Source organism: Miscanthus floridulus, chromosome 1 (genome assembly GCF_019320115.1).
Source record: "Miscanthus floridulus cultivar M001 chromosome 1, ASM1932011v1, whole genome shotgun sequence".
Taxonomy (NCBI): domain Eukaryota; kingdom Viridiplantae; phylum Streptophyta; class Magnoliopsida; order Poales; family Poaceae; genus Miscanthus; species Miscanthus floridulus.
The window spans coordinates 172,624,516-172,683,289 of record NC_089580.1 but is presented as its reverse complement, the minus strand read 5'-3'; the positions used below and the strand labels follow the sequence as shown (position 1 = coordinate 172,683,289).

The following is a 58,774-nucleotide window of genomic DNA, read 5'->3' as shown; positions in this document are numbered from 1 at the left end:
GCTTTGAGCCTATTACGGTCCAGGGGTTTGAAGGCTAGGCCCCAAGGGGTTTCAACAGCCGCCCCAGGACAACAGAGTCAGGAACGACCGCGGGCGAGCCTATACGGGGCTGAGACCCAAGCAAGCGAAACGCTTGGGATGCCCAAAGTCGTGTCCGAGACCGGCAGGAAGGTCTCTGAATACGATCCCACCATAGGGAGGCACCGAGCCACCGAGGCCCAGTGAACAGCCTCGGCACCCACTAGAGAAATCCTCTGGTACTCTTGGAGTGCATCTCCGGACCGCTAGCCGACCCTTAGCGAACGGGGTTCGGGCCTCCACTCGGACTACCCGATAACAGCTCATCAGAAGTGCCACCGCTCGTGCCCACCGAGGGTAGCGAGGCACATTCCACCCCTCCTTCTGAGCGAAAAGGAAGCATGAGGGTTGTACAAAAAGTCAGGGGAACCCCCGACGGCCTTCTCGCTCTATGCAGAGGCTAAGGGGCTCTTCCTACAACCTTGCCGAGACCCAGCGACCCTTGCATCAAGGATTGGCATTCCGTGGATATGATGAAAGTGAAGAGTCTAGCAACAGAGGCAACTTCATTGAACTTTTAAAGTTTCTTGCAGGAAATAGTGAAGAAGTGAACAAGTATGTCTTGAACAATGCACCAGGTAATTACACTTTGACTAGCCCAAAGATACAAAAGCAAATTATTTACTGTTGTGCCATAGAAACTAGAAAGAAAATAATTGAGGAACTTGGTGATGAGCCCTATGCAATTTTAGCTGATGAGTCTAGTGATATATCACATAAAGAACAACTAGCTCTTTGCTTGCATTATGTTGATAAACTTGGAAGGCCATGTGAGCACTTTATTGGAGTTGTTCATGTAGATGATACTACCTCTTTGTCACTTAAGAAAGCAATTGAAGTTTTACTTGTTAGTAATGGATTGAGTATGCAGCAGATTAGAGGTCAAGGTTATGATGGGGCTAGCAATATGAAAGGAGATATTAAAGGGCTCAAAACTTTAATCATGCAAGAATCACCTTCCGCTTATTATATTCATTGCTTTGCACATCAACTCCAACTAGTTCTTGTTGCTGTTGCCAAAGGAAATACTGACTGCAAGACTTTTTTTGATCAAGTATCTATCTTATTGAACATTGTTGGGGTTTCTTGCAAGCGTCATGATATGCTTTGAAATGCTAGGCTTGAGTATGTCAAGAAAGCACTAGAGTGTGGTGACCTTGAATCAGGGAGTGGATTAAATCAAGAGATGGGTTTGCCTAGGCCTGGTGACACTCGGTGGGGCTCTCATTACAAAACTATATGTAGCATCATCACTATATATTCCTCAATTCATGATGTGCTCATTGAACTTGGTGCTGATAATGCATATAAGGAAGATTGGACAAAGATACATTTTGTGCTTGGAGCATTTGAAACCTTTGAGTTTGTTTTCTTTGTGCACTTAATGTATGTTATTCTTGGATATACAAATGAGTTATCCGAGTGCTTGCAGAGAAGGGATCAAGATATTCTTAATGCAATCTCACTTGTTAATGTGGCAAAGAGTAGAATGCAGGAGTTGAGGTCTAATGGTTGGGATAATTTTCATTAGAAGGTCACTTCTTTTTGTGTTAAACATGGTGTTGAAGTTCCTGCTATGGATGGTGCTTATGTGCCTTATGGAAAATCAGCACGGTATGCTCGTGCCTGAAACCAAACAAATGATGACCATTTCCGAAGAGAAGTATACATTGGTGTCATTGATCAAATTAGTCAAGAGCTTGATAATCGGTTTGATGAGATCAATATGGAGCTACTCTCTTGTATGTCAGCCTTCAGTCCTTCCAACTCCTTTGCTTCTTTTGATGCACGAAAGGTACGTAGATTGGCTGAATTTTATCCTAAGGACTTCTCCAACAATGATTTGTTAAAACTGGAATTGCAACTTGATAATTATATTAATGACATGCGACAAGATGCTATCTTCCAAGGGCTAGACAACATTGTTGATCTCTCAGTTAAGCTTGTTGAAACAAAGAGGCACAAAGTGTATGATATGGTGTACTTGCTTCTCAAATTGATATTGCTTTTACCAGTGGCAACTGCGAGTGTTGAAAGGGTATTTTCTGCATTGGTTATAGTGAAAACAAAGTCAAGGAATAAGATAGGTGATACTGTTTTGGATGATTGTCTAGTCACATTTATTGAGCGGGATATTTTCTTCCAAGTTAATGAAGATAATATAATGGAGACATTCATGTCATTGAGAAAGCAGCGGATAAACAAGTAATATTGTAAGTCTCCTATTGTTATATTTCGAAGTATTTGTATTTCATTTGAACAATTTATATTAAGATTTGACATCGTTTTACCGAATTATAATATGGTTTTACCGAATTATAAATAGTTTACCAAATTGTATAAGAATTTTTTCTGCGGCGCATACCCTATGCAAAAATCCTGGGTCCGCCACTGAGCTCACGACGTAGCCGTCACGAGGCCTCGGCTTTGGCTTGCCATACAGAGCGATCCACTCTGGCCTGGTGGGGTCAGTCACTGGGCGAAGGAGTCCACCATCGACAAGCGACTGAAGCATCTCCTCGGTGACGTCCGACAAATCCCAGGGGTCCGCCTCAACAACGATGATGTCGCCAGCCATGAGTGCGATGGAGGAATCGGGTGCGGCGGTGAGTTTTTCTCTCTCTCCCACGCTCTCGCTTTTTTCTCGCTTTCTCCCTAGGCTTGCTCTTCTCCCCTCTTCTTCCTGGCACCCGCTGCTCTAGCGACGGCTCGATGGAGGCAGTGCTAATGCAGGCAAGGTAAGATGAGGAGGGGTGAGACTCTTTGGGTATTTATGCAGGGAGGAGGCGAAATGAACGGGTGATGAAATCGGGGAAGTTTCCCCCCCAATCCAGCACAGTTAACCACGAGCCGATTTCACCGGCCCACGTGCCCACGACTTCCCCATTAAATGCGAGGACAGTTACGTCCCATCCACCACGTCATGCCCAGCCACTACGGCAGCAGGAGTCATTTCGCCTCCCTAGAAAACCACCTCAAAAGGTGCCCCACCCATTGCCGAGCCAACAGGGAAGATATACCCCCGGCCAATTCCTTTCATATGAAGGAACTAGGCTCTGAGCCTATTACGGTCTAGGGGTTCGAAGGCTGGGCCCCAAGGGGTTTCAATAGCCACCCCAGGACAACACAGTCAGGAACGACCGTGGGCGAGCCTATATGGGGCCGAGACCCAAGCAAGCGAAATGCTTGGGATGCCCAAAGTCGTGTCCGAGACCGGCAGGAAGGTCTCTGAATGAGATCCCACCATAGGGAGGCACCGAGCCACCGAGGCCCAGCGAACGGCCTCGGCACCCACTAGAGAAATCCTCTGGTACACTTGGAGTGCATCTCCGGACCGCTAGCCGACCCTTAGCGAACGGGGTTTGGGCCTCCACTCGGACTACCCGATAACAGCTCATCAGAAGTGCCACCGCTCGTGCCCACCGAGGGTAGCGAGGCACATTCCACCCCTCCTTCTGAGCGAAAAGGAAGCATGAGGGTCATACAAAAAGTCAGGGGAACCCCTGACGGCCTTCTCGCTCTATGCAGAGGCTAAGGGGCTCTTCCTACAACCTTGCCGAGACCCAGCGACCCTGGCTCGCACTCGAAGGGGCTCAGCAAAACAAACCCTCCTTCCAAGCAAAAAGGAAGCGTGAGGGTCATACAAAAAGATAGGGGAGCCCCTGACGGCCCTCTTGCCCTGAGTAGAGGCTAGTGGGCTCTTCCTGCAGATACGCCGAGACCCCACGACCCGGGCTCATGCCCAAAGGGGCCTCAGCAAACAAACCCTCACGCGCGAGGGGCGTATAAAAAGCCAGGGGAACTCCTGACGGCCCTCTCGCTCCGTGCAGAGGCTAGGGGCTCTTCCTACAACCTTGCCGAGACCAGCGGCTCTGGCTCGCACCAGAATGGGCTCGACAAATAAACCCTCTGTCCGAATGAAAAGGATATGTGATGGTCAGATGAAAAAGCCAGGGACCCCTGACTGCCCTCCTGCTCCTAGCGGAGGCTCAGGGGCTCCTCCTGCACCCAAGACAAAGACAAACGGTCTAAGTCCACACTGGAAGTTTTGTTACAAACACGATAAAGGGCACCGAGCCCGTTACGGTCCAGGGGTTCGAAGGCTGGGCCTCCAAAGGTTTTGACAGCCGCCCTAGGGCAATAGGGTCAGGGACAACCTTGGGGTGAGCCTACAAATGGTCGAGGCCTAAGCGAACAATTGCTCGGGGCGTCCTAAGTCATGTCCGAGACCGGTAGGGAAGTCTCCGAATAGGATCCCATCGTAGGGAGGCACCGAGCCACCGAGGCCCAGCAAACGGCCTCGGCACCCACTAGAGAAACCCTCTAGTACTCTTGGAGTGCGTCTCCGGACCGCTAGCCGACCCTTAGTGAACGGGGTTCGGGCCTCCACTCGGACTACCCGATAACAGCTCACCGGAAGTGCCCACGCTCGTGCCCATCGAGGGTAGCCTGGCACATTCCACCCCTCCTTCCGAGTGAAAAGGAAGTGTGAGGGTCGTACCCAAAGTCAGGGGGACCCCTGACGGACCACTCGCTCCATGCGGAGGCTAGAGGGCTTTTCCTGTAGCCTCGCCGAGACCTCCGCAACCCGAACTTGCGCTTATGGGCTCGGCAAATGCGATAAAAAACTCCTCGCTCAAACGCAAAAACGAAAAAAGCCCCTAGAGGAGTAACTCTACTCCTCTAGGGCCTCGGGGGCTACACCCGGCGGGTGCGCTCGCGCGCACCCACCGGAACCTCAAGAAGCAAAACCCAATTCCTATGAGAGCGGCTATAAACCACGCCTTGGCAAACCCCCGAGAGAGTGCACGCACTCCTCCGGGGGCTCGGGGGCTACTGTCGGGTATCATAAAACTGGGTACCCCGAGCAAACATCAAAGGGGTCACTTAAGTCCCATCAAAAAATAAAGCTAGAAGGTAAGCCGTGGGCCCCTCGCCCGCCACGTCCGAGCCTGCCAGGCTCTCTGCCTCGCCTCGAGCCTCGCGCAGAAGGTCTCGGCGTCCAGACGCAATCTCCACCTCGCGCGAGGCTCTTCACGGAAGGCCTTGGTAGGGGGTCCATTCTCCGTATCGCGCGAGGCCTCTCATGGAAGGCCTCGGCAAGGAGTCCGATCTTCGTCTTGCGTGACGCTCCGCTCTCCGTCTCACGCGAGGCCTCATTCTCCGTATCGCGTGAGGCCAGCTTATCCATAGTCCGTCACCCCCGCCTCGGCCAGTCTTCCCGACAGCACGTCATGTCCCATTAATACTTCAACCACTCCCGCAATCTCAGCCGGACGATGGCTCGACGCCACGGAATGGCCGACAAGACATGAGGTCGCATCAGCCCCATACCGGCTGAGACAGGGCACGGCGGGGATTACCGGTCACTGTATCCTAACGCTGTGCCCACGATCAGCGCCCACACTACATAGTGCCCCGCGATCCCCACCTCGAAAACAACGCAACATGGATGGTCTGGCCCGATCTATCACCGCCTCCAAGCTAGCACCCTAGATCAACCGCTCTCTCCGGGCCTCAGCACTATGCACCAGGGTCTTAGCTACCTTGGGGTTCGTGTCTACCGAGACCCCCCACTATGGTGCAGCCTCAACACTGACCGAGGCTCGACCTTACGCACCGCCAATCCACAGTGATCCACGTCCTGGCTGCCGCGCTTGCTCCGAGGCAGCCCAGGAGCTCCCATGACGCACAGGGACGGACATGACTAGCATGTCGCCCCAGTGCTCCAAGGACAGACCGCTCCGACGACCATGCTGCCATAGGAACAGGCCACAGGGCTCAGACACACCACCCCTATTGGCACGACGCCGTATAGTCAGCATATGTACTGTCCTTGTCCTCCCTTCAACTATAAAAGTAGAGGACTTGGGCCACTTAGGGGGGGACAGATAGAGAAGAACACCTGGTAACACACACACGCACACATCCCAGCTGCCTGAGAGCAACGTCTCAAGCGGCCCACACGACACCTCGCCAAGACCTGGGATCAGCTCCCTCTCTCACCTAGCTTGTAACCTCCTACTACAAGTACTTCGGTGCAAGGAATACAAGATCGATCTCTCAGACTAGATGTAGGGCATCGATTGCCTAAACCAGTATAAACCTTGTGTCTCTTTGCATCACCATCCAGGATTAGGGACATGCAGTTCAAATTCACTAGTCGGTTGAGGACCCCTCGGTCAGAAACACCGACACAAGGTGTAGTCAATGGAAGGTTTGTGGAGGTCTCTGGCAAAGACGTTCGAGGGGACCAAGGCCCATGCCGAGGCCATCTTTGCCAGCTCGTCAGCGGCCTTGTTGTACTTCCATGTGACATGGTTTAGTTCGAGACCGTCAAACTTGTCTTCTAGGCGATGTACCAACTTGCAGTAAGCCTCCATTTTGGGGTTGAGGCAATTTGACTCCTTCATCACTTGATCTACGATGAGCTATGAGTCGCCTCGAACATCGAGACGCCGTGCCCCAAGTTTGATGGCAACTTGTAAGCCATTGATGAGGGCCTCGTACTCGGCCACGTTGTTGGAGGTGGCGAAGTGGAGCCGCACCATGTAGCGCATGTGTACTCTGAGGGGCGAGATGAAGAGCAGACCCACGCCTACCTCGGTCTTCATCAGGGATCCATCGAAGTACATGGTCCAGCACTCCGTCTAAATTTGAGCAGGTAGTAGTTGGGTGTCTGTCCACTCAGCCACGAAATCGGCCAAGACCTGAGACTTGATCGCTTTTTAAGGCGCAAAAGTCAAGGTTTCCCCCATGAGCTCAATGGCCCACTTGGCTATCCTGCATAAGGCCTCCCGGTTATGAACTATCTCCCCCAGGGGGAAAGATGATACCACAGTCACTGGGTGAGACTCGAAGTAGTGATGCAGTTTGCGTCGGGCTAGGACTACGGCATAGACCAGCTTCTAGATGTGGGGGTAGCGCGCTTTGGTCTTGGAGAACACCTCGCTGATGAAATAAATAGGTCGTTGGGTGGGCAGAGCATGCCCCTCTTCCTACCTTTCCACTACTACGGCAGCGCTGACCACTTGGGTCGTTGCGGCGACGTAGAGTAAGAGGGCCTTGTCCCTGGTCGAGGGTACCAGGATGAGAGGATTCGTGAGTAGCACTTTGAGTCTGTCGAGGGCTTCTTTGGCCTCAGGGGTCCAAGAAAAACGCTTAGATTTTCTCAAGAGTCGGTATAGAGGCAGACCCTTTTCGCCGAGGCGCGAGATGAAGCGACTCAGGGCCACAAGACATCCCATGACCCTCTGTACACCCTTGAGGTCTCTGATTGGTCCCATGCTGGTTATGGCCGAGACCTTCTCTGAGTTGGCTTCGATGCCGTGTTCTAAGACTATGAATCCCAAGAGCATGCCTTGGGGGACCCCGAATACATATTTCTCGGGATTGAGCTTGATGCCCTTCTCCCTAAGGCATCTGAAGGCTATCCTCAAGTCGTCGACATGGTTCCCGGCCTTTCTAGTCTTTACCACGATGTCGTCCACATAGGCCTCGACGGTCCACCCAATGTGGTCACCAAAGACCTGGGTCATGCACCGCTGGTATGTGGCCCCTACGTTTCTAAGTCCAAAATGCATAGTCACATAGCAGTACATGCCGAATGGTGTGATGAAAGAAGTTGCAAGCTGGTTGGACTCCTTCATCTTGATTTGATGGTAACCAGAATATGCATCAAGGAAAGTCAGGGTCTCGCACCCTACAGTGGAATCAACGATTTGATCGATTCGGGGTAATGGGAAGGGGACTTTTGGACAGGCTTTGTTCAAATTGGTGTAGTCTACACACATTCTCCATTTCCCACTTTTCTTCTTAACTAACATGGGGTTAGCCAACCACTCTGGGTGGGACACTTCTTTGATGAACCTGGCCGCCAAGAGTTTCTGCACCTCCTCATTGATGGCCCTACGCTTTTCCTCATTGAAGCGGCACTGTCATTGCTTCACCGGTCTAGAGCCAGCCTAGATGTCCAAGGCGTGCTCGGCGACCTCCCTTGGTATGCCCAGCATGTCCGAGGGACTCCATGCGAATATGTCAGCATTTGCACGGAGGAAGTCGACGAGCATGGCTTCCTATTTGATATCGAGGGTGGCGCTGATCCTCAGCGCTGGGTCGTTAGGGTAGGCGGGGTTGACTAGGACGAGCTTGATGGCCTTCATGGGCTCGAATGTCCCTATGCGGCGCTTGGAGTTAGGCGCCTCGCCACTGAGTTGGTCAAGGTTGGTGATGAGGGTCTCGGCCTCGGCGAGGGCCTCAGCGTACTCGATGCACTCGACATCACAGTCGTATGCATATTCGTACGTGGACTCAATCATGATAATACTGATGGGGCCTGGCATCTTGAGCTTGAGGTAGGTATAATTGGGAACTGCCATGAACTTGGCGTAGCACAGCCGCCCCAAGATGGCATGGCAGGTTCCTCTGAATCCGACCACCTCGAAGGTAAGGACTTCCTTGCGGTAGTTGGAGGGGGTGCTGAAGCAGACGGGAAGGTCGATGCGCCTGAGGGGTCATATGCGTTTCCCTAGCACGATGTCGTGGAAGGGTGCGATGTCGCCTCGGAGCATCGATCGGTCGATCTCCAAGAGCTCTAGGGTGTTGGCGTATAGGATATTGAGGCCGCTGCCTCCGTCCATCAACACCTTGGAGAGTCGGGTGTTGTCAATGATGGGGTCGACAACAAGTGGGTACTGCCTGGGATTTAGAACATGGTCGGGGTGGTCATCTTGATCAAAGGTGATCACCTCTTGAGACCAGTTGAGGTACCGGGGAGTGGCCACCTTGACCGAGAAGACCTCTCGGCGTTCCCTCTTTCGCTGCCGCACCATAAGGCACGCTGAGGGTCCGCTAAAGATCATGAAGACGTTGTGTACCTTAGGGAACCCATCGTCCTCATCATCGTCCTGGCCGCCGGCGCCCTTCTGCTTGGCGTCGTCATCGGGGGGCCTGAGCCTGGCGTAGTAACGCCGCAGCATGGAGCAATCCTCGAGGGCATGCTTGACCGGGCCTTGGTGGTAAGGGCAGGGTTTCTTAAGCATGTCGTCGAAAGGCGTAGGGCCTTTGAGGCCTCAGGGATTCTTGCATTCTACGGCCACGACCAGATCGGCCCCCAGGACCTCCTGCTTCCCCAGGCGCCCCTTCTTCTTTCTTTTGGGGAGGCGGGAGGCCGAGGCCTCGGGGGCCTCATCCCTCTGCTTACCCTTGGCGTCGCTGTCGGGGAAGATGGCTCCAACAGCCTCCTCACCCGAGGCGAAGTTGGTGGCGATGTTGAGGAGCACGGCAGCTGAGCGCGGCACGTTCTGACCTAACTCTCAAACCAAGTCTTGGTAGGTGGTGCCGGAGAGGAAAGTCTGGACGATCTCCGAGTCGCTGATGCTAGGCAACTCGGTGCACTGTTTGGAGAAGCGCCGGATGAAGTCTCGGAGAGACTCATCCAGTTTCTAGCGACAGTTTTAAGATCCTAGGAGTTCCCAGGGCGCACGTATGTGCCTTAGAAGTTCTCGACGAAGATCCTAACCAAGTCACGCCAGTTGTAGATTTGTGAAGGAGGAAGGTGCTCGAGCCAGGCTTGCGCTGAGTCTGATAAGAGTAAGGGGAGGTTATGGATGATGAGCAGGTCATCGTCCGTGCCACCTAGCTGGTAGGCTAGGTGGTAATCAGCAAGCTAGAGTTCGGGGTTGGTCTCACCGCTATACTTCGTGAGATTGGCTGGTTGCCGAAACTGGGCCGAGAAAAGAGCAGTGCGGATGGCCCTGCTGAAGACCCGAGGGCCTGGCGGTTCAGGAGAAGGACCGTGGTCCTCCTCGCTGTCATAGTGGCCACCTCGGTGTGGGTGGTAACCCCGAGCAGGCCCCTCGTTGTCGTGGCATTGTCGCCTGCTGACCACCTCATGGTCTCCCTGCACCTCGTGTCGATTGCCAAGGTGGTCAAGAAGCACGGGGACCCTATGGGCTATCGGTGCTCGAGCGGGCTCAGGACGAACTAAGGCTTCCCTATCCTACCAAGGCAGTGCTGCGGGTAAGTTCGAGGCGCCCCCGTGTCGTCGGGAGGCGGAACTTTTGGCCTGCTGTATCGCGACGGTCTCTAGGAGATATCAGAGCTCGCCACGGACCCACTGCCCCTCTGTGGTAGAAGGCTCAGGCATTGTGTGGACCAGCATTGCCACAGCCATGATGTTCTGGCTAGCGCGATTGAAGACTGGGGGTTGCTCACTCCCTTCGTCGTTGTGGATGCGGTGATGCACATCGCGGGCCCTCCGTCGGGCTCCTCCGCCTTTGCCATGACCTCGCTGCTCCTATTCGAGAGAGTCTCGAAGCTTCTGTAGAAGAAGTCGGTCTTGTTCGACCTTGGCCTGGAGCTCATGGAGTTGTTCTAGGTCTGGGCGTTGAGGTCACGCAAGAGCGGGGTTCTCATTTCATGCGGCCGGTAGGACAATGCGTGGAGGTGTGGCGGCGCCTGTACCTGGGTGAAGTGGGGAACGGCTGCCCACCCCCTCGTTCTCCTCGCCCACCCTCGGCATCTCGAGCCCAACATGAAAACACTCATGAGTGGGGTCGTAGGTGCCCTCGTCGTCGGAGTCGGAGTAGCCGAAGCAGTAGTCGCTTGCGCCCAGGAAACGGCGCATAGCTCTAGGGTCATGGAGTCCAAAGAAATCCATTCTGGGCCACACCTCGTCCTCCTCCAAGGAGTCGGCGTGGGCGTCCAGGTCGAGAGCGAAGCGCTGGCGGCGTCCCAAGGCATCCTCATGAGCGGCAGTGTAAGCATAAGCATAAGAGGCAACGACATTTCTCAACCCAAAGAGGTATGGGGATGGTGCTGCCGCTGGGCTTTGCTCCGCTGGAGTTGGGTTCTCAAGGGGTGGTGGAGCGGAGCTTGATGACTGGGCGTTGCCGCGTACCACCGGCGTTTTCCCCTTGTCCAAGCTCAAGCTAAACAGGTCCCCGACTAGGGACCTTGCGCCAAAAGCTGATCATAGGATATCAGCGGGGAGCAGCATGTTGCCCTGGATTCGCATAGCGTCAAGGTGATCTTGCTCATGTCGTGCCTGGCGAGCGCGACGAGAGCGGTGGCCCGGGCGCCGCCTGCGCCTGGGCTGCTGGTGCGTGACTTCATCGTCGGTTGGTGGGGCTCGAGGAGTGAGAAGTACCATGTCATACTCATGCCCTAGAGACATGAACTCTAGGCTCCCAAACCAAACCACCACGCCGAGACGCAATGGTCATACGGGGTCTGCCATCCGGAACTTGCTAGGATGATGAAACTGATACGCAGAGGTCCCCTACCTGGCGCGCCAACTGTTGGTGTTTTGGACCAGGGGAGTCCTCAACCAACTAGTGAATTTGGACTGCGTGCCCCTAATTCTAGATGGTGATGCAAAGAGACACAAGGTTTATACTGGTTTAGGCAATCGATGCCCTACGTCTAGTCTAAGAGATCGATCTTGTATTCCTTGCACCGAAGTGCTTGTGGTAGGGGGTTACAAGTAAGGGGAGAGAGGGAGCTAGTCTCAGGTCTCGGTGAGGTGTTGTGTGGGCTGCTTGAGACGTTGCTCTCAGGCGGCTGGGATATGTGTGTGTGTGTTATAGGGTGTTCTTCTCCGTGAGCTCTCCCCCTCTCTAAATGGCCTAAGTCCTCTCCTTTTATAGTTGAAGGGAGGACAAGGACAATACATCGTGCTAACTATATGGTGTCGTGCCAATAGGGGCGGCATGGCCGAGCCCTATGGCCTGCTCCTGTGGCAGTGTGGTCGTCGGAGTGGTCTATCCTTGGAGCACTAGGGCGGCGTGGTGGTCACATCTGATCCTATGCGTCATGGGAGCTCCAGGACTACCTCGGAGTGGGTGTGGCGGCGAACGTGCGAGCCGCTATGGACTGACTCTGCACGAGGCCGAGGCTCAGTTGGTGCCGAGGCTGCACCACCGTGGAGGGGTCTCGGTGGACACGAATCCCAAGATAGCCGAGACCCTAGTGCATAGTGCTGAGGCCCAGAGAGAGCGATTAATCTAGGGTGCTGGTTTGAAGATGGTGATGACCCGGGCCAGGCCGCCCATGTCATGTTGTTTTCGAGGCAGGGATCGCGGGGCACAGTGTGGTGCGGGCGCTGGTCGTGTGCACAGCGTTAGGATACAGTGACCGGTAATCCCCGCCGTGCCCTGTCCTAACTGGTATGGTGCTGATGCGACCCCATGTCCCGTCGGCCATTCTGTGGTGTCGAGCCATCGTCCGGCTGAGATTGCGGGAGTGGTTGACATATTAATGGGACATGACATGCTGTCGGGAGGGTCGGTCGAGGCGGGGGGCGATGGGCTAAGGACAAACCGGCCTCGAGCGATACGGAGAATGAGGCCTCGTGCGAGACGGAGATCGGACTCCTTGCCGAGGCCTTCCGTGAGAGGCCTCGCGCGAGGCGGAGATTGCACTCCTTACCGAGGCCTTCCGTGAGAGGCCTCGCACGAGGCGGAGATTGCGTCAGGATGCCAAGACCTCCTGTGCGAGGCTTGAGGCGGGGCGGTGAGCCTGGTAGGCTCGGACGTGGCTGGTGAGAAGCCTACGGCTTAGCTTTTAGCTTTGCTTTTTGATGGGATTTAAGTGACCCTTTTGATGTTTGCTTGGGGTACCCGGTTCTACGGTACCCGACAGTAACCCTACCTCCCGGACTATATAAGGTGGGCAGGGGACCCCTCTAAAAACATCTCTCATTGACATACAGCAATACAATCAAACGCAGGACGTAGGTATTACGCCTTCTTGGCGACCGAACCTGGATAAAACCTCGTGTATGTCTTGCGTCACCGTCTTGTTTATGGCTTGCGCATCTGTCTGCCGACAATCTACTACTTTGGGCATACCCCTAGGTAGACTGCCGACCATATTTCGTCGATACATTTGTATCTCTGAATATATTTGCTATAAAAGTGTATGTCTTGATTAATTTAATAATGTTAATTTGCTATCATAAACATTACTTTATTTTTGTATATATTTAATTAAATTTAGGATTCATTGACTTTTTGGGATGCTAGATAAACACTCGTTTTTGGACGGAAGGAGTACTTTCTATTCAATTTCCAAATAATATTAGTTTTGAATCACTTGTTCTCCTGTAATCACTAAATCAGGGAGTGGTGCTCTCCTAAACATGTACTCCTTTCGGGTTTCTAAGGAAGTCGTTTTCGACAAGGTTTAAGTTAAACATTGAAATATAAAATCATGAATAACGGTTAAGTTGTCGAGTTTAGAAATGTGAAAACTATATGAATAGATTTGTCTTAAAAAAATACTTCATAAAAAATGAATATTATTTTTAGTTAATATTTTTACAAAAAAGAAGTCAAAGTTATGCTTTAGTATCCGTATCGCTGTCCAAAACGACCTCTTTTAGAAACCTGGAGAGAGTAGTCAATACTCGAAACTAATCCATATGTATCGACATCGTGTTTTAACTAATATACTTCCCTTCACAAGATATTTAGAAACTACCAATGTTAATCTATATGTGTATGCAATATCTCGAGTCACACCATGAGCTTGTTCTTGTGGTGACGATTAGAGAATTAGTTAGATATTGGTTGGTACCTCTTGTGGTGATGGCATGATTTGTTAGATGTTTAGAGTGTCATCTAAATGAGATATGAGCTAAGTGTGCTAACTTCTCAAGAATATTGACTTGAAATATTGTGTGGTTTGTTTGGTAGAACAAAATATAGAGAAATTTTGTATGCTTAACTTTTACCTTCCTTTTACTCTCGCTTGTCTACCATAATTTCTTCTTGTTGATGGAGAGATGCTCTTTAGAGATTGATGAGAAATACTAGGAGAGTGTAAGGGAGGAGAGATTGATATGTGGATCTAAAGGGGTAAAAGAGAAGCGTACAAGTTTTTTCGTTGGGTGGTGTATATAAGGATAATTTAAATTGATGCTCTTAATAAGGAACTTTTATACTAGTGTCTCATATTCATGCCTATATATATTTTATTCCTGTTGATTGCACGGTTTGCGAAGGTTCCGCACCTAGTCGTTGCGGGAGTTCCGCACCAGGACGTGGAGGTTCCGCAGACTTACAACTTAGCAACTTTTAAGTGCATGAACTATCATGAGCATCACGTTTATCATGATAGCATCTTGCACCCCGCACATGCAAGACATAGGAGAGTTTCGGCACTCCACCACCGTGCACCGACCCCCACGGGGTTCGGCAGTACTGGGCCTACCACACACTACTCCGTGCACGGATGTAGTATGGCTAGGCTTAGTTGGGCCCATGGCAGTCCAGTAAGGTTACAGTACAAATTGGGCCTTTTGGCCCACTAAGCAACCGTGGGCCGTTATTATTTTTGTATTTTCCATTTTTACTAGGTCCATGGATCACCTATTTTTTTAAAAAATCGCAGCATGCTCACTTCTCCAAAGGAAAGGATATGCTCCATCCTATGTTCCAAATGCCATGAACAGTACATAAATAGAGGAATCTTGTTTCTTGTACTTCTCCTTTAGAAATTTTACAACCCAAATGGGTCCTAAATGGGCTAGAGACTTTGGCCCAGTTCGGCTAATTGGAAAAACGACTGATACTGATGCTGATGTTGATTTGTTATGAGAGAAAAACACTGTTATTTCGCTAAAACGGTACGACTGATAAGTTAAAGCGAACAGGACCTTTAGAAGTTAGGCTTAGAGCGTTTGAATTTATTGCCAGCTTGCCTTGCCTCATCATGTTGGGCTAGCCTTGCCTCCGAATTGGCTAGCTCAGGTGAGCAAGAAAAAATTGAAAAACACAAAACAAGACATGCTACCTGGGCGGTCAAACCCTTCTTTTCTTCTGACTTCTCGTTGAGCGAGGAAAGGTTAGCAGTCATCCAAGATCCAAACATGCATGCCCGTGATCTCTAAACATGCATCATTGTTGGGATCAACGGTCTGTTCGGTTGGCTGGTTCGTATCGTTTCTGGTTCGTGAAGAAGTACTGCTGGTTGGTTTATATGAGAGAAAAATACTGTTCCGGCTAAAAATTTACGATCGTTTATAATAAGCCACAGCCAAACAAACAGGCTGCAATCGGTGGTGCCATTGTAGCATGGTCTATGAAGAGGTCGTCTCTAGGCACATGGCTCGAGGAGGACAAAGAAATATGTGGTTGCCTCCTATTTGCTACATGGTCTATGAAGAGGTCGTCTCTAGACACATGGCTCGAGGAGGACAAAGAAAAATTAATTGTATAGTTTGGTTGAAAATCGCGAGACGAACATTTTGAACCTAATTAGTTCATGATTGAATATTAATTGCCAAATAAAAACGAAAGTGCTACAGTAGCCAGAATCCCAAACTTCGCCCAACTAAACAAGCCATGAACTGTTTTCTTCGTTAACAAGTTAGCGGTGACCAATGAGTGCACTCAGGCGCAGCTGGTGTAAATTTCGCACAGAGGTATCTTGTGCAACTCATCTTGTGCTCGAAGGGAAAGGCGGCGTCACCGACAAGCAGAGGTCCAACCATTGCCGCTCATATGCAAAGCGCTCGGTGCCTCCATGCCCCATCTGCCTTGCTCGGTGCCGGTAGCTCGTCCCTACGCCGCGAGGCCGGGAGGCCCGAGGGGAAGCATGCTACATGAGCCCGCGTTTAGTTCGCGAATTTTGAAAATTTGGCCACCATAGCATTTTCATTTTTATTTGATAATTAATGTTTAATTATGGACTAATTAGGCTTAAAACGTTCGTCTCGCAATTTCCAACCAAACTGTGCATGGACTACATTTAATGCTCCATGCACGTATCGTAAGATTCAATGGAATAGCTACTGTAGCACTTTTTGAAAATTTTTTTTAGGAACTAAACAAGCACGGAAGCACACGAAGCCAACAGTATTTTTGTCTGACAACAAATCAACACCAGTCACACTGATGAGCTAAAAAATCAATCAGCCAACAGACCGGGCATTTCCAACTCCAAGCAGCCCCCAGACGAAATGACTTTTTTTGGCGTCGCCCGCCCTCCGGCCCTCGTGGCGATCGTATCCGTCCGAATATGCCTTGCTTTGGCGCCCCACCTCCTTTACTCCCCCACACCCACCGATTCGTTCGACCTCGTCTCTCTTCCCCTTCCTGACTGTTTCGCCTTTTTCCCTTCCTCTCTCCCCTGTCCCCCCAGCCTAGCGAGAAAGCGAAGGGGCAAAAAGAAGCCGCACCGGCTTCCTTTTCCACCACCCGGAGAGATGGAGCTGTTCTACGAGCTGCTCCTCACTGCGGCGGTCACCCTCCTCGCCGCCTTCCTGCTCGCCACGCTCTTCGCCGCCAATGACCCCCCGCGCCGGACCGATCGCGCTGCAGCCGCGATCGCCGAGGAGGTGGCGGAGGAGGAGAGGATCATCGAGGTCGACGAGGTGATGATGCGTAGCGAAGGGAGGGCGGCGGTGGCGCCGCCGGAGGCGGAGGGGTGGGTCGAGGCGGAGAAGGCGCCGGCGGTGGTCGTCGCGGAGGCGAAGGAGCCGGAGAGCTTGCCCGAGGAGGAGGAGGGGGTTCCCGTGAAGGCTGTTCGGGAGGTGCGCCTTGCTGCTGGTGTGGAGGAGGGGGAGGACGGCGGTGGCGGCGTGAAGCGGTCTGATTTGACCTCCGCAGCTGTTGTGGCGGCGGCGGGTGCTGAGGCGAGCCCGCAGGCGTCGGGCGCCGAGGTTGTGCCTAGGGAGGTTTTTGATGTGGCGGGGTTGGAGGAACGGACCGTGCAGGATGTTGAAGCGAAGCAGCATGATCTGGGTGCTGAGGTTGCTCTTGCTCCCGTTGAAGTTCTCGAAGCAGGACCGGACAAGCAGGGAGTAGAAGTTATTGGAGTTGCGCAAGTGCTTCCCTTGGAAACAGAAGCTATTGAAGTGAAACATTACCATTTGGTTGCCGAAGTTGCTCCTGCTGAAGATGTTCTTGACGTGGGATTGGTGGACAAGAGTGTGCAAGCTATTGAAGTGAGTCCCGATGAATTGGATTCTGAGACTGCTCTTGAAGAGATTCTTGATGTCGTATTGGAGAAGAAGGAAGAACAAGTAGTTGAAGTGAAGGAGCACGAATTGCCTGCAGGGGCTGCTCCACAACCAGTTCTCGATGTGCCATTGGCAGAGAAGGAAGAGCTTAAACATCATCAGCCCGTTGAAGAAGCTGCCGAGGTACATGAGGAAGTGCAGAGCAAGGAGGAAGCTAAATGTGAGGCCCATCCAGTTGATCAACAAGAAGAACTGGTTCCTGAAGAGGAGTCGGTGGCAAGGACAATTGATGATGTGAATGTTAGCCATGAATGTAGCTTTAGTGATAAAGTGGTTACTGAATTGCCTGTGGAGGCAGTGACATTGCAAGTGCTGCCGAAGGATGACCCTGAGGCAGACATGGAGTTTGAGTGGGAAGGGATCGAGAGGAGTGAGGTGGAGAAGAGGTTTGGTGCGGCTGCAGCATTTGCTGCTAGTGGGGCTGGGGCGGCTGCCCTGTCAAAGCTCAATAGTGATGTGCAGCTGCAGCTTCAAGGTCTCCTCAAGGTTGCCATTGACGGTCCCTGTTATGACTCTGCGCAGCCACTTACACTGAGACCTTCATCTCGTGCGAAATGGTATTCATTTCTTCTTTCTGTTACCCTGGCTACATTTATCATTGCTACATTGTGTTAGGTTATAGCTTAACGATAAGCAAACCCTGGCCTGGATGCCATCAACACTGGAGTACTGATCCCCTGCTATATTTGTATCAAGGCAGAGCAAGAGTAGCATACTAGTATTTTTCAATAGGAAGAAATCACAACACATAAAAAATCCTATTCAAAACTAACTTGTTTGCGCTTCATTATTTCAAAGCTGTCAAAAGTTGTATGCAGGAGATCTGGTACAGTTTAAGTAGTTAAATTATAGGGAGATTTAATTATAATAGTGCACAAATTCTTCAATACTGTTAGTATATTTTTTTCCTAGCTCAGAGATCACTTGTAGGCTTGTTTGTTAATGACTCTGCTTGGAAGGCCAAAAGCCACCTTTGCACAAGCTTCAGCATCGTTTCAGCTATTTAGGTAGACCAATGTGAACCGCACATCAGGCTCTGGCTTTCTGCTTCTAAACCACCAGATGCTAAGCTGAGGAAACAAGTTCAAATCATTAAATAACAATTGATCCGTTTCCCTTGCTGATAGCCAAATCAGCGATTGATCTGTTTCCCTTGGTGATAAATCATGTTTTATGAAGTAAGACTGAAATGAATAAGTGCAATATCTTTTTTGGTCTGAAGGACTTGCATTTTGGAGTGTCATTGACTATTGATTTCATCAGATGTGAGGTTTATGCCAATACAAAAGCTGTGATATGTATAATTTGACATAATAGGGTTATGCGGCGTCTATGTTTGCGAGCTTGGGGTATCTGGCTGGAATAGGATTTATGACAATTCTGCACTACAAGTTTTGGGTTTCCTCTTTTCTTCTTGGTTCTTGAAATTGGGTTCATCAGCTTCAGAGAAGCATATAACTCCTTTACAGAAGAGCAAAGGAAGCATATAAAGTTGGAGCTATACATACCTTGCCTCCTTTGTGGCAAAGAGAATATTGCACTTCCCTGCATGAGACAACGAGAATCTACGCTTCCTTCTCAAATTTGGTCATGGTAGTACCTTTTAAATTTTGAATGTCTTATGTCTTAAAAATATTTGTCCATGATGCTGCATGGTTCATAGGATAATGTTTTGAATTTTGGAATAAACTACAAATGAAGGTAAGTGTAATGAATAAAATGTAAAAACAAAATATAGAAGTCAAAATCATGTAGGTGGATCTGATGCAATGATTGAGTGAAATTACAATCCTGAATCAACTGAATTGTGTTTCTTTGTTTAGTTTAGGCAGAATTGACAGCAACTAGTCACTGCCAGCCTCTGTCTGAGCAAGTTTTGCCCTTTAAGTAGTCAGGGAAAAAATTGTCCCTATACGAGTTTGCATATAATAGGTAACCAAGGTAAAGCCTCCCATCCAGTTGCCCCAGCAGTCATCTCTTCAGTGTGTCATCAACATGTTAAAGCTTGTTTGTCCATATAAACATGCTTCTCTATATTGAGCTTGCAATGTATCGATGTGACGCATTCCATTTCAAGATAGGGTTGTTGTTTGATGCGGCACCTTGTTCTGATTTTGCAATAGTTTTTGTCCTGCCGAATTCTGAGGCCACTCCAGATAATATCCTGTGCCAATTTGTTGTGCATGAGAGCACTATATTTAGATATGTTTTATCCAGCTAATCATCAGTTTATGAGCAATCTGTACAGTACCACCTCTTTTTTTTTTTTGCCAAAGATAGCATAGCATTTAGAGGGGAAAAAAATAAGAGCATCTTGGTCAAAGAAACCACTAACTGTTGGTTTGCCTTCAGAGTTCAGAATGGATTATTGTTGTGACGTGTCAGCAAATTCTGCTATGAGCCACCGAACAGGAGCAACAAGCATAGAAAGATGCCTTAATATGTTTTGCACATGGACACCAATACAGCTTCTCTTATTTCCCATTCTTATTTTTTGTTGGACCAATTAAGTGGCTACAACCAACCTGTTGTATACATCTAACTACCGAAGTTATCCCTTGGAGTGAAAAGAATAATATATGTGCTATAAAATATGGACTGATGGTCAGAAGTATTGAATAAAAAATTCAATATACCTAACCGGTCTACATGACGTAACATGACAGATATCTTGCGCCTATTTCTGGTAGACTGATGTGTATCTCTTTACGTCTTGAGAACTGTCAATGTTCCACTAATTATATTTTTGTATGCCCACAAGTAAAGCTAGAGTTAACCTTGTAATAATTGTATAATGGCTATGTGTATGTGTTTTTACTCCCAACAATCCAGGGAATATAGAAGTCTGAAATAGAGTTAAGGAAAGACATGAGATATCCTATAAGAGAAAAAAATTGGCGATCCTTCTATTTTTTGGACATATGTTGTCAGTTGTCACCATTCTGAGTGTCTTAAAGCATAAAAGAAATGGTGAAATAGTACATTGTAGAAATTATCTGCTTGGTTTGATCTGTGTCTAGATATTCTGTAAAGATACGCACAAAGAGTGGTAATACATAATGATTACTATCAATGATCATTTATTGTTTTCTCAGGGCTGCTTGGCAGAAGTTAGGGAATATGAACCCTGAGATCGCTATGGAGAAATACATGGATCTTTTATCAGAAACAATTCCAGGGTGGATGAGGAATGAAACCTTGGTAATTTATTATTATATACTACCCTTGAAATGTAGACTTGGGTTTCCGTACAAGTATTTTCTGCTTCTTTGACTGGAGAAGAGTGAAGGGCAGGCCTGGTGCAAGCGGTAGAGTCTTACCGCCTGTGACCGGAAGGTCTCGGGTTCGAGTCGCGGTCTCCTCGCATTGCATAGGCGAGGGTAAGGCTTGCCACTAACACCCTTCCCCAGACCCCGCACAGAGTGGGAGCTCTCTGCACTGGGTACGCCCTTTTTTTGACTGGAGAAGAGTGCTTAAAGGTTAACAGTGTTTGCATGTTATACTCTAGGACACAGAGAACGCTGGCAGTTTATCTGTGGAGACTATCTTAACAACGATGACTGCTACAAGTGATCAACGAAACAATCAAGGGTAATTTACTACTCCCTTCGATCAAAATACGTGTCTCATTTAGGACATCAACACTTTGTACAGTGTGAAGCTTTAACCAACAATTTCTATGAAAATATGCCATTTCAGAGAAAGCTAATTCAATATTTTGGAAGAACTTATGATAAATCTAGCTACATATATCTTACATTGTCCATCCAGGTATACATTATGGTCAAAATTAAAACAGTTTGGCCAGCAGAAATCCTAAAAAACACCGATAATTTTTAATCAGGGTAGCCTACCCTAACTTGCTTGGGACTGAAAGGCTATGTTGTTGTTGGTGGTGGTGGTATTGCATAAATATGTAATGTAAGATACAGTAAGAACACTGTCGCCATGAAAATGTCATACTTGCCATACTGACTGGTGTGGATTGGTGCTGGTATGAATTTGTTTGAAATGATTTTTTCAGCACTCTGTATTGTTTCTTTTGTTGGTAAAATGTTCCAGTCACGAATGGTAGCTCTGATGTTACAATAACAACAACAACAACAACAACATAGCCTTTCAGTCCCAAGCAAGTTGAGGTAGGCTAGAGTTGAAACCCACTAAGAGCCCCAAGTCACGGTTCAGACACTTCAATAGCTGCTTTCCAAGTACTCCTATTCAAACATAGATCCCTAGGTATATCCTAAGCTTTCAAATCTCTTTTTATTGCCTCCCCCAATATCAATTTTGGTCTTCCTCTACCTCTCCTTATATTATTAGCTTGGCTTAGGACTCCACAATGCACTGGCGCCTCTGGAGGTCTCCTTTGGACATGGCCAAACCACCTCAACCGATGTTGGACAAACTTTTCTTCAATTGGTGTTACCTCTAGGCGATTACGTATATCATCGTTCCGAACTCGGTCCATTCTTGTGTGACCGCAAATCCATCGCAACATACGCATTTCTGCAACACTCAGTTGTTGAACATGTCGAATCTTTGTAGGCCAACATTCTGCTCCATACAACATAGTCGGTCTAATCGCCGTTCCATAGAACTTGCCTTTAGCTTTTGTGGTACCCTCTTGTCACAGAGAATGCCAGAAGCTTGTCGCCACTTGATCCACCCTACTTTGATTCTATGGCTAACGTCCGTATCAATATCTCCATCTCTCTGTAGCATCGATCTTAGATACCGAAAGGTATCCTTCTTATGCACTACTTGACCTTTCAAACTCACATCTCTCTCCTCCTGTACAACTCCGCCAAAGTCGCATCTCATGTATTCGGTTTTAGTTCTGCTCAATCTAAAACCTTTAGACTCAAGGGTCTGCCGCCATAACTCTAGTTTTCTATCTACTCCCGTCTGCCTTTCGTCCACTAACACTACATCATCAGCGAACGACATACACCAAGGGATATCCCCTTGTATGTTTCTGGTAACCTCATCCATTACCAAAGCAAAGAGATACGGGCTTAAGGCTGATCCTTGATGAAGTCCAATTTTAATCGGGAAGTAATATGTGTTACCATCGTTTGTTCGAACACTAGTCACATCATTGTTGTACATTGTTGTAGCTCTGATGTTACATAGTACGATAATATTTTTAGAACAAGTGCATATACAAAGGTTTGTGCGTTACTTTCTGCTGTGGATGAATTTCTTACAGGAATGAAGATAGTTCTAGCATAGGTGAAGGTCGTCCAATAACTTCCCGTAACCCAAAGAAAGGTATGTAACTTCACATATATTTGACACTGGCAGGATTTTTCTTGAATCTTGATCCTAGAGAAAGGAAAACATATTTATCGTGCCGCTATTACTATTGGATGGATTGGATCAACAATTGCAACCTATTTTTTTCTATTTGCTATCAGTATTTAGCTGGAAAGTTGCTGATTATAATTCTCATGCCAGACATATAGTATTTTCTTTCCTTAGTGTAATATTGATTGCAGTGTTTTAGTTTAATTCATCACGGTAAATGAAATTATCCTTATTCCTAAGTCAATGGTTTTAGAAATTGTAGTATTTTTTTTTCTTGGGTTTCTGTTTGTGTTTGACTGCTCCTTTAATATGTTTTATGATTTATTCATCGTTACGTTCTAGCACCTGCAATTTTGAATATGTTTTCATATTCCCCTCTCGTGACTGTTGAAAAGCTGGTATAATTAATATTTGGCCTCTAGCATCGCCCTCACCCATGTTGTCCCACATACCATGGCACCCATGTTGTCCCACATACCATGAAGAGGTGCTAGATATGTTTCTCACATGAATACTTTTGCCAAAGCTTTCTCAACTGGGAGAATTATAAATGACAATGATGGAACCCAAACTCAGAAAAAATGTAATCGGTCGATGCTCCAGAGCCTACAAAAACATTTTGGAATTCCTGTTGGGGATAAGGCAACTCATCAGTGAGACTATGTGATAACTATATATATTGATTCTTCGTCGACGTGCATACAGGGTATTTAAAAACATATAAAACGCGATAAAAACATATAAACTTACAGGTGTTACACGATAAAGGATTTTTTTATGACACGATAAAGAATTGTGATGCAGGTGGGTATTTGAAAGCCCCCTTAGCTTGCAGATCGGTTGTTGCAATTTTCACCTTCATTCGATTCTGACATCCCCGTAAATTTTCAGGCCAGAGCTCTGATATCCCTACTGAATGAAGGCGACACTGATAAAATATTCTTGCATCAATGATTCCAGCCCATTGCTGAGACCATTATCGATGCCTTCGTCATAAAATTAGATTTGTACAGTTGTGGTGGTTGTGCTAATGGTAGTGCTATGATGATGTTGGTTCGTGTATGTATATGACTGTATATATCGTAACTGCTGCTGCCTGTATATTTGGCCAGTTGCAGACTTGTCATCGGTTGTGGTCAATACTAACGTTACCTCTGGTAACTGATAAGTGGTAACTGTATTTGTTACCGCGTAGTTTGGAACGAAGAATTTAAGCGGTTCAGGTAAGACTTATCTAATTCCAAATTGCTGAATTCGTCCGATTTGGAGTGCATAGTAGGGCTGCTATGTTATCGAAAAAACTTTTCTCACGGTATATCTTCATCTGAATGGTTCAGGAATCAGGAACGCTTCAGATTCTTGAGGCTGACACCGCGACACTGATAATGCACGTTACGTGTCGCGGTCATCTCATCCTACCATTTTCCGGAGCAGAATGGACTCGTGAGGCCAGCAAAGTCCTGAGGCTTGACCGGACGCCTGGATCAGAACAGCGCCAGCCGCGCCTGGTGATGGAGAGAGGCGAGCAAAAAGTGGACACACGTAGGCTCCACCAGAGAAATACTTGGCACGGGTCGTCCGACGACACAACCGGTGGAGTACGTTCTAGGCCAGAAAGGCCCGATGAAATTGGCGTCGACCGCACCGTAACCGTGTCTAGTTAATCTCGGACACGAACTGCCCGATTCACATGACCCACAAGAGCACGGGCACGGTAGCCGAGCTGTACTTGTCCAACGCCCGCGGCTGCGAATCCTGCAGCAAGTGTCCGCCCGCGCGCGAGCAGGGTCCGTGACCGTGCCGCCGAAGCCCTCGCCCCTGGCGCCCAGCCCTATCCGGCGTCGTCTTTCCACCGCTAGTCAAACATACCCCGTGGCCGCCGCCTGGCCGGGCTCGGGCTCGCGCACGCCCGTGAATCCGCCGAGGCGTACCCCTCGCCTACCGGCTACCGAGGCCGGCGAGCCGCGCCAAACCAAGCGGGCAGCGCGTCTCGGCTGCCGCCCAAACGTGAGCCAGCCCAGCCATCGCGAGGTCGCTGCTGCCCGCCAGTCCGCCACGGCGAGCGGCGATCGATGCGCTTTTCCCTGAGACCCTGTGGTGGTGGTGGCGCCTACAATAAAATAGAATAGAATGCTTTTGTGAACGTGGGATTAGCGCGCGTGCGAGCGCCCCACTCCGCGGATTTGTGTAGCTTGTAGCCCTCTGTACACGGCAAGGTCGGCTACGGAACAAAAGATATACTCCGCGAGTTGCCTAGTGTTTGTGTGTATTTTGGGGCAAAGGACTGAGCGTTCTAGCAACCGCATGCATGCATTGCATGGCCCGTGTTTGCAAAGGGGATTATTCCTTTTTGGCCGGCAAGCGGCTTTAGAAACCCACTTCCGAAAGGCAGACAATAATTCCGACTTCCAGAGGAGAATGCAGGCAATACTTTGGCCGGTTATGGTCGAATTCTAGTGTACCAACCGCTGCGGCGTGCGGTGCCTTTGGAGTTTGGACCAATTTCATTCCCTGTGGAAAAGATGGGTTTAAACTCTCCTTTTCGTTTGGTGAAGAAAGCAAAGGGAAGATAATAAGAAGATGCTCCGGTCGCATAGATTTATCTTATCGATACGCAAAAGGAAAAGGCAGCGGTAGGTTGTAGCTGCATAAAGTACAAGGTTGTAAGTTTATAAAAAGTGGCTGCTTTTGGCAAATTGGTGTGCTGCTGCTTACAGAAATGGCGTAAGTGGAAGCAATTAGCAAACCAAGTGATGCATGCATCCTATGTTAGACTATCTCCAACAACGCCGACCCAAATACCAGACCTATACTATGATTTAGGTCCCCTACAGACAAAATGTCACGTACCCAAAACGTCTCTTCTCCAACAGCCAACTGAAAAAGAAAGGAGCGCTCGTGCCGCAGCCCTGCAGCGGAGGAGCGCCCGAGCCGCCATGGACCCGCCGCGCCGCAGCCCTGCAGCGGAGGAGGACGGACAAACGGGACGGCATGAGCGGCGTCCGGAACGACGACGGCAGCGGGGCCGCCAGCGCCGCAGACGAGCGCGGCCGTGAGCGCTACCTACGCGACGGAGGAGAGGAGCCGCTGCTGGAGCCGGCGGCGGAGCCGAAGCAGTTTGTGGCCGGCGGCATCTCTGCCGGCCTTTTGTCGCCGCCGCTCATGAATCTAGGTGAGCGCCCCGTCCTTCCCCAGCCCTTTGTTGCCTGCGCCTCGCCGCCGTCGCCACGGCACAGGCTCGCCCGCCCGCTGCTCTTTCACCGGCATAGTCTCGCGCTGCTGCCGCCGCTCTTGCGCCGCGAGCTAGGAGGTCGCCGCCAGGCCAAGGCATCCCGTATTTGGGGCCCACAGTGGAGGAGCAGCCGTAGCCGCCGGCTCGAAGGAGGAGTCCTCCCCGCTGTGGTCCGCCTAACCGCGCTCCACCGCGGAACCACCTCGCCGTGGGCACGCCTCGCCGAGCCGGCCGCACCCCGACGCAGACCCGCCTCGCAGCGCCGGAGATTTGGGTTGAGGAGAGAGAAGACGGAGGGAAGACGCAGATTTGGCTGCTCTCTCTCCTTCTACGTAAAATAGCTACTCGGAATGCGTACTCTGTTAGACGCCGTTCTTTCCGTGGGCGTGATATATTTTGGGTATGGGTCGTTATATGGGTAAGCTTTTGGAGACAGTCTTATGTGTTTCACAATGCGGTAGGCTGTGTAGCACCCACGTATTAAATATTGGGTGTACATGTACTACTATTTAGCTGTATGAGTACAGGCAGGCGAGGGAAAAAAAGGAAACTCGTGACATCATCACTGATCGAGCAACTTTGCACCACTTCATTCATGGAATGTATGATTATCCTCGCTGATGAACGACCTCAAGCCATGCAGAACAATTATTTGTACTGTGCACTTTTTTTTGCCGGGAATCATTCACTCAGCCGGACACGGCGCCCCCAGCAACACGTGAATACGTGACAGGCTACCGTGACCACGGTCCAGTATACTACCCCCTATGGCTTTAATACGTACACGGTACACCGACCCATCTGCGCCGGCCCTCCGATTCTTCAATGCCGGGAAGAAAACAACAGAAGAAACTTCGAGGTCCGCTGTACAGTTCCCATGGCGTGACGCGCGCGGGCGACCCATGCACACGAGGTCACAGAATAAGGCGACGGTTATTCACAGGACCCTGATCTCACCGGTACCGCCATGCCATGCTACACCTACACTGCAGCAGTCACTCCACTTCAGTACCTCACCCCGTGCCTGCCTATATCACTCTGTCGCTCGCAACGCATCGCATGTGAACTGGGGGGAACAGACAGGCGCTAGTGTTGGCTAGGCCCGGTGCAGGAGCACCAGAACAGAAGGCCACTAGCCCACTACACCAAACGAACAGCCAGCGCTTACTTGCGGCGGCAGCATGCAGCCTCCGAGGACCAGGTGTACGTGATTACGTGGTGGGCGCCCACGGCGGCCCGTGACTCGCCGGCCAGTGGCACCTTGCCAAGTGCCAAAAGGGCGCGCTCTCAGCTCTCTGAAGTGCGGGAACGAATGGTGTCATGTGATGTGACCGGCTATATATAGCGATGCACAGCTCCCTTCCTCTGATTGTAGCACTCTCTTCATTGCGCCCTGCAGTCCTCATTAGCTAGCTGCTAGCTTCCCCTCCATACCCGGCTGCCGTCTCTCTAGTCTCTACACACACAGGTGACACTACAGTGAGGAGCTTGAACAGAGGAAGCGGCGATGAAGATGCATCGCTTCGCTCTGCGTGGCCCGGGGTTTCTCGTGCTGTGGATGCTGCTGCATTGCGGAAGCGAGCTCGCAGCAGCGGTGCCTCCAGGTCAGTGCTGCGCCCATTCCCTTGCTATCCTTCTCCCCTATACGAGTATGCATGTGACATCGTTTGAACTTCCTGGTGACATGCAGATGGCTGGTACGATTACTCCGCCTACACCGACGTAAGTCTCCACTGAAGCATTCTTTCTTCCAGAATTAGCAAGCTAGCTTTATCTGCACGCCGTCATGCATGAGTAACAACTCACAACAATGCAAGCTCGTTAATTATTAACCGCTTTGCTATATATCTGTGGCGTGTCTGCCTGTCGCTTGTGGTTCTTGCATCTTTATCAAAGACCATTTTTTCACCTGGGTGACCACCAAATAACCAATGCGGCAGAGAACTAGGCAGAGGATCGAATAGGAGCCGGGGAAGATGACGAAGCCCAAAGCCATTGTTGGACCACAAATGCTTCCTCCCCACAAGGCCACAACGCACATGATCCTCCCTCAGGCCTCAGTCTCTCCGGCCGGTTACTCCAGTTTTGTTCCCATGCGTGCGTGCGCTGGGACACCTCAGCCCCACACCAGTACCTACCAGCTGCTAGCAGCCAATAGACATTATCACACGGAACAAGTGACAAAACACTATACTACACTTCTCGATAGTATTATAGTATCGACCTCCACTAAGCTCTGAAAATGGTTGGGAGTATCGTGATCATGCATCGGGTCATCATGTTTATTTGATGCTCTCTTCTTGGAAGCTAAGCTCTGCAAGCAAGGCGCCAAGCGGCAGGGCCAAACTCTGCACGCGGCTAACATGCATGCGTTTTTTTTGGGCCGACCAAGTGACCAACTAACGCGGCCGGCAATAGTGAGCCCTCTTTGCTTACCGCGTATTAGTTGTACGCTTATTAGATGCGTTTTTTCTGTGTGTCGCGTGCTATCTGTCGCTGTCACCTCCACAGTTATCATATGCCGCTTAAATAAATAAGCTTTGATAGAATAAATTATGGGCGAGGCCAGGGTATCTGCGCATGCAGTCGAGCCGTGTGTGCTAAACTGCTAACTGCGAATTTGCATGGCGTCCAGTGCAGAGGCCAGCCGGAGCCGGCGCTGTACAACGGAGGCATTCTCAAGTACGGCAACAGCGGCGACGACCCGGACGGGTACCGCACGACGGAGACCGGCGTCTTCTCCCCGGCGTTCGTGGTGTACAACCTCAACAAAACCACCATGTACACCTTCTCATGTGAGCTCTCGAGACCGCCCCTGCCCTGCCCTCCCCTCCCCTATCCAATTCCAGTCATGTGACTATATATGTGAGTCCAACTGCTGCACTCATGTCATGTGAGCTTCAATAGTTCATTCTCGTTGTATGTCATGTCATGCAGGCTGGGTGAAGCTGGAAGGCGCGTACTCGGCTTTGATCACTGCGAGGCTGGCGCCGGACAACACCGGCGCCAGGTGCATCGCCACGGTTCTTGCCAGGAGCGACTGCTGGGCCTTCGTCAAGGGCGGCTTCGTCCTGGACTGGCCAACGCAGACCTCGGTTATCTTCTTTCAGGTACGCATTTTTTTCTCTCTATCGGATGCGCTTCGCAAATTACTAAAGTTTTCTTCAGAAGTAGTGCTCATTGTTCATGCGCGCCTGCAGAATGCTGACAAGACCCCCATGAAGATCACCGTCGCGAGCGGGTCGCTGCAGCCGTTCACGACAGATCAGTGGGCGATGCACCAGCAGGATACCATACGGAAGGTAACGTTTCGTCGAGGCCGACGTGGTGTGTCCAAAAAACAAAAGAAGTGTTGTTGCGTGCGATGCGACTAATCTGAATCTCATATTGTTTGCATTGACCGGAGCAGAGGAGGAAGCGTGTGGCGACCATCCACGTCGCCGACCCGCAAGGCGCCCGCGTGGTGGGCGCGTCCGTGTCGGTGCAGCAGACGGCCAAGGATTTCCCGATCGGGTCGGCGATCGCCTCCACCATCCTGGGGAACCAGTCGTACCAGCAGTGGTTCGTGGATCGCTTCAACGCGGCGGTGTTCGAGGACGAGCTCAAGTGGTACTCCACGGAGCCCATGTCGGGGCTGCTGCGCTTCGACGTGCCCGACCAGATGCTGGCGTTCGTGCGGTCGCACCGGGTGATGGTGCGCGGCCACAACATCTTCTGGGAGAACCAGGACGCGACGCCCCGGTGGGTGAAGAACCTGACGGCGGACGACCTCCGCGCCGCCGTGAACACGCGCATCCAGAGCCTCATGACCCGCTACCGCGGCGAGTTCGCGCACTGGGACGTCAACAACGAGATGCTGCACTACAACTTCTACGAGCAGCGCCTGGGGCCCAACGCGTCCATGGAGTTCTTCAGCGTCGCGCAGGACGCCGACCCGCTGGCCACGCTGTTCATGAACGAGTACAACGTCATCGAGACCTGCGACGACCCTTTCTCCACCGTCGACACGTACGTGGCCAAGCTCAAGGAGCTCCGGTCCGGCGGCGCCATCCTGGAGGGGATCGGCCTGGAGGGCCACTTCTCCAAGCCCAACATCCCGCTGATGCGGGCTATACTCGACAAGCTCGCCACCCTGGGGCTGCCCATCTGGTTCACTGAGATCGACATCAGCAACAAGTTCGACGCGCAGACGCAGGCCGCGTACCTGGAGCAGGTGCTGCGGGAGGCCTACTCGCACCCGGCCGTCAGCGGCGTCATGCTGTGGACGGCGCTGCACCCCAGCGGCTGCTACCAGATGTGCCTCACGGACTGGAACCTCAGCAACCTGCCCACGGGGGACGTGGTCGACCGCCTGCTGAACGAGTGGCGGACTCTGCAGGCGGGCGGCCAGACCGACGCGCACGGCGCCTACAGCTTCAGCGGCTACCTGGGGGAGTACGTCCTCACGGTGAGCTACAACAACAGGACGACGCAGTCCACCTTCTCGCTGTCGCCGGGAGACGAGACCAGGCACATCAACGTTCAGATGTGACCGCGAGTCCGTGACGATCGGTGGGTGGTATAACTGCCAGTGCCCTTGTGTTGTTTTGCATTGGGCTCCTCTCCTGACTCCCTTGTCCCGTGTCACATACGGGGCGCGTAGTGCTTGCCACTGCTTATACTATTACTAGCTGATGTAGTGTGATTGTCGTGGAAGAAGAGCGCACAGCCAATCTATGTTTCTTACTGTCCTGTGTGAAATTTAGTGTACAATCTGGTATCCAACAGCTGGCATGTGCAACATATGGCCACGTTTAATGATCCATCTCACAGACAAGAACCAACGATTTTGATTAAGAGGGGCCGGACAAACATGATCAACGATTTTGATTAAGAGGGGCCGGACAAACATGATCGCACTTTTTAGTGTGATAAAATATACATAATTATATGTTTCAACAACTTTTTAAAAACTTCTACACTGTTTATAACCAAAACAATACTAGTTTAATACAAAATGAGTGGAAATTGATATTTTTATGCTATAAATTCAAATATTTATATAGGTAATATATGAAATGTACTGTGCGGGGGGCGGGGGGGGGGGGGGGGGGTGTTGTGGGCACGGCCCTGCCTGCCCTCTGGTTCCGTCACTGATCCATCTTAATGTTACTAACAAGAGATTTTAAATAAGACTTAACATTAATCTTCATGAGACGCATGAGGAAAAAAACTCATAATAATCGTCTCCACTATGTGAGCTTCGGTCAAAACGAGAAGGACCTCATGTCCCTCGCACACCACCGAGGGCCACTCCACAAGCTTGGTTGGAGAGTTTCACAAGACTTACAAAGCCCGAAGGACTACAAAACTTGTTGCGCGCAAGCACCGATAATAAGGAGGTACATAAACCTTACTAAACACTATGTCTAAACCTAGAGTAAGGGCTAGAGTAGCATTTAGCACTTTTGCTAATAGCCTAATCTTCTCTTAAGCACATATGGTGGCTAGAGCATAAAGTAATGAGACTCAACTCAACTCAACTATAGTTTTAGCAAGCTCTAACACACTTCAAATGAGGTGGAGGTATATATAGCCCCAACACAACCAACTAGCAATTGGAAACAAGGGTTGTCTCGGCAGGGTGCACTAAAATTCTCCTGTGGCCACACCGGAGAAATCCAGTGCTCCCTTCTACTCCAACTAACTGTTGCTGACCATTGAATCCTCTCTCTGGTTTCTTTAGTGCGCCATTGGACAAATCCGGCGCACAACGCATGTGCATGTGTCTCTAGAGTGAAGCTCCGGTGCTTTCTTCACCGCACCCACCGAATAGTTCTTGTGCACTGTTTTGGCTTCTTAGGTCAGCACCTAAACTCCGGTACATCATATGGTGTCTCTTCTTCTCCTCCTCCACCAAGCATTGTTTATCTCTCTAGTGCCAAACTCTAGTTCGACCACCGAAACTATGTCGTGGCATCTTCCAACTCTGCCTCGGACTCCTCCCACCGGATAGCTACAGTGACCACAAGAAAGCTCCAGTGCTTTAAGTCATAAAAAAAGAAAGCTCCGGTGCTTTCTATGACGTTCTCTCCTTTGCCCTTCTGAGTTAAAATCTTCACGCCCTTTTGTTTGGCTCTTTTTTTTTATGTCTCGAGTTTCTTGCCTGTCTTTTAGTGTCTTCATATCTGCTATCCGACATGGAGTTTTTGAAAAATTATATGATAAATTATGATAGGCGGTGGGGATGCATTCGTCTTACTAAAAGCATAATTCTCACTTAATTACCTCCCCAAGAAGCAGAGGCGGAACCATCAACTTTGATTAAGGGGGGCCGAACAAACATATGCCCCCGTTCGCTGGTCTGAAACTGGCTGAAAAACACTATTCCGGCTGAATTGTTGTGAGAGAAAAACATTGTTCCAGCTGAAAAAAGAAGCCGAACAAGCCATTTTTAAGACAAGCGAACGGGGCCATAATGACACATCGCATATGTGATAAATATGTAAGTGTACATTTCAACATATTTTTTCTATGCTTCTACATATGTAGTTAGTGTTCATCAAAAATCACAACATTATGATAAAATACGAGTTAAAATGAGCTAAATATGCTTTGTACTATATTATTAATAAGGGTATTAAAAAATTCACTGTTTGGAGGGGGGTGTCGATGTTTCACCACCGATAGCCTGCCACGGGGGTACCCAGGGCAGTTTGTTTGGGCTTCAGCGTATGCAGAACTCAACGGTAAACGCAAGAGACAGTCGATTTATCCTGGTTCGAGCCCTCGACCGTGATCGAGTAATAGCCCTACGTCCAATCGGCGTTAGCCTTTGCGTTGAATTGATTGTAAAGTGTTGTCTCTAACTCCCTTCTCTAGGAACTCCGCCCTCCTTTATATAGTCAGGAGGCCAGAGTCATAGTCAGTTTACAATGAGAGTTCCTAGTAGAATTACAGAATAATACTACTACTAAGATTACATAGAAAGAATCATAGTTAGACTAAATGTTCTCCCTTCCCTGTGGGGTATCCTGTGGGTCCCGTATCGATAAGCCCCTGAGAACTTCATGGTTGAGCTCTAGAAGCCTCATCTTGTTCCTTCAGGTCTTGCCAAACAGGAACAAGCATCGTCCGAGTGCTTTTCTGAGTGAAACCGTGTAGCGTTTCTTGGGATCTTCGAGTGGTGTGTGCTTTTTTTTAAAGAAAAAGTACATCCATCTGGGTGTAGCCCCTGAGCCTCTTGCTATTTGGAACAAGTAGCTGGAGGGTCTTGTCTTGAAATTGTTCTGATTCTTCGTCGAAGGGCTCCCGAGCATATACCCGGGTTATTTATAAAAAAGAACTCGGATATAGCTCAGTCTGGGTACTTTTTGTCGTGAGGCCTTGAAGTGGTCTGTCTTGAAGAAGTCTTCTTGGTAACGTGTGCTTTTTCGAAGAAAAAAGTACACTCACTGAGTGTAGCCCCCGAGCCTTTTGCTATTTGGAATAAAAAGTTGGAGGGTCTTGAATCTTATGTTGTTTGAAAACTATTGTCTTAAAGAAGTCTTCTAAGTGATGTGCACTTTTTTTTTAAAAAGTGCACTCACTGAGTGTAGCCCCCGAGCCTCTTGCTATTTGGAACAAAGAGTTAGAGGGTCTTGAATCTGAGTTGTTCATAGAACTAAAAACCTCTCCTGTTGCAGCCCCTGAGCGTATATCCGGGTTCTTTTATTAAAAAAGAACTGGGATGCAGGGTCTTGGTATATTCTCTGGTAGTCTACTGTTGTCAGATATAGTTGTATGGTGGTGGTTGAGTGTAAATGATGTTTATTCATAAGTTGTATAGTGTTGGTATATCCTTTTGAATATGCTCGTCCTTGAGTACTGTTCCTTCACGCCTAAGTCATCTTTCATTGATTTCTGTCTTTTCACTGTGTCCTTTGTTAGTTTTGTTCCGTTGGTGCTCCCGGTCCATGTGCACCGCTTCTTTGGTCTATAAATACCCTCCTGGTGTGCTGTTTTGATTCATCGAGCATTTTGTTGTGTGGTCTGAAATCTCTATAGTCATGAATATGATAGTTTGTGAAGTAGAGCAGCCCCCGGACGTATCTTGTAGTTCTTGTATATCTTGTCGTAGCTAGAGGGAGTCTTGTGATAGAGATTAGAGGTAGACTAATCTCGTAGCGGCATTGTACCAGGAGGTACATGGCGGTAGTTGGAGAAAGTCTTGTGATGTGGGATACATTTCTTCATCCAGTAGTTCTGGGTAGATCCCCCTTGCCTGCCCTGCGACTATCTGGTGCAGATCAACGCCTAATCCGACATCACATCGGACTTGGGTAGATAGATGCATGCAGGCCTTCCCTGGTCCATGTTGTCTCACTGTGCTGCTGACTTCCACCTCGGATGTACTGCGTTCGTCCTTTGAAGAAAATAGTGTAGCCGAGTGCGGTTTGTTCTACCGAGTAGCAATTTGGAACACGTAGTCGTTCTAGAGCCTAGGTTTGTCCGGGTTCCTTTTTGCTACCTTGCTCGTCGTAGTACCGAGTTCGTTGGGTCTTGTAAGATGTGTAATCTTGTATTTTTTGAAGCCATTTATAATGGAAAGAATCTTGTCTTGTGAGTTGTTATTCTTTTTTTTGGTGATGTCCTGGTTGTTTATGAGATTCCTGAGTTCTTTCTATAAGAACCGAGTTCTTGTGTTCCCTATGAGGTAACCCTTTGTTGCTTCATTGTTGATGAGTTCTTTTTGTAGCAATATGATAACTCTACCGTGGTGCTAGATGGATAAGTCTAAAATCTACCCGTACTATACCTTTGTGTATAAGTGTGACGTCCGTCATTTCAGCTGTGTCAGTTGTGTTGGGAAATGGATCGTTGCGTTCTCATATCGTGTTTAAACGGGCCTAGTGGGCCACGTTTTTATTGCTGTAAAAATCTATTTAAATGCCTGCTTTCTTCTTTTTCTTTGCTGCCCTGCTTTTGCCTTGAAACCCTAGTCTTCAAAACTCTACCGTCGCTATTGTCGTCGTCATCTGAGCGCCGCTGTCTAAGCATCATCGTTTCATAGTGCTTTATTGCTTTCGCTAGTATACGGGTAGGAAGAAATCAGCAAGCAAGTCCTAGGCAACCTTTGTAGATGAGGAGGCATCGCTTTCTGTGATTGAAAATCAAGAATTCATGGCCATGAGGGCTACTCAGAAGATTTGGCCGGCTCCGACTACGACTGAGGATCAGTTGCACGAGCTTGTCAGTGATTGCCTGATCCAGGACAAGGAGATTGTTGAATGGAAAGCTTCAGGCCAGCATTGGGTCTCAACCCCAGGCCCTAGTGAGATTGTTCTTTTTGTCTCCTTTATCCGTGCTGGACTCTGCCTTCCTGCTTCTGCTTTTCTTTATTGATTTCTCAGTTATTTTGGGATTAGCTTAAATCATCTTACTCCTAATGTTGTCCTTTATCTTTCTGTTTTTGTTCATCTTTATGAAACTTTTCTTGGGATTCCTCCTTCTCTTTCTCTCTTTCGTTACTTCTTCCGTCTGAAGCCCCAACCCCGCAGCGATGACACCCATGTTCTTGGTGGCTGTGGGATTCAGTTTTGTCAGGGTCATAATAGTAAATTCTTTGATTATGACTTAGTCGATTCTGTGAGGGATTGGCGTGCTGACTAGTTTTATGCCGCCAATATGATTCCTCTTCTTGCTGTTCATTCTGGTTCTGGTCCCGTGGTTAACGATCGATGGGATAAAAATCTCCTTACGATGGATGAGCTCTAGGCGATCAAGCCGTTTCTTGAGAGGATATGTACTCTAAAACAACAAGGCTTGACCGGCTTTGGGATCGTTTCCAGTTTTATTTGCCACCATGTTCAACCTTTGAAGGAGCGAGAGAATTATGGTTTTGAGTACTCTAGGGCGGAGGACCCTTCTCATATGGTCCCTGCCCTTGAATTGACTGATGAGGAGGTGCTCGAGCGCCTTTAGAAGATGTTGAAAGGAGTAAGCGTCGTCCCGTATGCTGTCCCTGAGTATTGTGCTAACAACCCGCCTCCTGCCGTGAGTTGTTTTTTCTTATGCGGGTACTTTTTGTATTTCCTTTGCTATCTCTGTTTTTTGTTTAATCTTTCTCATCTGGTTGTTTTACTCTTTTATAGGAATTGGGGCATAACTTTGTTGATCCGATCCCCCTTGATGATTGTCCTGCCATGGTGGAGACTAGGGAGAATCTTGCTAGGGCATCTTTCACCAGTAAGTTTCAAACCACCACGATGTTTCCTAGTGTTTCTTTCGCAGTTCTTGACGCATATGTAGAGTATGTTCCTCGTCTAGTTCCTCGAGCTCCTCGTAGTGTCGGAAAAAAGGGTCGAGCGGATTGTTCTTCTTTTGGTTTGTCTGCTACCAAGAAGTCTCACCAGTCGAGTACTCGTCTAGGTACTCAAGTTGTAGGTAGCGTGCTTGTGATAGAACCGCCCAATTTATACAAGATCAAGTACGGTTGTCCCCGCTAACACGTTGACACACCCATACTTTCACTCATATAAACCCGGTAGTCCGCCGAGTGTCCCGAAAGACCTCGGTAAATCAACATCATAACCAAGATCGCGTGATTAAGCAAATACACATCACATACATCGGGTTGCAGCGGAAATAATATTACAAAGGGGTTAACAAATAATAGTACAAGTTTGGGTTTCAAAACCGCTTAGTGAAAACAACATAGCTTTCAAATAATTACATTAATATAAGTTCCAAATATATTGCTAGCATAGTGACATCATCCGACAAAAGCATATAGATGAGAAGTAAGTATAGAATCACCGAGCCCACCGGTGGTTAGCCACCATCATCAACAGGTCGAGAACATCACCTGCAACAAGGTGGGATAAACCCTGAGTACTCGAATGTACTCAGCCAGACTTACCCGTCGTAAACCAGAAATAAAGTGACACCAAGGATTATGCAAGGCTTTCTTTAGTGGGCTAGCTGACTTATTTGCGAAAAGCATAAGCTATCATGAAGAAACCATTTTAAGTACTTTGCATCATCTTTATTATGACCTATCCATCTAGGTAAGCACCTGTACTATAGCAATCACTTGATTAACCAATAACATCCAGTTACCAATTTAGATTTAGCATATCCCATACCATCCAGATAACCATCATTGTTCCATAATAATTACTATGATGAAGTAACTCGAGTCAAGTGCTCACTATCCAGGAGCGATGGCGATTCGAATCGATTCCTAACCAGCTAGTGATTTATTCCTTACACAAACCTCACTCACCCGCTAAAGTGAGATATTGATCACCGAGTCAACTTTCCAGGAATCTCGAGTTTGCCAGGAACCACATGTACCCGGGGGCCGACCGACTGCACTTTGGTCTTATCATCTCGCCCTCGTGTCCTACCACACCTGCTCCGGCACAGTGCGTTGCGGGCAATCTACTCGGCCCGAAAAATCTCCCAGCTTCACGGTTGGAAGGTACTTTATCCGGCCAGCTAAATGTAAGGCATGCGTTCAACATGACTCGAGGCCCAACAATGGTCGGTCCTTAATCGACACAGATGGAAACTAACAGCACCCCAGAACCCTGTCTGGTTGCCTCCAACTTTTTCCGTCCGGTCTCCAATTATCCATCACACATGGTTAATTCTAGGATATCATTCTTTCCATAGCTAAATTCTTCCAGTAACCACCTATAATGTAGGTGACCGGATATCTCCGATCGCTATCGGTCTAAGCAAGGCTAAGCAGTTATTTGATCCTGACCTAATAGGGTAAAAAGGTAATAAGGTAGGCAAGGATAGTAATAAATGCATCAATGGTTTCAATCAACTCCTACAACTTAATGCAACAATATATAACTCGTATATAGAAAGAATTGCTTTTATAAAGTTGGAGACTTAGAATGCTCCGGGGCTTGCCTGGGATCCGACACAAGTCAGTTCAGTTAGCTTGCACCATCCTGGTGACATCTCCGGTTCGCATTCGCTTAGTCCTTCCATCTTTGGGATAGATCCATCAAACACTGTCTTCGGGTTTGGCTCCAACATCACGTCCTTCACGTGGTTCATCTAGCGTACCTAGATGAGATGCAATATGCAAGTGCATAAATATGAAGAATAGTACCATGAGACACATCACAAAATAGCAAGCAAGACAAGCATAGTTTACACTAACACACTTAAGTACTTTGCGATGCTTAACTTAAACATCACACAATCAATCATGCTAAGATGGCAAACGGAGACAACAACACCAAGCATGACACAAGTTTCCCAAGATCTCAGGTGCTCTAACTCAGTCATCATTCAAGGCATAAGTCACACTTAACAATATACAAGCAAACACTATAATTGGAATCTGCCAATTTATGGACATGAAAATAGCAGCTACAAGATTTAGCTATAACTGGAGTTACACAAATCCAAATGACTTGCAAGAAGACATTATGGAAAGCTTATGAAATTTTCTACAATTCATCTTTAATCATCTTAGCATGATTCTCAAGTTAACTAAGTCAAATATATCTATTTATAGAAACTGGTCTACAAATGACAGAAAGCAGCCATTTCTGAAACCCAACTTTAAACAGCTGTAACTCTTAAACTACTTGGCAAAATGACACCAAATTTTATTAGAAGCTAGATACATGAATTATCTACAACTTTTGTATAAACAAGTTTCACAACAAAGCACATTATCATGAAGAACTTTGCTAAGTTCCCAGATCTGTCCATAAACCACATCGGCAAGAAAATAATTATTAACTTATGTTGCAAATACATAATTGGGCAAAACCAACTTTACCAACATTTCACACATGACTAAAGAACACCAGAAAACCTAGTGTCCATGACCAAATAAATTCTTTTAATGCATTTCTTAATTTATTTTAGATAACAAGGTGACTTAATGAACATATACCAAAAGTGCACAATAACTTCTACAAAAATTACAGTGGCTCCCATATCCTCTCAATAGTCTACTATACAAATTTCACTCCATTTGGATATGTATAGCAACCTCTATGAAAAAGACAAGTTGCTAAAGCAAGAATTCATGTGAGAGCAAGATAAACCAATAACTCACTCATACTTCATCCAATACTCATGAAATTTTTACCACACATCAACTATCACATGAGTAGCATGCCACAAAAATTTCACTTCATTTGGAGCCCTAGATCTACAGTTATGAAAAATAACAAATTCAACTAGCATTACAACCTTACTGCACAAATCTATTTTTACCACAAAATATTTAAACTAAAACATGCCATATTATAGATCCACTGCATAGACAATTTCACAAGGATTCCAAAAAGTCCTCATTTACTATTTTACGAATTTTCTACGATTTACTATGAATTTCCAAAGTTCCTGCAAAATAATTACAAACCAGTCCTTACGGCACTATTCACATGAGTCTATGACATTGCAGATAAGACCCTCCCTTTCTTCGAATTCTTGCGCGAAGTCCTTGACAGGGTTCAAAGCAGAGGAGGCCGTCGGAGGCTCGCGGTGCCGGCCAGAGGAGGCTTGCCAGTGGCGATGGAGCGGCGGAGGAGCACTAGGGGTCCCGCGCACGCGCCCGCTGGTGGTCTCGGATGGCCGAGAGGTGGCCCGAGGTGGACCGGCCATGCGCACCGGCGGTCGGAGGCGACGGCGGCCAGCGACTGCGGTGCTCCCATCGTGGTTTTGGACGATGAGCACGAGCACGGCGTGCAGGCGAGGGAGGCGAAGCTGATGGCGTTGCTTGTGAGGAGCGAGGGGGCTGAGAGGGGAAACCAGCCGCGGCACCGGCGAGCTCGGAGCTCGGCCATGGCGGACGCGCGTCCCGACGCGGAGCAGAGCGAGGAAAGGGTAGAGGGAGTGAGGGCGGGCGCTCTAGGATTCGATGCTCACTCAAGTAGGGCGCATGGGTGCAGTAGGGAGGCAGGCGCACGCGTCGGCATGGTGGGGCGCGCGGCGGCCATGCACAGTGCCACGAAGACAATCGGTCGAGCAGGTGGCACGCGTCGGTGAGGGCGAGGTGGGGAGCCGAGTTGGGCCGCATCTGGGCCGAATCAGACAGTGGGCCAAAAATGAAGTTTGCTCACCTCGGCCTACTCTACGTTTCTCATTTAAGGTGCCCGGCCATTTGAGCTCTGTAACAGCAGATAATTAAGCTCCAAAATGATAGTGTCAATATGTTAACAGCGATCACAGAAACTCGCTTTCGGAGGTTGAAACTCGATCAAACTTAGTGCAACTTTTTGCAGTCTCTTCTCCATAACATAACCTTCAACCTTTATTTTGGGGTCAAGTCGAGTTGCTTAACGAAAACATAAGAACGCGACATGCCAACATCGACGACGATGAATTCTAGACTTAGAAAAATTCTAAGTACCTGAAAACAGCTGATGATTCAATCTTCGAGCCTCTGTTTGACTTAGTTCCAAGTTGATCTGGTTCTTGTTCCAAAAACAAAGTTTGTTCTACTCTACTCAGTCTTCAACTTTTATTTAAAGTACAACTCCATGCAAGCACTATAAGTGGTTGATCCACATAGGTCAAAGTATCGTCACTGTAAAGCTTAAATTAGAGTTATTTACCGATTGAGGCATTTTCTGGCCACCTGCTCAACATGAACCCTTCATAACTTTTGTTCATGAGTGCAAGTGGAGTTGTTTGAGCAAAGTACCAAGGTTTGTTTGACTTCATAGGCTTCCATCCACTTGATAAATCAATTCATGCAAAGATATGACTTATCATTTCATGTGACTTTTTGATTCCAAACTTCATGAAACTTTTCCACGGGTCTAGATGGATGCGTGTGGATGTAATGTACATGGAAGAAGTATGTTTAGAATTACTCTTGCATAATCTTAATAAGGGTCCATATGTAAGCAATTGTGCGTGGCCCAAGTTTAAGTTGGAGCTCCATCATGTAAATTTGATCTTGACACCTTGATTACCACTTGACATGTCATGTTTGAGCTCAAACCCATTGCTTAACTGGTGATAAACACCTAGGGTGTTACAGCCCTCCCCCCTTAAAGGAATTACGTCCCGAGATTCAGGATGAAAGACTTTTATGGAAGAGAGTCATGCTACCATTTTCCAATATCAGCCAGAGCTTTAGGCTACATAGCTTCAAGCATAAGAGAGGCTAATTTGGTCAAGACACTTTCTGATACTTGTCCTTTGTAGTAAGTTTTGTTTGAAGAATTTCCTTCGTTGGCCTTCATGATGTATTGTTACTTTGGGAGGAATCCAAGATAGCAATGTCCTACGTACTTCGTCTTTGATGTACGAAAGGCGATACAAACGTAGACTAAATACTTGTAGCATCTACTTCCCAAGTGGATATAGCACAGACCATATGGACTTTGCACTAGACCACAGCCTGTTGACGGATATTCCTTGCAATGGTGCTATATTTGTTCCCAAGGTTTGAAAAGCAGTTCGCTATCAAAGTGGCTTGAGCACAACTTCTCGCAAAGGATGTGATCATAAACGGGTAAATGTCCTTTGAGGGTATGAGAAGCTAGTTAACCAATATCCAAACTGGTTGTAGCGGTGCAATCACTCAAATGTCAACTGATGGAAGGCTACATAATGTTCCATGTGTGCAGTGCTCTTTCTTTGATAACAATATTGTATGGTCTGAGTCTGCTGAGTGAGTGGTAAACATAGTAGCTGACTCTGTTGGCTCAACATTCTCGATGATCATTCCTTAGGGAGCCTTTGGATCCAGGTTGCAACAGGGATCTGGGTGAAATCTGATGCAACCTCTTGGGTAAAAACACATATAAGGTACCAAAGGCATGTTAGCATTGGAGAACCATTGATGTAGAAGGATGTTAGCGAGGCTTGGAGGACAACACAAGTTGCAAGTAATCACAAAACTAGGGACTAGTTTACTACCAAGCAGGTTGAGCACAATTTGCCTTTGTGGTGCAGTTGCACAGCGAGTTGGGTTGACTTGCATCATAGCAAAACCAGCTTTCTTACTACATTTGTCGTCGAGGCTTCCATTCTAAGGCCAATCAATATCTCAAAAACCATAATCCAAAAATCTGCGGTTTGACACCTTTCCAATTGCTTTCGAATTGCAAGGGCACAATTTGACTTCTAGAACACTTTGACTGCTTACGCATTGCTGATCTAAGAGGGCAAAAGCAAGGCACATAGGGGTGCAATTAGTCTTCTCAAGGGTATGGAGGGTTGTCTAATCAGCAATATACCTACAAGTTGTAATTCCTTGGCATGAATTACAAACACAACCGTCTAATGCAAATGATGATCGCAGTCACAGCGAAATTGCAGATTCTGTACCCTTTTATTTTCTATTCATATCTCACAAACTACGGCTCCCATATGCACAAAATTTGGTGGGCGGGTAGATCCATGGGTCTTCTAACTACTCACCAAAATCAACTCAACCGGACACCGTTGACCATCCAAACAATTTCATCTACCAAAACTGCTCTGTTCTGAAATGGCAGCAAACCGAGCCTGACAAGATATCTCTCAAATCCAATGTTTTACTCAACCAATACTCCAACAAACTTGAGGCATCAACCTATCCTAAGTGAGGAATGAGGTCACCAAGTTTGGGGTCAATCCAACTTCGTTTGAGTCACTAATCGCCGGCTTGAAGATAACCGGTTTAGTGCCACAAAATCTGGACAGATTTTGTGTTCTCCCTTTTCTTTGCTTCACACGTTGAGGTGTGTGTTTGGCACTCTCTAATCTTTCTCATAGCAGCAGTAGCCTTTCCCTAGCTAAGGATGGAGGCGAGAGTTTTCCTTACATGCTTCTCTGGTAATACTTCAACCATCGTTTTAGACACTAACTTGACTATGCACAAGCATTGGACTTGGGGGCTGTTTTCGCATGGCACAAAACATTATTCCACATGTAGGGCATTTCTACATTGACAAGGAACCATTCCTATATATCCTTCGGCACTTCATCCAATAGAGTCCGAACACATGTGTTAGTGGCACCTTGGGGCACAAAGATGCTGACTAAAAACTAGGGACGTGCTTTCGCTAGCTCCTACCTAGCCGATACAACGTCTTGTACTATATACGTGATTGTCCATGATGGAATTGACTTGATAGCACATTTGGAGAAGAAGTAGAACTTGCATTGCAGGGCCAGGTTTGCTGTTTCCTTGATCAACATTGTTCTGTGAGATCTGGCCTTCATAGTTACCAATTAGTTGTTACCTATCTAAAGACTAACTTTCCTACTGGTAACAAATCAGTTGTCCCTCAACACTAAAAAGGTTCCAAATCTTCACTCTTGATAATAAAAATTTTAATCGAAGCCTACAGATGGTCGCCAATGAAGTTAGCAGAAAGGGGTCACACCAAAGAAGGTTGGTTTATCTACGTCATCCTTATGCACCTAAAGATTGAGAACTTGGACAGGAATCTCATATATACCAGGTGATCTATTACAGCACATAATCTCCTAGTCCATTTATCATCCAACTGATAACTTGTTCAACCTTAAGTGTGGTGCACCTTTCTGATCCAATGAAAATGACATAAGTTGCTCACTAGATGATCGACATCATTACAGGGATAGTCACGTCGAGTAGAGTCACTTGTCTACCCTCTTGCAGTCTGTTTATGTTCCTGTTAGTGACCTGTTCTTCAAAGGTTAACCATTGGATGACTTCACAAGGGAGTCCTATTGCATCTAGTTCGACATATAGATCTCTTGACATGATAAGGAGAGATAACCAAGGAAGAGCTCAAGTGAGAATAACATATCGGTGCAGTTCTGCAATGGATCATGACTAGAAACCTCGATACCAGCGCATGCCGAGCAGCACAACCTTGTGTGCGCGCCCACAGGAGGCTCTCGGTTTTGTCGCGGCACCATAGATCGCTAATCGTGGCACCATTACTAAACATATAACCTACAAGAAATCTCACATGGCACAAATTGGGTTGCATAGGAGCAAGCACTATGTGAAGGAGGGATAGCAAACAAAGGTAGTCACAAGGTTAGGAGTCAACAAGCAGGGGATTCGAAAATCAAAACACAACGCAAGAGAGCATAGCTTAATTGCCAAAGACAACTGAGCAGGGGACTTCTTGCCAAATTTCCATATACGCCTTGTGTCCACCAAGTGATTACCAGATAATGATTAACCTGAGATTTGGTCTTGTCGAGCAGCAACATGAGACCAAGACTGATAGACATCCCGAGACATGGGAAGGTTGGAGACAAAATAAACAAGATTTAAGGGACAGAGCCAAGGCACTGACTAAGGATTCAGTTGATAAGGCAATGACATGATCTGTGAGAAAAAGGTTCCAAAGCAGGGTAGATAGCGATTAGTGTTGCACCAGATCATCAGTAGAAGAAGGAGCAATGAGATCTAACAAGGATTTTTGAGCAATGTCCTCCCACATAGGAGTGGGACAACCACAAAACATGTGAGCAAAGAAGGGGGCTAAGCTTGGGTCGAAGGTCAAGCAAAGGCAGGGATAAAGGTCTTCGTAGCGCAACGTTCAAGGGCTAGCAACCACATGTACAGGCTCAGGGTCCTAAGAGAGAACTTAATTGAAAATGACAACCATGAGATTACCAAAACTTGGATGTGGTTCTAGGATAGCGCTCTTCAACATTCGTATGCTTACCGAGGACAAAAGGGGTGATAACTATGGCACTAATTAAATAACAAGCATACATACCCACCACTTGGCTAAACTAGAGGACATTATAGGTTAAGCATGTAACCACAATTATTTCTAGCAAGACTAAGCACACACTTTTCTCAAGCACTTCCTATTCAAGAAACATGGAACAAGGCATTCTTGTTTAACTCCGCACAAGGAAGATAGTGCAATACATCGATCACAAGTTACTTAGTACTTTAAACAAAGGAAGGGAAGCATATTTATGCACAAGCACAATCATGATGCATGCTCGTCCTATTTGTCCTCATGAAATTGCCAGCCTAAGGTGGTAATCACATTCTATGTCGGTGGCATAACACGTACTCTCTCGATATATAGCTAGTCGTCAGCTACATTCAATCTACGCATTCGTGGTTAGCGTACCTGCAGGCAAATTCATTGCAGCCCATCCCCACAAAGAGATAAATAAGCACACAATGAAGGCAGTAAACTAAGATACTCTCCATATATACATCCCCAGATGTATATACTTCGATATCCATAGCTACCCAATAAATATACCCACAATTAAGTACCTTTATATATACATGGGTGTAACATGTAAATATTCCAATAACCACAGCTAACTCTCCCCTAGACCGACAGTTGGACGGTCATACTCTCACAACTCACACTTACCTGGGCGTAGAGGCAATTGATCCATACAGTACCATTTAAGCGAATGGCATCCATACAATAGCACGCCGTATGGACGACGAAAGAAAAATTACAATAAAGTACATCCCTTAAAGTTAGTACTTAGATAGCCACCTAATAGTCCTTAACTGGGCATAAAGGAAGATGTCGCTAGCATAGTTTTGCAAATAAGTTTTGACAAATTTGCCTGTAGCTAAAGTTTTAGTTAAAATAGACCTTTTAAAACCAAAACTTAGCTTTTAAAACTATGTACCTGACAGTATTATGCTTAATCTCGCTCTGATACTAGCTGTGACAGAACCGCCCAATTTATACAAGATCAAGTACAGTTGTCCCCGCTAACACGTTGACACACCCATACTTTCACTCATATAAACCCGGTAGTCCGCCGAGTGTCTCGAAAGACCTCGGTAAATCAACATCATAACCAAGATCACGTGATTAAGCAAATACACATCACATACATCGGGTTGCAGTGGAAATAATATTACAAAGGGGTTAACAAATAATAGTACAAGTTTGGGTTTCACAACCGCTTAGTGAAAACAACATAGCTTTCAAATGATTACATTAATATAAGTTCCAAATATATTGCTAGCATAGTGACATCATCCGACAAAAGCATATAGATGAGAAGTAAGTATAGAATCACCGAGCCCACCGGTGGTTAGCCACCATCATCAACAGGTCGAGAACATCACCTGCAACAAGGTGGGATAAACCCTGAGTACTCGAATGTACTCAGCCAGACTTACCCGTCGTAAACCAGAAATAAAGTGACACCAAGGATTATGCAAGGCTTTCTTTAGTGGGCTAGCTGACTTATTTGCGAAAAGCATAAGCTATCATGAAGAAACCATTTTAAGTACTTTGCATCATCTTTATTATGACCTATTCATCTAGGTAAGCACCTATACTATAGAAATCACTTGATTAACCAATAACATCCTGTTACCAATTTAGATTTAGCATATCCCATACCATCCAGATAACCATCATTGTTCCATAATAATTACTACAATGAAGTAACTCGAGTCAAGTGCTCACTATCCAGGAGCGATGGCGATTCGAATCGATTCCTAACCAGCTGGTGATTTATTCCTTACACAAACCTCACTCACCCGCTAAAGTGAGATATTGATCACCGAGTCAACTTTCCAAGAATCTCGAGTTTGCCAGGAACCACATGTATGCAAGGGCTGATCGACTGCACTTTGGTCTTATCATCTCGCCCCCGTGTCCTACCACACCTGCTCCGGCACAGTGCGTTGCGGGCAATCTACTCGGCCCAAAAAAATCTCCCAGCTTCGCGGTCGGAAGGTACTTTATCTGGCCAGCTAAATGTAAGGCATGCGTTCAACATGACTCGAGGCCCAACAACGATCGGTCCTTAATCGACACAGACAAAAACTAACAGCACCCCAGAACCCTGTCTGGTTGCCTCCAACTTTTTCCGTCCGGTCTCCAATTATCCATCACACATGGTTAATTCCAGGATATCATTCTTTCCATAGCTAAATTCTTCCAGTAACCACCTATAATGTAGGTGACCGGATATCTCTGATCGCTACCGGTCTAAGCAAGGCTAAGCAGTTATTCGATCCTGACCTAACAGGGTAAAAAGGTAATAAGGTAGGCAAGGATAGTAATAAATGCATCAACGGTTTCAATCAACTCCTACAACTTAATACAACAATATATAACTCGTATATAGAAAGAATTGCTTTTATAAAGTAGGAGACTTAGAATGCTCTGGGGCTTGCCTGGGATCCGACACAAGTCAGTTCAGTTAGCTTGCACCATCCTGGTGACATCTCCGGTTCTAGCATTCGCTTAGTCCTTCCATCTTCGGGATAGATCCATCAAACGCTGTCTTCGGGTTTGGCTCCAACATCACGTCCTTCACGTGGTTCATCTAGCGTACCTAGATGAGATGCAATATGCAAGTGCATAAATATGAAGGATAGTACCATGAGACATATCACAAAATAGCAAGCAAGACAAGCATAGTTTACACTAACACACTTAAGTACTTTGCGATGCTTAACTTAAACATGACACAATCAATCATGCTAAGATGGCAAACGGAGACAACAACACCAAGCATGACACAAGTTTCCCAAGATCTCAGGTGCTCTAACTCAGTCATCATTCAAGGCATAAGTCACACTTAACAATATATAAGCAAACACTATAATTGGAATCTGCCAATTTATGGACATAAAAACAGCAGCTACAAGATTTAGCTATAACTGGAGTTACACAAATCCAAATGACTTGCAAGAAGACATTATGGAAAGCTTATGAAATTTTCTACAATTCATATTTAATCATCTTAGCATGATTCTCAAGTTAACTAAGTCAAATATATCTATTTATAGAAACTGGTCTACAAATGACAGAAAGCAGCCATTTCTGAAACCCAACTTTAAACAGCAGTAACTCTTAAACTACTTGGCCAAATGACACCAAATTTTAATAGAAGCTAGATACATGAATTATCTACAACTTTTGTATAAATAAGTTTCACAACAAAGCACATTATCATGAAGAACTTTGCTAAGTTCCCAGATCTGTCCATAAACCACATCGGCAAAAAAATAATTATTAACTTATGTTGCAAATACATAATTGGGCAAAACCAACTTTACCAACATTTCACACATGACTAAAGAACACCAGAAAACCTAGTGTCCATGACCAAATAAATTCTTTTAATGCATTTCTTAATTTATTTTAGATAACAAGGTGACTTAATGAACATATACCAAAAGTGCACAATAACTTCTACAAAAATTACAGTGGCTCCCATATCCTCTCAATAGTCTACTGTACAAATTTCACTCCATTTGGATATGTATAGCAACCTCTATGAAAAAGACAAGTTGCTAAAGCAAGAATTCATGTGAGAGCAAGATAAACCAATAACTCACTCATACTTCATCCAATACTCATGAAATTTTTACCACACATCAACTATCACATGAGTAGCATTCCACAAAAATTTCACTTCATTTGGAGCCCTAGATCTACAGTTATGAAAAATAACAAATTCAACTAGCATTACAACCTTACTGCACAAATCTATTTTTACCGCAAAATATTTAAACTAAAACATGCCATATTATAGATCCACTACATAGACAATTTCACAAGGATTCCAAAAAGTCCTCATTTACTATTTTACGAATTTTCTACGATTTACTATGAATTTCCAAAGTTCCTGCAAAATAATTACAAACCAGTCCTTACGGCACTATTCACATGAGTCTATGACATTGCAGATAAGACCCTCCCTTTCTTCGAATTCTTGCGCGAAGTCCTTGACAGGGTTCAAAGCAGAGGAGGCCGTCGGAGGCTCATGGTGCCGGCCAGAGGAGGCTTGCCGGCGGCGATGGAGCGGCGGAGGAGCACTAGGGGTCCCGCACGCGCCCGCTGGTGGTCTCGGATGGCCGAGAGGTGGCCCGAGGTGGACCGGCCATGCGCACCGGTGGTCGGAGGCGACGGCGGCCGGCGACTGCGGTGCTCCCATCGTGGTTTTGGACGGTGAGCACGAGCACGGTGTGCAGGCGAGGGAGGCGAAGCTGATGGCGTTGCTCGTGAGGAGCGAGGGGGGGCTGAGAGGGGAAAACAGCCGCGGCACCGGCGAGCTCGGAGCTCGGCCATGGCGGACGCGCATCCCGGCGCGGAGCAGAGCGAGGAAAGGGCAGAGGGAGTGAGGGCGGGCGCTCTGGGATTCGATGCTCACTCAAGTAGGGCGCATGGGTGCAGTAGGGAGGCAGGCGCACGCGTCGGCATGGCGGGGCGCGCGGCGGCCATGCACAGCGCCACGACGGCAATCGGTCGAGCAGGTGGCGCGCGTCGGTGAGGGCGAGGTGGGGAGCCGAGTTGGGCCGCATCCGGGCCAAATCAAACAGTGGGCCAAAAATGAAGTTTGCTCACCTCGGCCTACTCTACGTTTCTCATTTAAGGTGCCCGGCCATTTGAGCTCTGTAACAGCAGATAATTAAGCTCCAAAATGATAGTGTCAATATGTTAACAGCGATCACGGAAACTCGCTTTCGGAGGTCGAAACTCGATCAAACTTAGTGCAACTTTTTGCAGTCTCTTCTCCATAACATAACCTTCAACCTTTATTTTGGGGTCAAGTCGAGTTGCTTAACGAAAACATGAGAACGCGACATGCCAACGTCGACGACGATGAATTCCAGACTTAGAAAAATTCTAAGTACCTAAAAACAGCTGATGATTCAATCTTCGAGCCTCTGTTTGACTTAGTTCCAAGTTGATCTGGTTCTTGTTCCAAAAACAAAGTTTGTTCTACTCTACTCAGTCTTCAACTTTTATTTAAAGTACAACTCCATGCAAGCACTATAAGTGGTTGATCCACATAGGTCAAAGTATCGTCACTGTAAAGCTTAAATTAGAGTTATTTACCGATTGAGGCATTTTCTGGCCACCTGCTCAACATGAACCCTTCATAACTTTTGTTCATGAGTGCAAGTGGAGTTGTTTGAGCAAAGTACCAAGGTTTGTTTGACTTCATAGGCTTCCATCCACTTGATAAATCAATTCATGCAAAGATATGACTTATCATTTCATGTGACTTTTTGATTCCAAACTTCATAAAACTTTTCCACGGGTCTAGATGGATGCGTGTGGATGTAATGTACATGGAAGAAGTATGTTTAGAATTACTCTTGCATAATCTTAATAAGGGTCCATATGTAAGCAATTGTGCGTGGCCCAAGTTTAAGTTGGAGCTCCATCATGTAAATTTGATCTTGACACCTTGATTACCACTTGACATGTCATGTTTGAGCTCAAACCCATTGCTTAACTGGTGATAAACACCTAGGGTGTTACAGCCCTCCCCCCTTAAAGGAATTACATCCCGAGATTCAGGATGAAAGACTTTTATGGAAGAGAGTCATGCTACCATTTTCCAATATCAGCCAGAGCTTTAGGCTACATAGCTTCAAGCATAAGAGAGGCTAATTTGGTCAAGACACTTTCTGATACTTGTCCTTTGTAGTAAGTTTTGTTTGAAGAATTTCCTTCGTTGGCCTTCATGATGTATTGTTACTTTGGGAGGAATCCAAGATAGCAATGTCCTACGTACTTCGTCTTTGATGTACAAAAGGCGATACAAACGTAGACTAAATACTTGTAGCATCTACTTCCCAAGTGGATATAGCACAGACCATATGGACTTTGCACTAGACCACAGCCTGTTGACGGATATTCCTTGCAATGGTGCTATATTTGTTCCCAAGGTTTGAAAAGCAGTTCGCTATCAAAGTGGCTTGAGCACAACTTCTCGCAAAGGATGTGATCATAAACAGGTAAATGTCCTTTGAGGGTATGAGAAGCTAGTTAACCAATATCCAAACTGGTTGTAGCGGTGCAATCACTCAAATGTCAACTGATGGAAGGCTACATAATGTTCCATGTGTGCAGTGCTCTTTCTTTGATAACAATATTGTATGGTCTGAGTCTGCTGAGTGAGTGGTAAACATAGTAGCTGACTCTGTTGGCTCAACATTCTCGATGATCATTCCTTAGGGAGCCTTTGGATCTAGGTTGCAACAGGGATCTGGGTGAAATCTGATGCAACCTCTTGGGTAAAAACACATATAAGGTACCAAAGGCATGTTAGCATTGGAGAACCATTGATGTAGAAGGATGTTAGCGAGGCTTGGAGGACAACACAAGTTGCAAGTAATCACAAAACTAGGGACTAGTTTACTACCAAGCAGGTTGAGCACAATTTGCCTTCGTGGTGCAGTTGCACAGCGAGTTGGGTTGACTTGCATCATAGCAAAACCAGCTTTCTTACTACATTTGTCGTCGAGGCTTCCATTCTAAGGCCATGCGCACCGGCGGTCGGAGGCGACGGCGGCCGGCGACTGCGGTGCTCCCATCGTGGTTTTGGACGGTGAGCACGAGCACGGTGTGCAGGCGAGGGAGGTGAAGCTGATGGCGTTGCTCGTGAGGAGCGAGGGGGGGCTGAGAGGGGAAAACAGCCGCGGCACCGGCGAGCTCGGAGCTCGGCCATGGCGGACGCGCGTCCCGGCGCGGAGCAGAGCGAGGAAAGGGCAGAGGGAGTGAGGGCGGGTGCTCTGGGATTCGATGCTCACTCAAGTAGGGCGCATGGGTGCAGCAGGGAGGCAGGCGCACGCATCGGCATGGCAGGGCGCGCGGCGGCCATGCACAGCGCCACGACGGCAATCGGTCGAGCAGGTGGCGCGCGTCTGTGAGGGCGAGGTGGGGAGCCGAGTTGGGCCGCATTCGGGCCATATCAGACAGTGGGCCAAAAATGAAGTTTGCTCACCTCGGCCTACTCTACGTTTCTCATTTAAGGTGCCCGGCCATTTGAGCTCTGTAACAGCAGATAATTAAGCTCCAAAATGATAGTGTCAATATGTTAACAGCGATCACGGAAACTCGCTTTCGGAGGTCGAAACTCGATCAAACTTAGTGCAACTTTTTGCAGTATCTTCTCCATAACATAACCTTCAACCTTTATTTTGGGGTCAAGTCAAGTTGCTTAACGAAAACATGAGAACGCGACATGCCAACATCGACGACGATGAATTCTAGACTTAGAAAAATTCTAAGTACCTGAAAACAGCTGATGATTCAATCTTCGAGCCTCTGTTTGACTTAGTTCCAAGTTGATCTGGTTCTTGTTCCAAAAACAAAGTTTGTTCTACTCTACTCAATCTTCAACTTTTATTTAAAGTACAACTCCATGCAAGCACTGTAAGTGGTTGGTCCACATAGGTCAAAGTATCATCACTGTAAAGCTTAAATTAGAGTTATTTACCGATTGAGGCATTTTCTGGCCACCTGCTCAATATGAACCCTTCATAACTTTTGTTCATGAGTGCAAGTGGAGTTGTTTGAGCAAAGTACCAAGGTTTGTTTGACTTCATAGGCTTCCATCCACTTGATAAATCAATTCATGCAAAGATATGACTTATCATTTCATGTGACTTTTTGATTCCAAACTTCATGAAACTTTTCCATGGGTCTAGATGGATGCGTGTGGATGTAATGTACATGGAAGAAGTATGTTTAGAATTACTCTTGCATAATCTTAACAAGGGTCCATATGTAAGCAATTGTGCGTGGCCCAAGTTTAAGTTGGAGCTCCATCATGTAAATTTGATCTTGACACCTTGATTACCACTTGACATGTCATGTTTGAGCTCAAACCCATTGCTTAACTGGTGATAAACACCTGGAGTGTTACAGTGCTCCTAGGTGAGCATATTAATATGTTGTCTTTTTTGTTGTTTGTTTGTGCCTTTGACCAAGTACTTTTCTTTTTTTTCAGGTGGCGCTGTGGTTGGCTTGTTTGAGAGTGAGGTAGACGAGGCTGATGATGCTGCCCTTGTCATGCGTTGGTGAGTTGTTTTCTTATTTTTCTGTTGTTGAACACCTCTTTTTGTTGTAACTTTGTCCTTGTTCTCTTGTAGTAAGCGGTCATCGAGCTCGAGTTCTTCTAGGGCTCCGGTACCAACCACGCCACTCTTGTCATAGAGTAGTGGTGATATTTTTGCTACTATAGTTCCCCCTCTAAGGTCTTCTATTCATCTTGAGGGTTTTATGAAGAAGATAGCTAAGTGAGTGAATCCTGGTTATGTTTCTTCGCTTCTGTTTTCCTTTTTTCAGATTCATATTCTTATCATCGAGTTTCCTTATCATCTTGCAGACCATCGCCTTCTCTTAACCCTCAGTTGACCTCTTCTCAGTCTTCTGGTGCACCCCTGTGTACTGAGTCTCAGGACCCGGAATGTACGGTCGATGAGGTGGCTATGAGGGAGACAGGGTTCCCTAGTGATCACGCCGCTACTGATTTTCTGGTTCTGAGGGTGACCATGGCCGTGGCGGTGGATCCATCTGAGGAGGTAGCCAGGGCTTCCTAGGATACGGCTCTGGTCTTGCCTTCCTAGCATCGGATGGCTTCTCCCTCTGCTCCTCTTACTATTGGTGGTCAGTGTTTGGATGATGATGTGGTGCAACAATTTGATGCCACTCATCGGTTGTTAGAGCTGACCGTTGCCTGGGGAACCTTTGTGACTTCTTTTAGGGAAAAACTCTAGGTAAGTTTTTTCTAAAGTTCTTTCTTTGGATGTTCGTCTTTCTTCTATTCTTATGTCTTGTTTTTTTCTCTCTCTCTCTCTTTGTTCAGTCTTTTTCTCAGGATCATACCGGCTTTTTTTCTTGTCTGAAACCAAGAAAAAGTTGTCTTCTGAGGTTAGTGCCCTAAAAACAGAGCTTGACCTCTGTCGGGCAGAAATGGAGACCGAGCGTCAAACGCACCAAAGGGAGGAATAGGCTCTCCGTGTTCGGGTGGTTAAGGCAGAAAAGTAGAGGGATGCTGTTGTCTAGGAGGCCTTGAAGAATGTGGAGGCCATGAAGAATGAGTGCAATGGTATTGAGGGTTCTTTTTGTTTCCTCTTGTATTCAAATTTTCCTTTCTGCTGACTTGTTTTTTGGTGCCTAGTCTAGCTCTCCGAGTTGAAAAGCAGAAGCTCTCGGAGGGTATTGAGGAAATGAAAATACTTGTTCGCAATAGTCACAACAGGGCTGAGGAGGTAATTACTTGTGCTAAAGAAGAACTCGCGCTTACCAAGTTGATTAGGCGTGGAGCTGACAGAGATCTTGTGCAGGTCCAAAAAACTATTGAAGTCTTGACTGGTAAGTTGGCGACGGCTACTGAGAATAGAAATGTTCTTGCCCAGGTCCGGGTTCTTGCTCCAGAGGTGCCTTTGTCCAAGATTGTAGAGGAAGCCGAGAGTCAAGAATATCTGGATGTCGTTGAAAAGGTGGAGCCTAAGGTTGAAGATTTAGCCAGGAGGATTGTGGATAATCTTAGTATTGATATTTCTTCTCCTGATGACGATGCTTGATGTAATTGACCTTTGTACTCTAGCCTCTATAATATGATATTATACTTCTTTTTGAATGAAGATTCTTTATTTTTTGTTGATTTCTTCTTTGCCTGGATGTCTTTGATTTTGTCAAGTGCTTGTCATGCTTTCGTCTGCGCCGTGTAAACAACTCGGTATTTGTAGACCGTTGTCTTGACAAACTTTCTTGATTTGTCGAGTGCTTATCTGGCTGCTGTGTAAACAACTCGGGGTAAGTAGATCTTTGTCTTTACAACCTTTTTGTTCTTGCTACCCTCATCGGCGGGCTCAAGCATCTTTTCAGCTTTTTTGCTCTCGACCGGTATGCTTAGGCATAGTTTCAGCCATTTTCCTTTTTGGTTTCGGGTGTTAGCTTATTAGCTACCCTCATTGGTGGGCTCAAGCATATTTTCAACTCTTTTACTCTCGGCCGGTATGCTTAGGCATAATTTCAGCTATTTTGCTTTTTGGTTCAGGTGTTAGCTTATTAGCTACCCTCATGGTAGGCTCAAGCATCTTTTTAGCTCTTTTGCTCTCGATCGGTATGCTCAGGCATAATTTCAGCCATTTTGCTTTTTTGGATCGGGTGTTAGCTTATTAGCTACCCTCATCGGTGGACTCAAGCATCTTTTCAGCTCTTTTGCTCTCAGTCGGTATGCTCAGGCATAATTTCAGCCATTTTGCTTTTTGGATCGGGTGTTAGCTTATTAGCTACCCTCATCGGTGGGCTCAAGCATCTTTTTAGCTCTTTCGCTCTCAGCCGGTATGCTCAGGCATAATTTCAGCCATTTTGCTTTTTGGTTCGGGTGTTAGCTTATTAGCTACCCTTATCGGCGGGCTCAAGCATCTTTTTAGCTCTTTTGCTCTCAGCCGGTATGCTCAGGCATAATTTTAGCCATTTTGCTTTTTAGATCGGGTGTTAGCTTATTAGCTACCCTCATTGGTGGGCTCAAGCATCTTTTCAGCTCTTTTGCTCTCAGCCCATATGCTCAGGCATAATTTCAGCCATTTTGCTTTTTGGTTCGGGTGTTAGCTAATTAGCTACCCTCATCGGCGGGCTCAAGCATCTTTTTAGCTCTTTTGCTCTCGGCTGGTATGTTTAGGCATAATTTGAGCCATTTTGCTTTTTGGTTCGGGTGTTAGCTTATTAGCTACCCTCATCGGCGGGCTCAAGCATCTTTTCAGCTCTTTTGCTCTCGGCCGATGTGTTTAGTGAAAACAACTCGGGAAAAGTCATAATAAGACATGTTTTCGAGGAACACCATCTTTATTGATCATGAACGTTGATATGCTTAGTGAAAACAACTTTGGGAAAACCATAATAAGACATATGTTGTTGAGGAACACCATCTTTATTGATCATGAACATTGATCTCTTGTGGCTTGTATATATATTCTTCCTTGAGTTGTTTTCATGCGTAGAATCTTCTTAGTTGGCTGATAGGCCATGTATTGTTGACTTCTTTTTCATCTTTAGTTATCAACTTGTACGTGCCTAGTCCGGTGACTTTTGCGACAATAAAAGGACCTTCCCATGGACTGAGTAGTTTATGGCGTCTGTTAGTTTTTTGTATTCTTCTTAGTACTAGGTCTCCAATTTGGAGTGATCAAGGCTGGTGAAGGGTCGAGATGGCGGACTAGAGGGGGTGAATAGTCCTTTCTAAAATTAATTACGTCGGCTAACCGAAACAAGTGTGGAATTATAACTATCGGTCTAGCCAAGACTACACCCCTCTATCTATGTTCTCTAGCACCTTCCAAAGATACTAATCAAGCAACAAAGGTGTCGGGCTAGCTAAAGCTCACCTAACTAATTCTAGGAGTAAGGTCACACAAACCTATGCTACTAGTACTCTAAGCAATAAGGGAGCTCCTACACATGCTAGTAAGCAAAAGCACGAAGCCACCTAATGCTCACTAGCAATGCTCAATAACAAGGCAAACAATGCCAAATTAGAGAGCGCAATTACATAGCTACACAAACTAAGCAATGTGACTAACAAGGTTACATAAACCAAATTAGCCACGCAAGAGAGCTACTTCTATGCTACACAAGCAAGAAGGTAACTAGTAAGCTACACAAGCTAACTAATTACAAGAGCAACAACATAAGCTTAATGTATATGAAAATAATCGCAAGCTTGTGTAACGGGGATGCAAACCAACGGGAAGAACAAGGTTGACACGATGATTTTTCTTCCGAGGTTCACGTGTTTGCCAACACACTAGTCCCCGTTGTGTCGACCGCTCACTTGGTGGTTTGACGGCTAATTAGCATCACCCGCCAAGCCCACACGTCGAGCGCCGCAAGAACCTACCCCAAAAGTGAGGGTAGCTCAATGACACGCTTTACTAAAGTTGCTCTTCGTGGCTCCCGTGGGGCGAGCACAATGCCCCTCACAAAGCACTTCTCCGGAGCGCCGCACAAGCTTCTTGCGGGCTTCGACGGAGACCACCACCAAGCCATCTAGGAGGTGGCAACCTCCAAGAGTAACAAGCACCACCGGCTTGCAACTCGACCACCTAGTGCCACTCGATGCAACCTTATGATGCAATCGCACTAAAATTGCTCACTCACACAATCGGATGATCACTATCAAGTAAGTGTGAGATGGAGGGCTCTCGAGCACTATCACACAAGCCACCAAGGCTCTAGTGTGCTCAGCTCCTGCAAGCTCCTAGCCAAAGGTCAACCATGGCTTCTATTTATAACCCTACGAACAAATAGAGCCGTTACCTCTTCACTGGGTGTTTTTTGGGTCGATCGGACGCAGCACCGGATGCACCGATCGTGAATACCGGATGTGTCCGGTCGCTATACCGGACATGTCCGGTAGCTGCCAGACTGCCACGTGTCCAACCGTTGCCTCCAACGGCTCTCTAATAAGTCAACCGGACGCTCAGCCGCTGCGTCCGATCGAGTCCAGTAAGCCTCTAGGGCCGACCGGACGCGTCTGTTAGAAACTGACCGGACGCTGAGCCTCAGCGTCTAGTCGAGTACAGTAAGCACCCACTGATGACCAGACGTGTCTGATCGACTATACTACCGAACACTGTGTTTTTGGATTCACACTAGATGCGTCCGCGTTCGATCGCTGAGTACGTCGCCAAATACCGGACGTGTCTGGTCACCTTACCGGACGCGTCCAGTAGCTCTGTCACCAGCACGACTAACTCATTTTCAACTCTATCTTCTTCACCCTTGCTCAAATATGCCAACCACCAAGTGTATCACCTTGCGCACATGTGTTAGCATATTTTCACAAACATTTTCAAGGGTGTTAGCCACTCAACTTACCACGCCACTCGATCCTAGCGACGATGCAAAGTTAGATCGCTCGAGTGGCACTAGATGACCGATATGCAAACAAGTTTGCCCCTTTTAATAGTACGGCCATCTATTCTAAACCCGATCATAAACTTCTCTATATACCTATGACCGGTGAAATGAAATGCCCTAGGTTATACCTTTGCCTTGCGCATTCCATTCCATCTCCTCCAATGTCGATGCAACACATGCACCAACACGATCAATAATGATATGATCCACTTCATATCATCACGTGATCATATTGGTTCATCGATCTTAACTTCACTTGCTTTTCACCGTTGCCTTCGTCCATCGGTGCCAAGTCTTGCTCAAGCTTCACCGCCACACGGCCCATCGCTCCAAAGCCTCCGACTTGCCCTTCACGCTTGCAACCGGTCCATCAAGCTAAGTCTTGTCTTGATCTTCTCCACCTTGATCACATGACTCAATGTCATGTCTCATGTGCAATGAGCTCCTTCATCATCACATGTGTGAGCTTTGCAATATCTCTAAGCCATTTTCACCTTTATGGCATATGTTGCTCACACATATGTACCTGTGGACTAATCACCTATGTATCTCACATAAACACAATTAGTCCACCTAGGTTGTCACTCAATTACCAAAACCACACAAGGACCTTTCAATCTCCCCCTTTTTGGTAATTGATGACAACTTTGCAAAGATATGGAAATTAAGTTCTTTTGGATTCATGTTTGCTTGCCCAAGCAATTTTACTATGTGAAAATGATTTTGGACAAGTACCACAATCCCAAAATGGTAGTATTAGCTCCCCCTACATATGTGCTAGAATGTTTGATTTGAAGCTCGCACATATGCATAGATTAAAATTGTGGGAGAGTAATTACTACCGAATGATGCTAAGGTGTATAGAGTAAACCTTTGAAGTGTGATACTAATCGGAGTTGCACCTTAAAGTTCATCCTTAGCACCATGGTTAGCTCGACATCACTTGGTAATAAAAGCACTAGATACCTTGTGAGATCAACATAAAAAGCAAGGTACTAGTATTACTTGAAAAGCATACCAAGTGTCTAGCTATCATCCTATGCATGCTAGTTATCAAATCATCATTCAAGTTCTACAACTAGCATACACCACACAAGCATGCATATTGAATTTTGAAAGCTTATGCAATGCAAGCAAGCACATGAATATGCACATATCAAATGCAATCAATCATAGTTCATGAGCTTGCTCTCCCTACTTGTGTGCTTCTCTTGTCTAAGAATTTTGATCCATCTCTTTTCTTCACTGTTACTCCCTCTTTGTCCATGTCCATGTCCAACCTCTACTTCTTTGAGCTTTTATATATTATCTCTCCCCCTTGTACAATCTCAATCTCAAAGCTTTCATATCTTTGTACAATCTCTCCCCCTTTGTCATCAATTTCCATAAAAGGTGAGCTTCTCATTGATGCAAAGGTATACGTTTGGGGTAGATGGTTGAGGCTTGAATCTTGCATTTTTTATGGACATCACTTGATTGTTGGAATGACACTATCTGGTAAATACCACTTGTAGCTTGTACCACTTGTATCTTGTGTAGGGCTTCTTGAGATACCACACATAG

General features: G+C 47.0%; 2 protein-coding genes and 1 pseudogene across 2 annotated transcripts; 2 read left to right on the top strand and 1 right to left on the bottom strand.

The window, feature by feature from the left end:
* Positions 1-8,153: 8,153 nt before the first annotated feature.
* On the bottom strand, positions 8,154-9,019 carry LOC136467185 (uncharacterized). The gene is made up of 2 exons (XM_066465780.1): positions 8,955-9,019; positions 8,154-8,583 (listed from the first exon to the last, which is right to left on the bottom strand). The coding sequence occupies exons 1-2, from the start codon at positions 9,017-9,019 to the stop codon at positions 8,154-8,156; spliced, it is 495 nt and encodes a 164-aa protein (XP_066321877.1).
* A 7,082-nt stretch (positions 9,020-16,101) lies between these two features.
* Positions 16,102-23,671, top strand: LOC136548336 (acyl-CoA-binding domain-containing protein 5-like; annotated as a pseudogene).
* Positions 23,672-26,475: 2,804 nt separating this feature from the next.
* LOC136502431 (endo-1,4-beta-xylanase 5-like) lies at positions 26,476-30,428 on the top strand. Its single transcript, XM_066497782.1, has 6 exons — positions 26,476-27,247; positions 27,334-27,365; positions 28,279-28,438; positions 28,581-28,753; positions 28,844-28,945; positions 29,053-30,428. The coding sequence occupies exons 1-6, from the start codon at positions 27,151-27,153 to the stop codon at positions 30,172-30,174; spliced, it is 1,686 nt and encodes a 561-aa protein (XP_066353879.1). The 5' UTR covers positions 26,476-27,150; the 3' UTR covers positions 30,175-30,428.
* The last annotated feature ends 28,346 nt before the right edge of the window (positions 30,429-58,774 follow it).

Excerpts from the sequence above, each read along its gene's own strand:
- LOC136502431 (XM_066497782.1), top strand. The coding sequence starts at position 27,151 with ATGAAGATGCATCGCTTCGCTCTGCGTGGCCCGGGGTTTCTCGTGCTG. Across the intron at positions 27,366-28,278 it reads ATTACTCCGCCTACACCGAC|TGCAGAGGCCAGCCGGAGCC; the intron begins GTAAGTCTCCAC and ends CATGGCGTCCAG. Across the intron at positions 28,946-29,052 it reads AGCAGGATACCATACGGAAG|AGGAGGAAGCGTGTGGCGAC; the intron begins GTAACGTTTCGT and ends TGACCGGAGCAG.
- LOC136467185 (XM_066465780.1), bottom strand. The coding sequence starts at position 9,019 with ATGACGACGCCAAGCAGAAGGGCGCCGGCGGCCAGGACGATGATGAGG. Across the intron at positions 8,584-8,954 it reads AGGACGATGGGTTCCCTAAG|GCGCATCGACCTTCCCGTCT; the intron begins GTACACAACGTC and ends ATGACCCCTCAG.